Genomic DNA, 72089 nt, shown 5'->3' on the forward strand with positions numbered 1-72089 from the left:
AACTATGTCCAAAAATCCTAATCAGAACAGTTGGACCAAGTACATTAGTTGTTGTCATCACTCCATTAGAAAATTTATGGAAGACAAATTCATAGTTCTAAATCATGAAATGCAATTAGCTAACAAGGTTGCAAGGGATTTGGATGATATTCAATTTGAATATGTAAGAGGGAAATTAGGGATTTGGATTCTTGTGAAATTATGGCAATTAAAGTGGAGTGGAAAAGGAAATAAAAATAGTGTCTGCCCAATTAAAAGAAAGAGCCACATTAATGATGAATCATTCCCTAGCATTGGAAATAGTATTTATGTCATTTGCACACGCTACCTAAACACAGCCATTTTCATCTCCATCCAACTTCTCAGAAAAACTCTACTAGGGCAAAGAATTTCTTTCAAAAGTTCAACAACATGTCTCAACATCCCTCATCTTCAGGATCAAAACCCATTCATCGTGCAAGGACTCCCTCCATGGAGTTTCTAGATGAAGACGTGCTGGATGTGACTCTTCTTTGTGTAATACCAGGTGACGCCCCAGGTCTCTCTTCCATGGCTGGAAGTAAGCAAGGTAACATTCCTAAAAAATCTCCTAAAAAGGATGACATGTACTTTACTGATCGTACCATTAGGAACCTAGTTACTAGGATTCTGAATGAAGGGCATGCAGTCAAGGGTGTTTCTACCCCTCTGTCCAGAAGGGATCACTCTCCTGAGGTAGAACCCCAAGCTGAGAAAGATGATGACTCATCTCGATCAGAAAAGGAAGTGGCTGCAGAGGGATTATATTCTCTAGGTAAAAACTTACCCAGCAAGAAACCAGCAAGTGTGTCTCATGAAACTGTTGAGGATATCATTGATCTGGAGGAAGAAAGTTCTGAGGAAGAAGATGACACCTTGGTTCATCTTGTGAAACCAAGCGTAGCAAAGAAACTGAGGACCAGAAAAGGGAAGAGTGTGGCTGAAATGAGAACAGCAAGAAGAGTGAAAAAGGTTGCTGGTGTAGGACCCACCAAATCTTGGAGTAAAGTTGAGGTTAAGAAGAGGAAAGAAAGAAAGAGTTCTGATGAGGATGAGGATGTCGAATACGATGTCCCAGACATCTCCCCTGCAAAAAGGCAGGCTGTTAAGAAGTCTCCAGGAAAAGCTGCAACTGTGCACTTAGACAATATCTCCTTTCATTTAGAAGATGGTGCTGCAAAATGGAAGTTTGTCATTCAGAGGAGGGTAGTTGTTGAAAGAGAGCTTGGAAAAGAGGTTGTTGAGATAAAGGAAGTGATGGATTTGATCAAAAATGCTGGACTGATGAAGACTGTGGTTGCTCTGCCCCAATGTTATGAGGGGTTAGTAAAAGAGTTTATTGTGAATATCCCTGAAGATATTTATGAAAAGAACAGTAGGGAATTCTGCAAGGTTTTTGTAAGGGGTAGATGTGTGAGATTCTCACCAACCATTATCAACAAGTTCCTAGGGAGAGGAACTGATGGAGGAATGGATTTAGAGACTACAGACAATGAGGTATGTAGGACTATTACAGCTAGCCAAGTTAAGGAATGGCCTAGTAGGAATCACCTATCAACTGGCAAGCTAACTGTCAAATATGCCATCTTGCAAAATATTGGTTCAGCCAACTGGGTGCCTACTAATCATATCTCAACCATCTCCATTGGTCTTGGAAGAATCATTCATGCAATTGGAACCAGGATAAACTATGATTTTGGAAGGTTTATGTTTGATCAAATTGTCAGACATGCCTCCACAAATGCAGTGAAGCTGCCCATTGCCTTCCCATTCATTATTTGTGGTATTATCTTGAGCCAACAACCAGGAATTCTTAATACAAGTGACATTCCTAGCAGAAGAAAGCCACCACTATCAATTCACTACAAGTTGCTTGAGGGAAGTCATGTCAATGATGTTGTCACGACATCTGCCAGAAAGGAGCCTGCATCTCAAGGGAGCTTAATTGATCAATTAAAGGAAACCTGCAAGGAACTGGATAATGGTATAAGGGTTTCCAAGGCAAGAAAAGAGGCTTTGGAGGTTCTTATTAGTAGCCTAGAAAAGGAAGAAATGGAGAAGGCTGATGAGACCAAAGATTCAGATGCCAATACCTCAAGTGAGAGGTCAAATGCTCAATCTAGTGGCAGCTCTGAAGGCTCTGAAGGTGAAGATGATACTTCTTTCTCTGATTAATGGTTCCCCCCTTGTGTTGAAGATTGGTATGAAGAATGTGTGAGATGTGCTGTGTTTGAAGACTGTTGTGGTTGATGTTATGGAAGTTGTTCCCCCAGATGTTTGGATGTTGAAGAATTTGTTTCTTTTTGTTTAAATGTGTAATTTGTGGCAGTCCTTATTGATGCCTTTTTGTAATATTTTGGGCTCTTAATGAGTTCCATGGATTTGTTCATTATCTCAGCTATCACAGTTGTGTATAATGTTGGTATGTATCTCCTAAAAAATTATGTTTTAACATGTTATATGTTATGACATCTGTGGTGACATTCTCTACTAGGCTAATTGACATTTATTTTGTCTAATTGGTCACCTTTGGTCAAAATTTTGACTAAAAAGGGGGAGAAGTGATGTTGGAGATGTGGAGCTGTGAGGAGATGTATGTGCTGGTATAGCTGAACAGATGGACAACTATTATTGAAGGAGATGTGCTTGTTGTATAACAGAATGTTATTCTGTTTACAGATATCAAAGGGGATGTCTGATGTGGTGCACAGGTGATGTTGAGGTAGATGTCAGAATGTTGTTCTGACTGTTACAGGTGTTGTGGTTACATGTGCTATTATTATCAAAGGAGTTGTATGTGGTGCACATATTTAGAGGGAGAAGAAGTACCCTTGTGCATTTGTGTGTCTTACTAGTTGCCTCTATAACTAGTAATTCTGTTTGTGTTGCACAGATTTAGGGGGAGAAGAAGTACCCTTGTGCATGTGTGTATTACTAGTAGCTATAGCTAGTAATTGTGTTTGCTTCTGCTGCTGTTTAAATTGTTGTTTAACTACTGATAGTTTTCTTGTGAACAAAAAGGACAGATATACGTTTTAGCCAAAATTGGCCAAAGGGGGAGTTTGTTGGTTCAAAGTGTTGGCAGCAATTTTGGGTAAAACAAATAGTGTTCACAAGATGTTATGTGTGATGTCTTAACATAAGATATCCTGTGTACCTGGTGGAGTTCAAGAACATGATCATGCAGGATTGTTTCAGAATGTCATAATGACATGGCATCTGATGATGTGTACCTGCTGGAGCTTAAATGGAAAACATGATCATGCAAGATTGTTTTAGGATGTCATACACGATGTCATGACATCTGATGTTTTGTACCTGCTGGAAATTATAAAAGGAATTATGGAATTATGCAGGATTGTTCCAGGATGTCAAACTCGATGTCATGACATCCTGTACATAGAACATTCAGTGTGAATGTCTGGTGTTTTGTGATTGCGCAATTAATGGAAATCTTTGTATGATTGAAGATCTGATTTGCAGGCGCATTCAATCATTGATTACAACCTGATTTACTTATTTTCCAAAGAGATCTAACCAGCTGTTATGAAAAGATTTAATTGGAAAATAGTTTTAGGGTTTTCAAGATGTCCAAGCCCAGCTGAAAGCTTCTGTAAAAAGGGACTTGGAAAACCTGTTTCAAAATACAACCAATACTGAGCGAAATATAGAGAGAGAGCTAGGGTTTGTGTATTGTTTAGTCGTGAGACTTTAAGCCATTCAAGTCATCTTTAGATGATTGAATTGGTATGATTTGTGGTTGTAATTTGTCACTCTAGAGATGTTAAGCAAGAGTGTGTGTCTACTTGATCAAAGCTGTGAAGTAAGATCAAGTGTGTGTCTACTTGATCAAAGTTGTTAAGCAAGATCAAGTGTGTGTCTTCTTGATTGAAACTGTTAAGTAAAATCAAGAGTGTGTTATTGAAAAGTGTTTTCTTTTCTCAAGGGATTGTTGTTTAAAATCACAGGTGTGATTGTAGGGAAGTGAGTGGGTTCTCATATCTAAGAGTGCTTAGGTAGAAATTGCACGGGTAGAGATTAGGTGAGAAAGACTGTAACTTGTTGAAGTGTATGGAGAGTCTTTGAACTGATTCTATTTAGTGAATTTCCTTCCTGGCTTGGTAGCCCCCAGACGTAGGTGAGTTGCACCGAACTGGGTTAACAATTGCTTGTGTCTTTTGCTTTACCATTCTATATCTTTATCCTGTTTGTGTTACTCAGATATTAGTGTCGTGACATTACCTTCGACATCTCATATCTGATACCAGAATTTCAAAATGGGTTTCTATCTGACATTCTTGTCTTGTGGATTGTATCCCATTGGTCAGATCATTTCAAGTCTTAACTTTTAATTTTTGTATAGGGTAGTCTCTTCATATCCTCCCACTTCTTTAATTTTAAAATATGTTCCTCTTTTAAAAATCCTCTTTTCTTGTGTTTTTTATCTTAGACATGTTTTAATGATTAGAAACTGTGGCCTTATGCGATTGAATTTTCAAACTTTTTTTTTAAAATCAAACTTGTAAGTTTACTTAATAATATTGACATTAATTACAAAAAAACAAAAAGAATTAACCACTTCATTCAAATCTTTTGGCCATTTTTGTGCCCTTTTCATTAAAAACCTTTGTTAAAATCAATCCACTAACTTCTTTGAAATTTTTACCATGAACTATGAGGTTTTGATCCCTCATTTTTATGTTGGTACGTAGGCGTAAGACCGAAGGTCTTGTCAAACATAAAATATAATTAATGAATTCTTTTCTTATCCCCCCATTCCATTTTTATCAAACATATTTTCAACCAAAACACTTGCACACAAAAAAGGGCTCCATAGGAGTACCTGGGACACTTTGGATGCTAACACATTCTCTCAGTGTAACCAACCTCTTTACCTGTAATCTCTGGCATTTTATTAGTTTTGATTTGAAAACTTCTTATCTTTGGTTTTTGTTCGTCCTTTTCCCTTTTCCTTTGGAAACTAAGAAAATGCCAGAGATTACAGGTAAGGGGATTGGTTACACATAGGGAAGATATTAGCACCCAAAGTGTCCTAGGTACTCCTAGGGAGCCTTTTTTTGTGTGCAAGTGTTTTTGGTCAAAATGATGTTTGATAAAAAATATAGAACGAGGGGATGAGAAAAGAATTCATTAATTATATTTTTTTTGTGTTTGACAAGACCTTCGGTCTTATGCCTACGTACCAACATAAAAATGAGGGATCAAAATCCCGTAGTTTGTGGTAAAATTTTCAAAGAAGTTGGTAAATTGGTTTTAACAAAAAGTTTAAAAGAAAATGGCACAAAAAGGCCAAAGACTTGATGAGGTGGTTAGTTCCTTTTGTCTTTTGATATTAAATTCAACATGGTTAAGTTCATTCACATATTTGATTAAGAAAATCTTTGAAAATTCATTGGCATAAGGCCAAAGTTTCTAATCATTAAAGCATGTCTAAGTTGAAAACACAAACAAATAAGGTTTTAAAAAGAGGGAGAGATTTGAAATTAAAGAAGCGAGAGGAGATGAAGAGACTACCCTAGACAACAAAATTAAAAGTTAAGAGTTGAAAAGATCTGACCAATGGGAAGTAATCCATAAGACAAGAATGTCATATAAAAACCCATTTCCTTTGGACTTTTGAGAAGACAATAAGCATAAGCATTATCCAAGCAATCAATATGAAGATCAGAGGCATCAAATAAAGATGTTCATCATCCCAGCAAGCACTCCCATAATAAGTAGTCTTTAATGTCTCTAAAGTGTATCAGATGAAATATTCCTTGGCAAACTCTCAGAAACAATCATCATACATGAACAATAATAACCATTATAACATTTAAGCACAGAAACAAAGTAACTGATCAACCAAGAGCACTCAAGGTTTACATCAGATGAAAGGCATAGTCAAGAATATCCCAGTCTCAAATAGTGGCATTGGCTAAGTCCTTAAAGCACATGGAATGTTGCCTAATTCTAAGTCCAAGAATTCAGATCAAGTCCAACAGTCCACTGAGATATTTTTTAAGGTTTTTGTTTTTATTAAGTATTTTAAATCCTAAGACCACAAACAAAATCACAATCACACAATATATATAATCACAAAATATGGCTCAAGTGAGCAAAGTGAAAAAAACTGAAACATAAACATCTTGCATGAAATGTAAATGACAATGAATGATAAAGGTACTGAAATTTAAATTGCATTAAGTAAATGACTTGAAAATAAAGCAACATTAATAAAAAGTTAAATGTTAGTGAATAGTTCCATTTGTTTAAGTCATTCTTTGGAGAACACTCAACCATCCACTCATAAGTATGAAGACATGAACCAAGACATCATCCACGAGAAGGGCTCCAACTTGGATAAATCAACAAGTATGCCACTAGCTATCATGAATGGAAAAAAAGGTCAAGTCTTCACACAATACCATGAATAATGGAAGACTTACAATCTCACTTACTCTAATGATATGCCTTGTGAAACAAGTTTAGTTCTATGTTAAGCAATCGTAATTGGACTTATGTAGAAGTCACAACTATCTGATGCCGAGCAATAAAGATATGGGTGTTAATGCATGTTAGACTTGGTACAAAGAACCAAACTCCTAAAACATACCACACAACAAAATAAAGTGGGGGGGCTTATCTCAGTCAGGCTCGTGTTGATTCATCTGACACAAGGTCATTGATGAATCAACTAGCATTTGACTTGAAGAGAATTCATTGGTCAATGAGGGATTGAGGAAGAATAGGGATGAAGATGAAGAGGGAAGGGGAAATAGAAACTCAAATTGATCACAGGAGGAAATTCATTTGATCAATACTATCCAGTCATCTTGGGGGGATGAAATGTACATTTCATCAACCCCCTAAATCCAATAGTATTGGTCAAATAAATGTTCAAATCAACCTTGATTAAGGCCAAACAGAAAGTCGAACATCACAAAGTCAATCACATGGCTTAATAATACTTTTAAATAATTAAGCAATTAAAAATCAAATTAAAATGAATTAAAATGCATTTTTAAATGGACAAAACCTCGAATCCCTTCAAATACCCAAATAAATGGCTAAGGGATTTATCCTAGGTCAAAAAAGGTTAAAGGACCCTAGACACAAAATTTAATAAGTTTTGGGAAGTCAGAAGTATTTTAAAATATTTAAAAACAAGTAAAAAATCATTTAATTCACAAAAAATATCAAAATCAATCCAAAAAATGATTTTAATTCAAAATATGGAAGAGGAAAATAGTTAAAGATTTTTAATGAAAGTCCCATATTTTTTGGATTAAAAATGAAATTTTTATAAATTAAATAAAATAAATGGACTAAACAGAAAATCAAAAATTAAAATAAAATGGGAAAAACATGGGTCGTCAGATCTCCCTCATTAATTAAGGTGGCTGACCTGATAGCCAACGCGCGCTATCCACCAAACGCCCTAGTCAACGCACGCGTAGGGATGGTAATCATAAGCAATATATGGAATTAAAACATGGAGAGATGATCTGATGGATATGACCTTGCCACCACACCACCGGAGCTAGGGCTCCGGTCATATTCTCCGGTGGACCTCACCAGGCTGGTCCACCACCAACTTGCACCAAAATGAAAAATGAGTACACTATTTTGAAGGAAAAATTTCCAGGAATCCGAATCTGACCTCAAAATTCTCTAATTCCAAGTATATGGAAAGATACATGGAATTGAAAATTGAGGAGTATGAATTTAGTTACTTCTATTTGACCTCAGAGAAATCTTGTTATCTACATTGGTAGGACTTCAGCCAACCAAAAATCAAATGAAATAATGAAGAATTAAGGGTGAATCAAAGAAGAAAAGTTTCACAAAATTCACCTTCTGTTTGCACAGGGGGAGCTTGATCTTGATCTCAATTTGCTTGGGCTTGCTTCTACCAACTTGCAGGAATTGAAATGAGTGATTAAGAAGCTTGGATTCTTGGAGTTTCAATTCTGAAACAGAATAAGAATTTAAACTCGATTTCCTAAGAAAATCTTCAAGATTATCCTTTCAACGGGGTTTGTGGAAGAAGCAGGTCGAAGCTTGGGCAAGAAGGATCCATTTCTGATCTCAAGGGACATGTATATATAGCCATCCAATTGCTTTTCACATCTTTTAAATTTTTGCCAAAAATAGAAACATGGTGTGCATGCTTGCATGTACGTGTGATAAGCCCATCAAATGATGCCAAAAGACCCAAACTTATGTGCAAACCAACCTGAAACAATAGCATGAGGTCATGCATTAGTGAAATGGAAATTGATCATGGAACTTACCAAATGGAGCCATGCATTACACCCATGCGCAAGTCACTCAAACATGATCCAAATGCAATTATCTTGGACTCTTTGGAAAGGTAACATGAAGGGGAGTAACTTGGACTCTTTGGAGCTTGGATTATGATGAATTTTTAGGTGGAAGTTGAAGAAATCAAACATGGTTGAAAATTTTCTAAGTATAAAGTCAAATGATCACCTTTTCCACTTTGAATAACTTTTGCTATGAGCTTCACATGAAAATGGTTCCTTCTTAAAAGTTGTAACTATTTTATTACTCTTAAATTTATTCACAAATTTGACACCATTTTAATCTTTCATATGGGAGTTATGGATTTTAGAAGTTTAGGAAAATTGTTTGTTCAGTGATGATGGCCCAAAATGACCTATAATATTTTCTCTTGGCACATGCCCTTGCAAGTAGAAGTTTACATTTCTCAAAGAATAAAAGTTGGATAAGACATCTTGAAATTGATCATGAAACTCGGATGGCCTTCATATCATAAAAATTAAGCAAGTTATGGTCCTTAGAAGTTGACCTTATAACTAGGGTATAGACAAAATGACCTATAATATTTCACCATAAAAAATGACTTTCCAAGCAAAACTAACTCTTGATGCCAACATGAAATTTTTTTGGAATGTCATAAAGAGTAACGTTTCTCATGGAATCATTTTCATATGACAAAAATTGTAGGAGATATGGTTCAGGGAATCCTAGATTTGACTAGTTGATTTTCTCTAGTTAACCTCCTTGAACCAACTTGCAAACTTGAAATTCTTTTGATTTTTGGGGATCATGGAGGATCACATATGCTTAATATGATGTATAATAAAGTATCCCTTGATATATTTGATCAATTGGTAAACAAACTTGCTAAGGAAGTCAGACAAGATACCCAGATGAATTAGGGCTTCCAAGGCAAACAAACTTCACACTCTTTATGAATTTTTGATCAAAATGACCATTAAAGATCATGGGGATCCATATATGATGCTTATAAATAGTTTGAACCTTTCCTTGACTGATCTCTTGCACTGAGGGTCCCAAACCTTATATATGAGCTTGATAACGCATAGGTGGACACACACACTACCTACAAAATAAACAAAGCTACACATAGACATATTTTTGGCATTTTTGTTAGTAAACAAAAGAAAATAAAGTATGATACAATAAAAAGTTCTTGGTGATCTCTCCCAAAGCAAACCCAATGAATGAGGGGTGAGGAGGATACCAAGGTGTGGTCCCAAAGCCAATGCAAATGATGGGATAACATGAGGGATCTTATGGTCAAAATTGGGGTCTTACACATGGGTTAGATCTTTTCAACTCAAAACTTTAAATATTTTCTAGGATAGCCTCTTCATCTCCACCTCTTTCTTCTTTAATTTCAAAATCTCTTTCTCATTTTCAAAATTTATTTGTTTGTTGTTTTTCAACTTAGACTTGTTTTAATGAGTAGAAACCTTGGCCTTATTATGCCATTGATTTTTCAAATTATTTTCTTAATAAACTTGTAAAAAGACTTAATCATATTGACTTTAGTTTCAAAAAGACCAAAAAGAACTAACAACCTCATCTAATCATTTTGGCCATTTGGTGCCTTTTTCCTTTTATCTTTTCAAAAAGGAAGCATTTAGATTTGAGTTATCCTTGGTTGAGATGTAATTCTCCCATTCCATAATATGTTAAGTGTAAGACTTTCCATTTACTAGGGTTTAGTGGCATACTTGTTGATTTAATCCAAGTTGGAGCCCTCCCTCTTAAATTTTGTAAAGCCCTCATTATCGGTGGATGTTTGGTTGAGTATTCTCCCGTTGATAACAAAAGATCTTTAAGCTTTTGTTAAAATCAATCCATCCATCTTTGAAATTTTTACCACAAACTACGAGGTTTTGATCCCTCATTTATGTTGGTACATAGGCATAAGACCAAAGGTCTTATCAAACACAAAATGTAAATAATGAATTCTTTTCTCATCCCCTAATTCTATTTTTTTCAAAACAAACAACTTTTTCAACTAAAACAAATGCATACAAAAAGAGCTCCCTAGGAGTACTTAGGACACTTTGGATATTAATACCTTCCCTCCATGTAACCAACCTCCTTACCTGTAATCTCTGACTTATTATTAGTTTTGATTTTAAAACTTCTTATCTTTGGGTCTTGTTCGTACTTTCACCTTTTTCCTTTGTAAATAATAAAAGTGAAGTGGCGACTATGGTTTTATTGATGTTAAGTTAACTAATATATCAAAGGTCATGAATTTATCGCTACAACTCCATTTTTCAATATGTACCTTTGGTATCTTTTGACAAACAATCCCATGCCCACATCATCAGAGTTCTTGTCATCCCTTGTTTGACAATCACTTTGCTTAATATATGAGTTCTTTGAGCTAGAAGTATTTAGAGCAATAGACTTCTTCTCTTCCACCTCGTCTTTACCTTTCTCCTTCTTTACCATCTTCCCGTGCTCTTTTTCGTGTTTTTCTAAGCAAGTGAGTTCTTACTCATGTTCTTCCAATTTTCCAAACAAAGTAGTGTGATTAAGTACTTAGATCATTCTCCTTTTTTATTGCAGTGACCTTGGGTTTCCATCCCCTATTAGGACATCTCAAAACCTTATTAGTAGTAATTTCATTGGAAATAGGCTTACCTAGAGCATTCAACTGGTTAATACGATGTGTGAACCTATTTTACATTTCGACAACGGTTTCACCATGATTCATATGAAAAAGTTTAAACTCTTGATTCAATATGTTGATCCTAACTTATTTGACCTTATTAGTCCCCTCATGGGTAACTTTTAATGCATCCCACATAGCCTTGGCAGTTTCACAATAGGAAACACGATAAAACTCATCAACACCAAGTGTGAATATGAGAATGTTTTGTGCTTTCAAATCATAAGACCATAATTTCTTATCATTATCATTCCATTGATTTTCCGGTTTTGATACGAAGATGCCCTCACTGTTGGTCATGGTAATTTCATAAGGACCATTGATGATGGCGTCCCATACACCCTTATCAACTGAGTTGATATGTATACGCATACAAGCTTTCCAATAGCCATAATTTTCATCGGTGAAAATTGGTGCTAAATTAAATGCCCATTTAGGTTTGGTATCCATTTTCTAATAAGAAAATCTTAAGCACAAAATTAACTGGAGCTCATGATACCACTTGTTAGACGATAGATCTAGATCTATAGGGGGTGAATAGATCCCGAGTTAAAAACTTAACAAAAAGTAGTTTGAAAATTTTATGGCACGGAAGCAAACTACAAATATCCCGGATCAAAAATCTTCTAACCAAACCCACTATCAAAATACTCAAATATGCGTATTAACAACAATAATATGATAATGAGTCATAAATCGATCAACAATAACTAATCACAACTAGTTGAATGCAAACTAATAGGAAAAGTCTATCTTTAATGAAAATTCACAAAAAAAATCAAGTGAAACAATTTGTCGGATACTTAGTGTACGATTAATAATGTTTGCAATTCTATGTGATATTGCTGTTCTTAAAATCCAATCACAACCAAATTATTTGAGATCTACACAACAACGCCAATTTTAAAATGTGTTCCAAATTATGACCCAAACAAAATTGATCACCAGATCAATGCAATCGACAATTTGCAAACATAAAATAAAAAGATATATATATATATATATATATATATATATATATATATATATATATATATATATATATATATATATATATATATATATATATATATATATATATATACACATATATATATATAGAGAGAGAGAGAGAGTACACAAGGATTTGTTTAGGCAGTTCCCTAATTGACCTCGCTATGAATATGGTTGCCCTCAATTCGAATGTGAATTGAGTAATGTAATATATCTTACTTTGCAAATGTATGAATACAAGAGAGATCTAGTAACTTAACCCTACAAACCCTATGCTTGATGTTAATTCTACCACATTATCTTCTCTTGATCAAAGACTAATCAACTAACCAACAATGTCACTTTAATTTACCGTCTCACGCTACTTCTTTGAGAGAAACCCCTTATTCTTCAAAACTTTCACTCGGTCGAATTAACTCCAAGCATACAGTTTTTGAAACCTAAGATTTACCAATACGATCCATAATCTCATGCTTCTCCTTTGCCAAGAACCTCTCGTTCTTCAAAGACTTGACTCGGTTGGATCCGTATTGCGTAATCTTGTCAAAAACCTTAAAACCCTAAAGATCTTGAAGGAAAACCTACCTTGGTTTTCTAATTTGAAACACTCAAAGTTCTCAACCCAATTTTATAGTACAACAAATCTAAATTGGACATTATCAATCGTAATCTAGATAACACCCAATCGAAAAATGATTATGTGTAGTTTGATTGTGTGTGTGTGTGTAACACCTTAAAAACATGCGCATAATTGTCAAAGAATTTAATTAACGAAATACAATCACTTAGAGGTTCACTCACAACAATCATAGCTTGCTCTGTAACACAGGTTACAACAAAAATATTTTACTGCATACATATGCAATTAAGATGTTTACACGACACCCAACTCATATGAATATCTTTGCAGTGAAATCATAACAAAAAAACCATACCAATTTAAAATCTCATAATACTTTTCGTAACAAAATTAAAGGCACCGTCTTGTGAGTCTTCTCCATGTGCTATCACACCAAAACATAAAACAAATACAATAGCATGCATTGTCTCTCAGGAAAGTTCAACACAAAATAAATAATTCGCTTCCTAGTGTTACATATCAGAGTATAATCAAATCTAACATGAGTACACTAAAAGAAATAGCTTCAGGAGATAACTTTCACTCACAACAATGTCTCTACTCTTTAGTATCTACATGATGTCCATGTAAAGGCAACATTCAAACATAAGGGATGGGAATTCATTTCCAAAATAACAACACAAAATGTAAAATATAGTACAATGTATATGCAATCATGCATAATAACATATAACATATCACATTCTCATGCCCAAATTATCATCTACATCACATATAACTGTTGGTGTAAGCCCTAGAGGCCAATACTTTTGGTACTTGTATCAAATTATTTATTAATAATAAAAGGCTTTTTATTTATTATGTTTGTTTAATAAAGTCCCTAGAATAGCTAGTCCGTTTAATGTATCAAGTGTGACTTAATCATGAGATCCCATTAAACATAAGGACATTATTCTTAAAGTATCTGTAGTCGAGCTTTGTTGTGAAGTGGGATAACATTAAAGCATTAAGAATATTATGTATATAGACTGATGATCACATCTCATGGATCATGGATAAGGAGTTATCAAGTCTTAAACATAAGTATGAATATTGAGAGTAATATTTATACTGGATTGATCCACTATGAGAATACTAAATAGAATGTTATCCTAAGTGTCATAAGTTATTCTAATGGCGATAATGGTGTATACCACCCTTTGACCTGAAACCACTATGTACCCTTGATGTAGAGTCGAGTGCCTTATTGTTGATCAAACATTGTCCGTAACTGGATGACCATAAAGACAGTTGATGGGTACTCCATGAAGCATGCTGAGGGACATGAGTGACCTAGATGGAATTTTCCCATCCTGCATAACAGGATAAATGTCTACGGGCGCAATATTGAACTGGACAAGGATGACACGGTATATGCCTTGTGTTCAATATAGACATAAGGGCAAAAGGGTAATTATACACATAAGTATTATCACAAAAGGATTTGTCAAATCACATGACATTTTCGTGTCTTGGGTAGCAGTGATGTGTTGCTAGATACCGCTCACTGTTTATTATGTTAAATACGTGATTTAATATAATTGCTAATGTCGCGAAAACCTACAGGGTCACACACAAAAGGATGGATTGATGAGAGATAGAGTAACTAAGGAACACCGTAAGGTACGGTACACTTAAGTGAATTATAGAACATCGTAAGGTACGATGTACTTAAGTATGATACGAAATATGGTAAGGTACCACACGCTTAAGTGATTTTGGCATATCATAAGATATGGGCCACATACACTTAAGTGGGCTTTTTAGCTTGTAGTCCATACAAGTGGTTCTATAAATAGAACCCTTGTGTAAAAGCATTTGTGCAGTTGCAATTTCATTTCTATCTCCTCTCTCTCTCTCTCTCTCTCTCTCTCTCTCTCTCTCTCTCTCTCTCTCTTTCTCTCTCTCTCACACACTCAAAGCCTTCGTTCATAGCAGCTAGCACTGAGATTGAAGGAATCTGTTCGTGTGGACTGAGTAGAGGCGTTGTCACCATTCAACGTTTGTGATCTCTCTGTAGATCTGCATCAAAGTTTTCAATCACCACAAGAGGTAACGATTCTATCACTGCTTATGCCCATTTTTAAGGATTTTGGATCTCTCTTCTCCTTCAGTGGTATCAGAGCCACTTACGAAACCATGCTTCTGATAACTGTTTATTTTCTGTATTTTCTGTATTAATATGAATAAAAGACAGAATGAATCAAAGAATAAACGAGTAATTAAATTTGGCATCATGTGTGTACGATTTGGATTATTGATGTTGACTATGCTTCGGAATCCGACATTAGTATGGTGAAGCAGCCATACATTGATTGTCCATAGGTTACGCAATTGAGATCGATCAAGTTATATATATAATATAAGTAATCCTGATGCAAAATACGGTATATATGATATATTGTTTCTGTTTCGTTCATTCAAACACTTAATGGTTGTTTTCCTTTGAGCGATCAATGGTCATTTGCTTATTAATCCGACATTAGTATGGTGAAGCAATGATGTGTTGATCAATCATATTGAATTAACAATCGAGGTGTGTTTGACGGTCTAAATTGGGTGCATTAGGGTTCATGACGACATAAGGGTTGTGTTGTCAAGGAGTTATGCGATTAGGGTTGTGACTGCGCAAGAGTTGTTCTTTAAAGTATCAAGTGTTGATGCGAAAAACGTCGTCGATTTCAAATGAATTGTTCATTAAAATTTTGCATTGGGGCGCTCCCCCTGCAACCCCGGCTAACTCTGCGTAGTGTGATCGGTCACCGAAATTTAATTTGGTTTAAATTAATTAATATAATTTAAATTAATAATTATAATGTGTTTATTATTATTGTCTTGTGGTGATCGATTATGGCCTTAGTTTTCCTTTATTTTGTTTTGGGATTTTAAAATACGACTTGCGTGTCGTGTCTCTCTTTTAATCTCTTAATGTAACTTCTTTTCTCATCTCACTCCCTCGTATGTAAAACGAGAGTCTTTTATGTAATGTAATGTTATGGAGAAATAGAAGAATACAATATCAAAGGAGGACAACCTTGAAGATCTTGCTTGGAGAAGCTTAGATCGTTATTAGGTTAGCTTAGGTTCTCTCATTGGCTTGGGAGAACAATTGCGCTAGGGGCCATAACTGTTTTATTATGTATGTTGATGCATGTGAATGTATGTTGATGCATGTGAGAGACGATATATATGATAAATAATCCGGTTAGATCAGAATAATTGCAAATTCCCTCAAATTAAATACTAAGTTTATGCTTTCCAAGTTTTAGCACTCATCAAGACTAGTATCGAATAATGTAGGTTTCACCTACGCGACGTGCATATTCTATATTAGTAAGGTGCAATGGGATAATTGTAATATCCAATTGCTAAAATAATAGGTCAAACATAACTAAACAAATTATAATAAGATTATATATGTTTAGAAGCAAGAGTTGGAATGATGCATGTGATGGATTGGAATAAGGAGTTATTCATCCAACTAAAATATTTGAGAGTTGTATTAGTTACAATTGGAAGGAGTTCCTACCTAAATAACCTAGTTTTGTGTAATCCGCCTACGCGAACTTAAAACAAAGTGAAATATGGATCTCTACCCACTAGAAAATCTTCCAACGGGATTTTCCGAATTAAATGGTGAGGGTCATTTATTTTGAGTAAAATAGTGGTAGCATATTTAATTAAAGGCCTAATTAAATATATTATTGATACTTATATTTTCATTATTTTCATGTAGATTACCATGACAACAAACACCTCTAACAACATTTTACGATCAATCCTTAATAAGGAAAAATTGTCTGGGACAAATTTTCTAGATTGGCACCGAAATTCGAGGATTGTCCTCAAACATGATAGAAAGTTGTATGTCTTGAAGAAACCTGTTCCTGAAGAGGAACCTCCTAGTTCTGCACCTAAGGCAGAAAGAGACGCTTATAAGAAGCATGTCGATGATGTCAATGAATCTGCTTGTCTCATGCTAGCTACTATGAACTCAGAGTTGCAAAAGCAATATGAGAACATGGCAGCGTTCGATATGATCGAACACCTATCAAGAGCAAGCAAAGCATGAAAAGGTTTGAAGTTTTAAAAGCCCTTTTTCAAGGCAAGTTAGCTGAGGGAGCCCCTGTAGGTCCCCATGTGCTCAAGATGATTGGGTATGTGGAGAACCTTGAGAGGTTGGGCTTTCCCCTCGGAAAGGAACTTGCGACTGATTTGATCTTGCAATCGTTGCCAGATAGATCCAGTCAATTTGCCCTTAATTTCAATATGAATGATATAGACAAATCTCTTCCTAAACTGCTAGTCATGTTAAGAACTGCTGAGCAGAATCTGAAGTCAAAAGGGAAGTCCATTCTAATGATCGGAAATGGAAAGAGACAGAACAAAAGACCCATTAAGCAGGGTGATAAAGGGAAAGGCAAGGAAGTTGCCAAACCCAAACCCACTGCTCCTGCTTTGAAGCCTAGTGGAGGCATATCAAAGGAAGACACCTGCTTCCATTGCGGTAAGACCAGACATTGGAAGAGAAACTGCCCAAAGTACCTGGAAGATAAGAAGAATGGAGTAGAGACTTCAACTTCAGGTATTGTTGTTATTGAAATTAATTTATCTACTTCTGCATCATGGGTATTAGATACTGGATGCGGTTCTCACATTTGTACCAATGTGCAGGGGCTAAAAAGGAGTAGAGATTTGGCAAAAGGTGAAGTTGACCTACGAGTTGGCAATGGAGCAAAGGTTGTTGCTTCAGCCGTAGGAACTTATGTATTGACTTTACATAGTGGTTTAATAATTCAGTTAGAGAACTGTTATTATGTACCTGCAATTAGCAGGAATATTATTTCTGTTTCTTGTTTAGACAAGTTTGGTTTTTCATTTAGAATAAAGAACAATTGTTGCTTCATTTATTTGAATGATATATTCTATGCTACTGCACAAATAAACAATGGACTATATGTCCTTGATCCTGAAATGCCTATTTATAACATTAATACTAAAAGGATGAAACCTAATGAGTTAAATCCAACTTACCTTTGGCATTGTCGATTAGGCCACATAAATGAGAAACGCATTTCCAAACTCCATAAAGATGGACTCTTGGACTCTTTTGATTATGAATCATATGAGACATGCAGATCTTGTTTAATTGGAAAGATGACAAAGTCTCCATTCAAAGGAAAAGGTGAAAGAGCTAATGATCTTTTGGCCCTCATACATACTGATGTATGTGGACAACTGAACATACCAGCCAGAGGAGGTTTTCAGTACTTCATCACATTCACTGATGATTTCAGTAAATATGGTTATGTGTATTTAATGAAACACAAATCAGAGTCCTTTGAAAAGTTCAAGGAATTCAAGAATGAAGTAAAAAACCAACTAGGTAAGAATATTAAAACTCTTCGATCAGATCGAGGTGGTGAGTATTTAAGCCTAGAGTTTGATGACCATCTGAAAGAGTGTGGGATCCTATCCCAGCTTACTCCTCCTGGAACACCCCAATGGAACGGTGTATCTGAGAGAACAAATCGAACCTTGTTAGACATGGTCCGATCCATGATGCTTATTTGTGGGGTATTCTAAAGAAACAAGAGGGTATTACTTCTACAATCCTTCTGAGGGCAAAATGTTTATCGCTTGAACTGGAGTTTTCCTAGAAAAGGATTTTATTTCCAAAGGAATCAGTGGGAGGAAAGTAGAGCTTGAATAAATTCAAGAATCACAAAGCATTGATACACCTATGGAGGAATTAGAGCAGGAAGCACAAGTAGTTGTGGAAGAGAAACCTGCTCAAGTAGAACAAGATCAGCGTAGGTCAAGCAGGATACGTCACCTACATGAGAGATATGGATATCTCATAACTGATCAAGGTGATGTATTACTCATGGATCAAGATGAGCATGTGACCTACCAAGAGGCTAGAAGCCAAGAAATATGAAATGGATCACAAAGAATGCTTGGCCTAAGTCAGAGTACATACATAGAAGTGGCTAGAAGCCATGAAATATGAAATGGATTCCATGTACACAAACTAAGTTTAGACCTTGGTAGAGCTTCCTGTAGGAGTTAACCCTATAGGATGCAAGTGGGTCTTCAAAAAGAAGACCGACATGGATGGTAAGGTACATACCTATAAGGCAAGACTGGTTGCAAAAGGATATAAACAAATTCATGGGGTTGACTATGATGAAACCTTTTCACTAGTTGCAATGCTTAAATCTGTTCAGATTTTACTTGCTATCACTGCATATCATGATTACGAAATATGGAAGATGGTTGTCAAAATTGCTTTCCTTAATGGGAATCATCTTGAGGATGTGTACATGACACAACCTGAAGGATTTGACATACCAGAAGAAGCCCAAAAGATATGTAAGTTACAAAGATCAATCTATGGATTGAAGCAAGCTTCCAGAAGCTAGAATCTTCGTTTTGGTGAAACAGTAAAACAATATGGATTCATCAAGAACGAAGATGAGCCTTGTGTCTACAAGAAGGTTAATGGGAGCATGATCTTTTTCCTGGTATTATATGTAGATGACATATTACTCATTAGAAACGATGTCTCTACCCTATAACAAGTAAAGTCTTGGTTGGGGAAATACTTTTTTATGAAGGACTTAGGTGAAGTAGCCTATATATTAGGAATTATGATCTATAAAGATAGATCACAAAGAATGCTTGGCCTAAGTCAGAGTACATACATAGATAAAATGTTGAGACGCTTTAATATGCATGATTCCAAGAAAAGATTCATACCTATGCAACATGGCTTGTGTCTATCAAAAACACAATCCCCTTCAACTAAGGAAGAGAGGGATCGCATGAATAAGATTCCATATGCACATGCAATAGGATCTATCATGTATTCCATGTTATGTACTCGACCATATGTCTCGTATGCTTTAAGTGCAACGAGTAGGTACCAATCTGATCCTGGTGATGCTCATTGGGTAGTTGTCAAGAATATCCTTAAGTATTTGAGAAGGACTAAGGACTCATTCTTGATATATGGAGGTCAGGAAGAGCTTGTTGTAATTGGATACACCGATGTTAGCTTCCAGATAGATAAGGATGACTTTAGATCGCAATATGGTTTTGTTTTTTGCTTAAACGGTGGCGTTATGAGCTGGAAAAGTCAAAGCAGGATACAATTGTTGATTCTACAACTGAAGTTGACTATATTGTTGCCTCAAGTGAAGCAAAGGAAGTTCTTTGGATCAAAAAGTTCATTAGTGAACTTGGCATAGTTCCTAGCATTGCAGATCCCATTGGTCTTTATTATGATAACAATGGTGCTATCGCACAAGCTAAGGAGCCTAGATCTCACCAACGATCAAAACACATACTTAGGCGTTATCACCTCATTCAAGAGATAATAGATAGAGGAGATATGAAAATATGCAGAGTGCCTACACTTGACAATATTGTTGACCCACTGATAAAGCCTATTGTGCAGTAGAAGCATGATGGCCATAATAGATCTATGGGCATTAGAGGTATGCCTGATTGGCTCTAATGCTAGTGGGAGATTATTGGTGTAGCCCTAGAGGCCAATACTTTTGGTACTTGTATCAAATTATTTATTAATAATAAAAGGCTTTTTCTTTATTATGTTTGTTTAATAAAGTCCCTAGAATAGCTAGTCTGTTTAATGTATCAAGTGTGACTTAATCATGAGATCCCATTAAACATAAGGGTACTATTCTTAAAGTATTTGTAGTCGAGCTTTATTGTGAAGTGGGATAACATTAAAGCATTAAGATTATTATGTATATAGACTGATGATCACATCTCATGGATCATGGATAAGGAGTTATCAAGTCTTAAACATAAGTATGAATATTGAGAGTAATATTTATACTGGATTTACCCGCTATGAGAATATTATATAGAATGTTATGCTAAGTGTCATAAGTTATTCTCATGGTGATAATGGTGTATACCACCCTTTGAACTGAAACCACTGTGTACCCTAGATGTAGAGTCGAGTGCCTTATTGTTGATCAAACATTGTCCGTAACTGGATGACCATAAAGACAATTGATGGGTACTCCACGAAGCATGCTGAGGGACATGAGTACCCTAGATGGAATTTGCCCATCCTATGTAATAGGATAAATGTCTATGGGCCCAATATTGAACTGGACAAGGATGACACGATCTATGCCTTGTGTTCAATATAGACATAAGGGCAAAAGGGTAATTATACACATAAGTATTATCACAAAAGGATTTGTCAGATCACATGACATTTTCCTATCTTGGGTAGCAATGATGTGTTGCTAGATATCGCTCACTGTTTATTATGTTAAGTATGTGCTTTAATATAATTTCTAATGTCGCGAAAACCTACAGGGTCACACACAAAAGGACAGATTGATGAGAGATAGAGTAACTAAGGAACACCGTAAGGTACGGTGCACTTAAGTGAATTGTAGAACATCGTAAGGTATGGTGTACTTAAGTAGAATACGAAATATGGTAAGGTACCACACACTTAAGTGATTTTGGCATATCATAAGATATGGGCCACATACACTTAAGTGGGCTTTTTAGCTTGCAGTCCACACAAGTGGTTCTATAAATAGAACCCTTGTGCAGAAGCATTTGTGCAGTTGCAATTTTGTTTCTCTCTCTCTCTCACACACTCAAAGACTTCATTCGTAGCAGCTAGGACTGAGATTGAAGAAATCTATTCGTGTGGACTGAGTAGAGGCGTTGTCATCATTCAACGTTCTTGATCGCTCTGTAGATCTGCATCAAAGGTTGCAATCGCCACAAGAGATAACGATTCTATCACTAATCATGCCCATTCGTAAGGATCACTAAAGGAGTTTTTTTTTAATTCTGATGCGTTTTGGATCGCTCTTCTCCTTCATAGCAACACCATAATCACACATAATCATATTTCACGCTTATAATCCATTCATGCTATGTGACTCACGACAACGACGGCGACTCATATGCATGTAGTACCAATTAAATATTTGGTTCTTCTTACGAATCTGATTCCCCCTTCAAAATCCTGAACTTCCCCTCCTGAGTTTCGGATAAGTCTTTCTTCCCCCTTCGGACCTATAACTTATCTCCTTCAACATATCAATAATGGATTAATGGCATGATAATAATGCAATTAACACAACAATTATAATAATATTTAGTGATCCACAATCAATCACACTATTGCAACCATTTGTAACATAATCTATCCTTCTGGATTACCACTAATATAATCAAACACACAATCCCAATCATTCACAACACATCAAGTAATTTGTTAATCTGGACCTCGTCCATATTCGTCACATCATACACTTATTTCTCACCTACTACCAACCTATGACAAAATCGTTAAAACTATTTTATCCCTGAAAAACATTGCATCCCTTTGTTTCATCTACACAATACTTTGAACCCCGTCCTAAAATAATTTACGAGTTGAAAGTTATTATCAAAATTGTGCACGAGTGCGTTACCAGAAAGTTACTATTTTTCTAAAATTTCCAGCACGATTTTCATCTTCTCCAACCCCAAAAACGTACATAAAATTATCACCAAGAATATTTTACCCATGAAACAAAGTTATAGCACTCTGTTTCAGCTACCCAACACTTCAAACCTCATCCCAAAATGATTTACTAGTTGAAAGTTATTATCAAATTCGTGCACGAAGGCATTACCAAAAAAATTATGTTTTTCTGAAATTTTCAACACGATTTTCACCTTCTCCAACTCAATAAGCGTCCATGAAATTATCACCAGAAGTATTTTATGGTTTTAAGTTTATTCATAAACATACATATAACAATAACTACTTATATTCATATAATCATGGATCTATATATTATATCAATCCCTGAAACCATTCAAACATCATCAATGATGGACATACATGGATACTTTAAAACATAAATTTCATTCAACAAATATCAACATTCATCATCAATCAAAAGAGAATAAAATATTCCTCTACTCTTTCATTCATATCCCTATTATTGAACCAAATTTTCACCATTACCTTATAATTTCAGAAAAATCCAAACTTTTGACTATTCTCTTCCCTAGAGCTCTCTCGATGATTTCCTTGCTTTTCTCTTCTCTTGCCTCTTTTTCTTCAATTTCAAAATTTCACCTCCTAAATTAAAAATCTAATTTCTATATTTCTAATATTACAATAAGGCCCAATTAGTTACTATCATACATTATTTATTTTAATTTTCCACAATTCATAATTTTCAACTGAAACTCATTATTTCCTTTCATTTTATTATTTCATTTAAATAATAACACTAAAACATTATTTTAATCAATTAAATAAATCTACCAAACCTCTAATCGCTCTTCACAATCTCTACCCAAGAGTCACTCACCCTTGTTGCCCTAACATATCTCAATTATCACACAAATAATAATTAGATACACACATAAAATTATAATTAATTAATATAAATAATTTTTATGAAAATAGGGTGTTACAGTATGCATAGTAAATGGATGTATGTATGAAGTAAATGATGCATGTATGAATTATTTATATGCATCCATGTTTGGAGGCAAAAGGAATGTAAAAGATTTGAAAAAATTGTGAAATTTTGGAAAATTTCGTTGCATAGGTCGACCTATGAAATTCATGTGCCGACATGTTCGACACATAGAACGATCTGTATAAGGTCATGCGTTGACCTGTGAAGGTCATTTGCTTCCTATGTGTCGACCAGAAGACACGACACATGGAACAAAATCTACATGCTTTAATAATGCAGCATGAGCGTCGAGCTATGGAATGGATGTGTCGATCTATAGCAGAAAAAGTTTTCTATAGGTCGACCTGTAATTATATATGCCGACCAATAATGCAATTTTTCACAAAAAATATTTTTCATCAATTTTTTATACATGATACCTTTTCTAATTTATTTTCAAATGCTTTTATACTTTCTAATGTTTTTATGCTTCCTAATGCTAAGATGCACATAGAGAATCAGAGGATACCGTCAAATATACATTAACGCTAAAGTATTCTAGTTTTGACATCATACAAAATACATCTAACAAAAATTGCACTCACAGTTAAACCTCCCAATTTTAGTAAAAGAGTTAGCGCGTAACATTTCATTATGGTTATAGCTTACAACTGTGGTGATATATTCACCCGAGTTTATTATAACTAATATGAAATTCTTATTTCACCAGCTTCTCAATAAATATATAACATTTCAATGTGATTTAGAAATTAATAATATGAAAAATGAGTTATATTATAAGAAAAAGTTACACTAATCAATGTTTTTTAGATTTCTAGAACCTATCATCCGCATATGTCTCTTTAGCAGTTAGATTTTGGTTCAGTGCTTATAATTCTTCAACAAACACTTCCTTCACCACTAGTTTATTATGCAAAGTAATTAGTAATTTTGCAAAATTAACTAATAAAAAAAGGAAACGTTGATTGAAGAGTTAGAAATGTTGAACCAAATTCTAACATTAAAGAGCGAGATGCAAATAATGAGCCGAAGAAAACTCGTAAAACATTGATCAATGTAAGTTGTTGTTTTCTAACATAACCTAATTTTTATATTATTATTTTCTAATACAATTTGAAAGGTTATAGATTTAATGAGGGATTGGTAAACTCATTTTCTAATACATGTTGATTGAACAAAATGAATGTTGCAATGTACAAGTATTAACATTAACAATAACATATCTATACAAACACATCTTACAATAATACAAACAACAACATAATAACATACCTCAAAAAAAACATCAACATACTTCAACAAAAACATTAACATATAACTAATAAAAAACATCTCCAATAAGACAAACAACAACATTTATGTACCAAAACAAAACATATTTAACGAAACAACAATACAAAATCAATAAACACGTCTCGACAACAAGGAAAACAATAAATCATATGTTGGACAAAGACAAATGTTTCATGTAAATTAAAAAAAAAACAATTCAAATATTTGAGCATCAACAACATAATTCATAAAATATTTCACGAACATCATTTAATTAAAAAGAAGGCCCATAAACCCGTATTCACCGTGTGGTCACTAATAATCAACATTATAGTTATGAATAGATAATACTTTTATAAAAAAAAACTAATTGACTACCTACACATAAATTTCTTTTCCAAACTCCAAACTACAATTTTATCTCCCAAACTGAAAAAAATATATTTTGCTTTGTAAATCATAGTTCAACTTCAATTGTACTCAACCAATAATCACTCAGAATCTTATTTCTTATACGTCTTTGATAAAAGTAAAAATGTACATTACTACAGTTATATCATTAATAACACGACTACCTATATATGTCCTTGCACCAACAAATAAAAACAATATATCTGTCCTTTTTTCGCACACATACACATATATATATATATATATATATATATATATATATATATATATATATATATATATATATATATATATTTTATTTTTCCTTTTCCTTTCATATAGAAAATTTGGCAGTATCATTTTTAGATTTCATTTTTTGGCCAAGTAGAGTCTGATTTCACCAAAACAAGCAAACTATGAGGTTTCATTTTTTAATATATAAAAAATGATTTGTTTCTTAATATAGTGGGGTATCAAGATGAGATGAGGTTGATTAATAAGGAAAGGTAGGTTTGTGTTTTTTCTCTCTCTCTCTCTCTTACCTAAATTATATGTATTACTATTACTACTTTTGGGGTTGCATAGTTTCTTCTTTCTTTTGATTCCTATGCCCTTTTTTATTTTTAACCTTCTTTTCCTTTTTTAGACTAAACCCTTTATTCTTATCTCTTCTCTTGTTCATTTTCGCTGCAAATAAGTTTCCTTTTGAAGTTGCTTTTCTTGCTGGTAAGTTCACATATAATACTAGAGTTTCCTTAACTTCTCTTTTCTTTGTTTCTTTCCTCCTTTATATTTCAATTCAACCCTAAGACTTTGGTTTTATTGGTTGGTAAGTGATTCTGATAAATCTCCAACAGCTTTTCTAGATCTTAAAAGCTAATATTTTCATCCCCTTTTTCTTGCAAATAAGTTTTAAAAATATTGTGTTTTTCCTTCTTGGTGAGGGCTTTCTTAGTTATACTATATTGAATCTGACTTCAAATTATTTTAAAACTTTTTATATGTATTTTCTATCATTTTCATACCTTTATTTTGTGTTCTCAGCAAATTTAGAAGATGGTGAGAGGGAAGACGCAAATGAAGCGTATAGAGAACCCAACAAGCAGACAAGTAACATTTTCAAAGAGAAGAAATGGTTTGATGAAGAAAGCTTTTGAATTATCAATTTTGTGTGATGCTGAGGTTGCTCTTATTGTTTTTTCATCAAGAGGAAGACTCTATGAATATTCTAGCTCAAGGTATTGTTTATGTCATGTACTTGTTTTAGATTTAATATTATTTTCTTTTTGTGGTAAAAATTATGATTTGATTTCTCTCCTCCAATGTCTCTTAATTAACAGTAAAAATATCGCAACTTGATTTGTGTTAAGGGTCGTACGCTTGTACTTTTCTTTTATCATTACATATAATATAATATGGTGTTTCAAAATAAAAATGAAAATGTATAAACATGCGCAAGAGTAGTCCAACAAGTTGAACGTTGAAGGTATATTAAGAAAGATATTTTGCGTCGAACCTTTAGTCATTGGACCCTGGTGCTGTGTTTTGCACGGTAATGCCTCATAAGATCGTACAAGATTCACGGTCATTTAGAATTACAATATCATCACCAATAACAAAAGTAACACAATCGATCAAGGTTGTTAAAATCGAGATCTTACATAAGTTCGGGAGAGAATATCAAAATTGTAAAATATAAAATCGTAGTTAAGATCGGAAAATCATATCCAACTATTTTTGTAAGGTCGAGAGGGAGTAACAAGATCGGAAAATATAAAATCGCAACAAAAATGAAAAAATAAGAGAATATATTTAAAATATTTTTACATATATACTAATATTTTAAAGTAATAGTATATATGTTAGTAGACAAGTATATTCTTTAGACATGTATGGTTGAGTTTCTATACTCCATTACTACCACATGGAAAATTTGTTAGACACTAAAGACATATTTGATCAATTACTAGGATTATCATAAGTTAATTAGTTAAAAACAAACTCTACATGTTCATTCTCAAAACCCTAAATCTAAAACTTCAAAATTTCAAAAGGCGCGCATTTCTCATTGTCGAACCAAAACTGTTGCACCTTTCTATTTTGACTACAACACAAGATTTTACTTAAGATCTGAATGTGGATGAATGAGATCGTAAAATGTTAAGCTTTTAATATCTAGATCGAGATCTTGACAACCATGCAATTGATGTCATCATCGTCGTCATCATGACCATTTGTTTATGCTTACCCTTCTTGCCTTTGCTTTCTTTTTACTATCCAGATTCTGGTAAAGATATCAATATAAATAGTCCAAGATGATTGACTTATTGTTTCTTTCAACATACCATTAGACTCCCTAATAGGTTTTTCCATATTCATGAATGAAAATCACTCCCATGATTAGGTTTTAATACGTACCTAACTCATCCTTAAAAGACCATATAGTAAGGTGAAATTTGTCACTTTTAATAATACACCTTAAACATTCAACACTATTGGCATGATGCATGGATTTAAATAGTAGATAACTTAAATTGATAGACTCTAATATAATATAAGATTTCATACATTAAGCTTTAATCCAAGCTTACAAAATAGACTTCTAAAATTTTTATGTTCTAATATTGTTTTGAAATTATGTAACTAAGTGTTTAGCTATACTCTTGAATTATGACATTGGTCTATAAAATTATGACTAACTGGGTGCTAAGGTCTAACTTTGGTCGGATACTTTATAACTAATTGTCTATTAAAAGCTCGTTAGTAGCTAGTCACTTAAGGTAGTTAGAGTTTGTTGAGAAACTTGTTATACAAGTTATGTGTATCGCCTAAGTTTGTTAAAACATTTCTTGTATATAACTAACTACCTAGACCAAACAATGAAAATAAATCCACTTATCAACGAATCATGCTCTCTTGTTTTGCATAGTTGCAAACTCATGATGTGCAATATCTTGAGTCCTAAAAAACCCAATTTTCCTGGTTCTTTCTTATGCTATCAATACCAAATCGGTATAACAAATCCTAGTTTGATATAAACATTAGTCTGGGATCAAGATCGATGGAAAATTTGAATACAACATCAAGTCAATACTCTGCAAATCTTCGTGTATTCAAAGATGAAAACTATGACCGATAGTGTGCACAAACGAAAGTTATATTTAGATTTCAGGATGCTCTTGAAATTGTGAGTGATGGACCAACAACATTGAAGGAAAATTCAACTAAGGGGTAGAAGGCATATCATTATGAGGAAATAAAGAAAGATGGAAAAATGTTGTTTGTCATACATCATTGTGTGGTTCCAAATATCTTTGATAAATAAACAAAGAAAAAACAAAGAGCATGTGGGACACACTTAAGAAAGGTCATGGTGGAGACGATAAGCTCAAGAAGGCCAAGTTACAAACAATAATTGGCCAATATAAAATGCTCAGAATGAATGAACAAGAATCAATGGTTGATATCCTCACAAAGATTGGTGGTCATGACTAATTAAATGATGATATGTAGTGAAACTGTGAGTAAGCTGATGAAGGTTGAGAAGGTTTTGAGAACCTTGATTCCAAGCTGAGATTATACTGATTGTGAAATAAGTTTGAAAAGTATATTGATGCAATGAAGATTTAAGATCTTCAAGCATCTCTAGAAAACATGAGCCGAGAATGAAGTAAAATAATTTAGAAAAAGTGATCGATCAAGCATTATAGGCCAAGATAAAGAATAAAGCAAAGAATGATGATTCAAGAAACTATCAACACATAAGATATAATAAACTCATCTTTTAATAAAAACGTTAACAACAACATTCATCAACAACAAATATTAAACAACATACAACAAACCACAAACAACTCTTAATAAAAACAAAAAAACCATCAATACATACCATAAACTACATACAACATACAACTTTTATTAACAACAACAACATATCAACTCATAGAATATTTCAGAAACGAACATGTCCTACAATGGCATCTACAAAGAAAGGAGGATGAAACTGGAGTGAAAGATGCAAACTTGTGTTAATTTTGAATGAATGTCATTCTGGATCTTTCACACAAGTTTGCAGCGCTCACTTTACCTTCATCCTCGATAATTTTTTTCATTCACTATCTCTTCCTACAAGTCAAAACAAGCAGAAAGTTCAATAATTATGAAATAAGCTATTGAAACGTAAACAATAATACATAAACAAATTTTGAAACATAAATTATTGTAAAGACGAACCTGTAAGGTAGTCATTTTCTAAAATTTGATGCAACAAACGTAACCCTTCGAAGAAAACGAGTTTGCTGCATAAGTTTAGGTTTTTCATATGAGAGAGACGAGTGACAGAGATGTTAGGCTTTTGTTTTGAGAGAGACGAGTGAAAGAGATGTTAGAGTTTTGTTTTGAGAGAGACACATGTTATGTACTAAAGCGAGAGATAATTTTGCTTATATATAAATATGTAACACCTTTCACCACGGTTGATAATACGAACCATGATGAAATGGTTGCACCTTAAACCACAATTGATTAGAAGAACTGTGGTGTATACAAGGTCAGACCTAATATGTCTTGATAAATGAAAAAATTATTGGTGTTCGGATTCGGACCCTTTCACTTCAAGTACATTTCATTACGATTGTTAACTATGACTTTAGTGAAATGTCTTTTAGTAAATATCAGAAAATAAAAGCGTCTAAAAAAGAGTTATTATCACGATTAACAGGAATGCTGTTATAATATAGTGTTATGAAATATCTATTTGAGTAGGGCTTGTAGCTTATCAAGCACAATGGATTGGGACGTTGTTTGTAGAATTTAAGATTCTGGCAAGAGAGGAGATGAAGTTGTTGGTTGACAAGAAATCAATTGTTGATATACCAAAACATCTAAACGGTCATGTAAGAAGCAAAATGAGAGGAGATTCTACTTCTTTAGTGATCAAGTAAACAATATAGTTTTGGTACTTAAATTTTGTAGAACTAAGATGCAATTGGTTGATATGGACAAAATCAAAGAATGCGATATTAGATGACTTGAAAAAACTTATTGAAATGGAGATTTTCAAAAATGAATTAGGTAGTGTGTTGTGTTTTAATTTTATTTTGAAAGTTTATAATTAATTATGTGCTTGAGTGATAACTTAGTTTGAAAATTTGTAATCATTTCCGCGTTGAGTTATAACTTATAATTTAAGCCTAAAGATTTGTAACTAACTATGTGTTGAATTGTCACTTTAGTCTTAAATCTTATAGATTTGTTCTAAGTTATAACTTAGTTCACGAATTTTATAACTAACTATTTGTAAAAAAGCTAGTTGTTGTACTAGTTAGTTACTTTAAGGTAGTTAGAATTTGGGAACCATATTATGCAAGTTATGTTTATTACTTAAGTTTGTCCAACAAACATTTTCTTGCATATAATTACCTAGATCAATCAATGAAAATAATTTCAATTATCAACAAATCATGCTCTCTTGTGTTCTCTCATTTGGACCCTGAATTAGTCAGTAACATTGGCTTTTGATGTTACAGCATTCAAGAAACAATTGAGCGATACCGCAATCATACAAGGATCCATAATACTCAAACAACATGTGAATCTGCTGAAAATACTCAGGTTTATTTAATTACATATACTCTCTTCCTATTCATTTTTCTACACTCTCAATTTCAACTTAATAAGAGACTTCAAGTTTGAATGAAGTTGCCTTATACATTACAGCATTTGAAGGAAGAAGCAGAAAACATGATGAAAAAGATTGATCTTCTCGAGACTTCAATACAGTTAAACATCTTCAATTTCTATTCATGTTAACAAGTATTTTTTTACAATATTCAATGTCTAAGATGAAAATATGTCGCAGAAAACTCTTAGGAGAAGGTTTAGGGAGTTGCTCCATTGAAGAATTACAAAAGATAGAACATCATTTGGAGAGGAGTATAACCAAAATTCGAGCAAAAAAGGTTAGCTAGCATGATCAAAAAGGCTAAATAACTTCAAATTTTATAGCTAGTTTTAAAATATGAAGTTTCGGTTTTTCAGACTCAGGTTTTCAGGGAACAAATTCACCAGCTAAAAGAAAAGGTAAGGAATGTCTTAAACCCTAACTAGTACTAATGTTTCTCACATTTAATTCAAGATGTTTCTGTAGATTTTTCAAATTATATACATTGTAAAACTAAAACCTACATCGAAAAGATTCTGACAATTATTTTGAATACAATTCAGGAAAAAACCCTAGTTGCTGAAAATGGCATGCTCTCTGAGAAGGTGTGTTCATTTTCTTGTTCACTTTCTGTTATTTTGAAATCATTTTCCTTTAGTTTTATGAATCTTCCAGTTATGTAATAGTGAAAATCAAAAGTTTGTGCAGTATGGTAACTATTCATCAAAGGCAGAAAAAAACAATGCAAAAGAAAATATAGGTAAAGCTTATGCAGATGAAACTAGTCCAAGTTCAGATGTGGAGACTGAGTTATTCATTGGTCTTCCAGAAACAAGAACAAGAAGAATTTCTCCAAACTTGACAACTAATTAATCTCTTTGATCTGGATATGTTTTCTTAGTTATGTTATCATTATGATTGATAATAGTGGTGAATTTTGAGAGAAGTGATTTGTTTTGGACCCCTTCCTGTGTCTTAAATTATGTCATTTTCTTTTGCCAACTTTGCCTAGATTAAAAATATAGTTAATATTGTATTCAGAAAGGAAATCATAAATTATTCTACAAGTAATATATTTTATTAGTGGTTCAAAAATGATAAATTAAAAGAATTGCAAAATCAAATTAAAAAACAAAAACAAAAAATAAATTATATTTTAAACTGATATAGAATTTAAGATAAATATACTTAGTTAGAATACAAATAATTTAGAACAGAGACAATAATATTTTAAAAATTATGGTCCAATATTACATTGTATTGGTGTGTTATATTAGACTAAAAAAAATGATGGATAATTAAACAAGTGCATTAAATTGTTTGTCAAATGATAAAATCTAACTTTATATTCATAGAGATTGTCTCAATTTTTACTTGACAATTTTATTGTTCTAAGGATTTTAAACTAGGAGTATCATTAATATGGATTTATAGAAAATTAAAATAATTTTGATAAAATTAAGAATTTAAAGATAATCCGGTGTTTTTTAATCACTTATATCTCTCTATTTAAAAATAATTATACCTTATTGATGTGATGTATTATTATTAGTGTAATTTTTTTAATAACAACACAAAATAATATATTATTAACAAATAAAAAGGATAAACATATATGTTACAATAGAAGTACAAGATGTGTTCAGGAAACAAACAAAACTAACTATAAATAAAAGGCAAAAACAAAATAGAAAATAAAAACCAATGACAACATTATCTCATTGATAGAACAGGCATACACGAGAGCAAAAAATCAACACATTAGTTATCAACTCATAAAATCAATCTAAACAAATACATATACAAGTCAAAAAAACCAGAAAAACAAAAACAACAAAAGAGTGAGTAAAAGAAACACAAGCCAACCAGCACTAACAACCAATCCATCCCAAAACCTCGGGCTCAATAGACTTCTGGAGAGACAAGCTGAAGGATGGTAGACACAAACTCCCACACAAAAGTAAAAGAATGGCAGTTGACCAACCAACACATCCCAATATACCTAGTCAAGTGGGTCAATCCCACTCCCAATCGACATGAGGAATTACAAAACCTAGAGCACCATAATCACAAAAATCTAGTAATTTTTTGTCAAACTTTTACCACAAAAAACTAAATTTTCGGTTTTTCTAAATTTTCCAAACCACATAATGGTCATTTTTTATGATACAGCATATTACTTAGCCCTTATGCCTACGTTGGTCGATTTTCAAATATTCTATCGATATTAGAATTAGATGATATGAATTTCTTTTATCATTATATTTATACTATAGATAATTTTGGCTATGTGGAATCATTTTACATATATATTTTTCTTAATGATTCCTTATATAATTCTCTTTCGGTTTGTTTGGAGTAAGAGAAATAACATAGAGAGAGATAGTCGAGAGAGAGAAATAGACAAAAGATGCCATATTTCTTCTCTCTAGGACAACATAGAATTAGTGCAGAGAAAGACCAAAATATTGTTGACCCTGCTCATTCTCAAATCTCCTCCAGACTACGAAGAAAGAATCATAGAAGTTGGACTTTTCATTTGTACCCTTATAGATATTATAGTTTGACTTAACTCATCCTTACAATACCAACTTGTAATGTGAGGGGTTCAACTATATATAAACTATTTCAATACTCTATCTTCAGTAAATGTGGGACTTTGAATCTTCCCAATACACCCTTCACGTCCATCACTATTTTAGGATTGGTGTGTCGATATTGATATGCTCTGATACTATATTAAAGTTTTACATAACTCATTCTTACAAAATCGATTTGTAAGGTGGTGATGCAACTCTATAAAAACTATTCAAATGTTCTATTTTTAACTAATGTGGAACTTAGGATCTTCCGATAACAATAAATATATTTTTTCTCATTGCACATGCTTTCAAATACTAACAAAATAGGGCGAACATAACTATAGTTTTTTTAATTATTTCACTTTTGTATTTTAAACTTTAAATTTTAAATATAAATGTTGACTAAGTAAAAAGATGAAAATGTTTTTCTTTTTTTGTTAATATAACATTAACAACATCGTACTTAAATTAAATGAGTTATAATGATTTTTCATACTAAATTAAAATTTACTAATATTAAAATTATAATTTAACAATATAAAATTGATATATAGATAAATAATTAAAATCAATGTTTTATTAATTAGTTGAAATTATACTAACTAAATAAAAATAAATATTTTATTTTATTTTTATAAGATAATATTTAAATAACATAAAACTTCAAGTATATTTTTGTTATTTTACAAATTAAACACATATCTCTTTTTTTCTATTTCTCACCTCTTTCTCCTCTACCCATCACTAACTCAAATCTACTCTATTTTGTCTCATACTTCTCTCTTACACACTTTCAAGGATCATAACTTCTTCAATTTTCAATATATAAGACTGATTTGTTTTGCACATTGTCATTTGTGATTCCCTCTACAAGTTTGCTTCAAGGATCAAGGTCAAAACATGCTTGAAAGACCATGAAATTCATTGAGACATTACCAATCATTTTCATCCATGGAACACTTGAGTTTTTCTAAGTTATATGGTCATTTTTTCATGCCAACTTCAACATGACATAACTTTGTGCTTAAACATCCAAATGAAACCTTTCTTGGCACATTGAAATCTTTGTTATGATGTCAACACATTGCAAAAATAATGGGATCAAAAGGCTTCCTGAGTAGGATGCATCATTGGATTGAACATGGTAAATTGGAACTGAAGAAATTGTCATTGCCCGAAATTTAAACTTCACTAATCTCAATTCCAAGCCAAATTAGCATGTGTTTTGGATCTAAACATGTTTAACCAAGTCTCCAGAAGTTAATTGACATTTGAAACGCATCATTTGGTTGAGTTTTGATGAGTTGCAAGTCACACTTTTCTGACATTCAGATCAAATTCGTTTTGCACAAATTCAGCATCATTCCACACATATTTGGATTCAAACACATTTTCTATAAATATAGGAAGTTATTGCATTCATTTCCAAGCTTTTGAGAGCCAAGAAATCCCTGCTGCAACTTGAAATTTTTCAGAAAAAATCAACTATCGTGTTTTGAGTTTCAGCTTGTTTCAATCCAATTTCTTGATTCCATTAGCATCTTCGACATCCTCTGAAAATTTTACAGCAATTCCCAAGATCTGAGACCTTCTGAAATGCTCTAACTAGATCGAGCTTCATTAACTTCTGATTACCATCTGGACAAGGTAGTTTTGAGCACCATTTCAACTCAAACAAGTTACCACAATGTCGTTCTTCACTCTATGATGTTTTCCTCTAACTTAATTGATGTTCATTGATCGTGTTCATCATTTAATTTTATTTTTCATGGCTTGCTTATTTTTGAAACTTCTCTGAAATTTTCTTTGCTCAATTTAGATAAATAAATTTGGAGCATAATGTTGATTTCGGGATGAGAAGAGGATCACAATGGTGATGGTCTCGTGTTCTGAACTTACCAAACAATAAAACTCCAGTGAGAGCTCACCGGAGAAGATGACTGAAGTGTTCCAGGTCGTCTGAGTTTGGTCAGACACGTTGGACAAATGAAACATTTTGATTGGCTGATTTTGAATTAGATCACGTGTGTTGTTTGTAGCGCGTTCCATCGTGCATCCTAATTTGAGGAGTGTTGCATCTGCCACGTCAATTAATGAGGCATGATCCAACACTCTGTGTTTTTTCTCATTTTAATTCTTTTTATTTTATTATTTTTAATTGTTTTTTCTTTTAAAATTCATAGTAATTTCATTTTTCATCCAAAAAATCTCAAAATAATTTCTAAATTTCTCTTTTATCTGATTTTTATTTTTCCACATTTTATTTCACTGGTTTTCTATTTTTTATGAATTTTCTATTTTCTCCTTTATTTTAATTGGTTTAAAAATACTTTTCTGCATTTTTAAATTTTGAAAAAATTATTATATGCTTCTTATTTTATTTCCAACCTCCCGTAATTTTCTTGTCATTTATTTGGTGTTCTGGAGGACTTTATGGATTTTTCACTTTATTTCTATTTAAAAATTCATTTAAAAATATTTATGGTGCATTTTTATGTCATTTAATTGTGATCTTTGTGAACTTCTGTTGGCATTGGATCATGATAGTTTGGATCATAAGTCTCATCAAACTTAATGGATCTTGGGTGTTGATGGGGTGAAAACCCTAATCCACCAAAATGGATGATTGATTTTGATGATGGCTTGATCAAACTTTTGATCCAATTTGGGTGTGACCTCTATCTCCTTCTTTTTCCTTTGATCAATTGGATGGTTTGTGTCCATGTAGTTCATGATATGTGGATTGGTACTTAATGAACTTTCATCATTTTAAATCTATCTCCTAATTGATCATGAATCATTTAAGTTACTTTGGATTGATGCATAAGTTTGTCCCAAGTGTCATGAAGTATGGATTGAAGTAACGGACCATCCTCTTAGCCTTTGTTCTTGATCATTCCTATATTTTTTTGTGGCATGGATTTAGAAGAATATTTTACATATCATTTCTCTAGCATGTATTAACACAAATATTATTATTGACCGACCTCAGATAGTTGTGACTTCTACATAAGTCCAATTACGATTGCTTAACATAACGCTAAATTTGTCCTGAAAGCAAAGGAATTTTTATAGGTGAGATTTTAAATCTCCTACTCCTCATTATATTGTATGAAAATATTGCTCCTTTTTCATTTATGAGAGATAAAGGCATACTTTTTTATTTTATCCAAGTTGGAGCTCTTCTCATAATGATGTATAGGTTCATGTTTTCATGCTTGTTGGTGAATAGTTGTGTGTTCTCCAAAAAAATGACCAAACCATCTTTCATTTTTTATTACTAACATCATTTACTAACATTTTACTTGTATTAACTTTTACTTCCAAGTCATTTACTTTATGCTCTTTTATTTTATGTCATTTACTTTACTTTATGTTTTGCATCTCATATCATATTATTTGTGATTATATCACTTGTTCTTTATCCATTTGGACTTTTCTTTCATATCCTTGTAAAGAAATCATTAATAAAGAAAAAAACATAAAAAGGAAACTTGTTTCTCCTGACTCATGGACTTGTGTTTACTATCCTTGGCATCATTGTGGAATTATGGAATTAGAATTAGGATCTTGACCTTTGCTTTGGGACTTGTGATTTGAGACCTTGGGATTCATCTAATACGTTTGACTTTGGACTTCTTTGGAAACTGGGTTGAGTTACTTTGATTTCAGCTGATGCGTGGATTATTATTTTCTTATTTGGCTTGCTTGAGGCTTAATCCAAAGGAGGGAATTCTTGCTTGAATTATGTCATAAATATTTCTATTTCTTGGTTAGATCTTTCCTCCCTAGCTTTTAATTTATGATCTAGGATAGTCTCTTTTTTCCCTCCCTTTCTTCAATTTTTAAAATCTTCTCTCTTTCTAGGATAGTCTCTTAACCCCCTCCTTTCAGGGACACACCTTTATGGTTAAACCCCTCCTTTTTGGGACACACCTTTATGGTTAACCCCTAGCTTGAAGAACTTGTTAGTTCTTTAAGAAGCCACAAGATTTTACTCGAGGAAGATGAACTTCAGAAGCAAGGTAAATATGTTGCTTTAAAGTCTAAGCCTGAGAAGACAAGAGATTATCAAGTCGAGGGAGAATAGAAGGTTTTGATGAGGACTCAGAAAATGATGATGAGTTATCTCTGATTTCAAAGAGGTTCAACAGACTCTGGAAGCACAAGCATACTGGTCAAGGAAAGTTCAAAGGAGCTAGAAGGACTACTGGTCATTCTGATTCTTTGTCTGGATAGAAGAAGCAAGGTTCTAGTAAATAGGTTATTTGCTCTTAGTGTGTGGAGCCAGGCCACTACAAGAATGAATGTCCAAATTGAAAAAAGACATAAGACCTAAGAAGAATTTTTCTAAAGGCAAGAAGGGGCTGATGGCTACATGGGATGAATCAGAATCAGAAGAAGAAGATTTAGACAAGGAACAAGACAACGTTGCATTTATGGCTACAACAACTGATCCAGAAGGTTCTGAAGAACCAGAATACAAAGTGTTGTCAGAATCAGAATCATACTCCGATTCTAAAGAGGTATTTTCTAACCTATCACGTTCTGATTTAGAATCATGTATCTCTGAAATACTGGAAAAGTACCAAAGTCTCAGAGTATGTACAAGGACCTTAAACAAGTCCAAGTAATTGCTTTTGAAACTTGTAATGAGCTTGAGAAATATATTTCTTCCCTAAATGAAAAAGTATTTTCTTTAGAAAGTAACAACTCTGTTTTGAAAAGTAAAATTTTAAAACTAGAGAAAGAAATAATCTCATAAGTTTCTGTACAGATTGCATCATCACATATGACAGAGCATTCTAGTACTTTCTGGCTAAAAGCATAGATAGAAGCAAAATGGCTTCTTTGATCTATGGATTTAGCATAAATAGAAAGAAAGGTTTAGGTTGTACAAAAACTTTAAAACCCGATGAAAGTCAGAAAGTTAAATTGAAACCTCTATATGATCACTTTGTGCCTGCTGGCACTGAGCTTGATTTTTCTGCACAGACACATAAACCTACTAAAGGTAAGAACTCAGTTCTGAAACCTAAATACCATGCATAAATTCCCCGTGATTATCCTTTTACACAAAGATCCAAAGTTGTAAGAAACTTTGGGAAAACTAACAAAAGAGGATCCAGAAAGTGGGTACCTAAGGAAAAAATAATTTATAGCAGCTAAATTGAAACACCTCATTATAATCATGGAAAATTGAAGTCATCACATATTATACATCGAAATGCCATATTTGTCACATCTTCAACTGCAATAAAAATTTGGTTATGACCAGAATAACCATCTAGCATATTGAGATATTAAAAACTCGTTGATGAGTCAACCAACATTTTGGTGACAGGAATTCGGTATTCCTCTTTTGTTCCATTTTTCTTGATCCCTGAAGTCGATGCAAACCCTAAATATGTGGCATTCAGATATCTGAAGTCGATACAAACCCTAAATATTCTATTTTTCTTGATCAGAAGAACAATATTTTCAAGCCATTCGACGTACCTCGCCGTCCTTATGAACTTGCTTTTCATGAGTCTTTCGATCTCCTCTTTTATTTTACACATCACCTCTGGTGCAAACCGTCTAGGCATCTATTTGACAGCTTATTTTCCAGGCTTCATTGGTAGCTTTAACTCCACCCAATACATTCTCAAACCTAGTATTTCGTTATAATCCCAAGAAAATCAATCTTTAAATTCATGAAGCAATTTAATTGCCTCTAACCTTGGACTTGGGTTGATGTTGGAGCTGATATATGTCGGCCTCTTAATGATTCCATCACACAAATCGACCTCCCCTAACGGATCCTAGGGTTGCAACTTTATTACTAATGCGATAGGATCCTTTTCGAAGCTCACATCCTCATCATCATATATGCAATTAAGCCTTGGCTTTTCAAGCCACAATCTTCTATTGCGGCATTTTGAATGGATTTGACAACACCTCTAATTCGTTGGCTTTGATAACCATGTGTGGTATCTCGGCCTTTAAAGATTATTTTAGTCTATTTTCGGCTACATAAGCAAAAATTCTTTTTAGTGCATCGAACTCATACATCTTGGTCAACTTCACCCCCCCCCAGCCAGTTAGTTTGATGATGTCAAAATACCTCTCACCCATAAGCTCTCTGTACCACAGAAATCCATGGGTTGGGTTGAGTTTGAGTAAAATTCCTCTTCTAAAGGCATGCACGTAAATCCTACAGTAGTGCAACGTGTTATATTTGCTAAGTTCTTGTCGAAGTTTCTCTTGTCAACATGGTTTACTTCTTCCATGTAATATCCTTGATCTTCCTCTACATTCTCAACTATTATGGCGTTCCTTCATATCGCTATCCTTTGGTGTAGTGATGAATGTACTACCCCTATTCGATGTATCCACTCCCTTCCAATGAGCAGATTATAACTAGCTTTCGAATCAATAACCATGAAAATAATGGGTCGAGTTATAGACCCCACTATCACATCAAGTTGAATAGCGCATATTGGTTGACTTGTTTTTCCTTCGTAATTTGAGAGCACCATGTTATATGGTCTCAAATCCATATCATATTTTCCAATTGTTTTCAGCAAAAAGTGGGGCATCATATTCACTACAACTCATCCATTCATAAGAATTTTATTCATCGTTGTATCTTCAACTTTTGCCCTTATAAGGCTTCAAATGACTTTTCATTTCTTCTTAAGGTCTCTCAAAAAACGTGTTTTTTCCTAAATGCAACCGTTATTCATGAAAAAATATCACACAGGCTTGTGTTTCATCATTTCCTCCTCTTCATAGTCCATTGGCTTAGAAATGTTTGTGGCACAATCATACTCCCTTGGGAGTACCGATACGACATTACATAGCACGTCGAAATTGCCTTCTGACCCTGACTCAAAATTATCAGTAACTAATTCATCCTCCATATATGGTACTTCCTCCTTCTCTTTTCCCTTCGACTTAACTTATTTAGGTGAAAACAACCTTCTTCCGACTGGCTATTTAGCATGAGCACTTACTCGAATCTGGTATGGTTTGTTGTTACTTGATTCAACAACTTCCTTATTCGCCATCTTATTTCTTTGAAATTGAGTCCTTGACATTGGGTTCTTCCCCTTATAGTTACTAGGACCATATGAGCACCTCTCTGACACTTGAAAATTTTCTCGATAGGTCATTGAAGAGTTTCAACCTGTTTCGACATTCCTCACCTCTGATTTTCAGACTGCTCCTTTCTGACAAGCCTCGACCACCTTCCTTTGGGAGAATTTAATGTTGGCACGTAAGTGCGAGGCTTGCCTCTTTGGTAGTTAGGAAACTGGCCCTTTTTCTGAGGGACTCCCATTCTTGTCGAAATAGAACTCGGGCTTCTTCCTCCTCTAGTTTTCCTTCTACTTCGCATGTTAGGAACTTTCCACTTTCTTTGCAGCCCTCTTAACGAAAACAACATTGCACATAGGGCACAACATTTATTCAGAATCCTCAACTTTACATCAGTTCAGGAGTTCAAGGAATCCTTCACCAGCCTTAGGATAAATATCTTCAATCTCATTACTCTCAAAATCTCCATCCTTTGCCTCCATGTTGAAATCAATGATCTCGACCATGTTGATTCCTACAGGCTTAGCAACATTGCCTTCCCCGACTTGTAGTGGGTCAGAGTCAATCTTTATTGGAGCTTTTCCTTTAGCGAACTTGAGCCTTCTATTGTCCAAAGCGTTCTGACCAAGATCCCTGAAAAGTAAACATTGTGAGGTTTTATGTCCTAGAAAATCATGATATTTACAAAGTCCTCGCTTCTTTCTTTGTTACAATGGCGACACTTTTGCGCCAGGTGGAACTAGTAATTCGCCATCTAAAACTAATAAGTCAAAAATTTCAACACATTTGGTCACGCTGAAAGTATAAGTTTTCTTAGAAAACTTAGGATTTTTCTCAAGTTCAGAAGGGTTTTTTCCATTTGCAGGTGTAAGCATTTTACACACATATGAGGGGCTTGGTTTTAACTTGGCCACATCGACCTCACATTCTTTGATATGGTCATATTTGACATCTGACATTAAGTCACTATCTTCCATATCGACATATGCCACTCTATCCTTCTTACATTTGTTCACTTTGGCTTTCTCAGCCTTCAAGCATTCGACATGTCGAACTCCGTCTGGTAGCTGAGCCATATCTCTTAGATATTTTGTAACTAGTTTCTTCATGACATAATAGTCTAATCCACCAGCGGCCATTTCGACTGGTTCATGTTTCAATGTGACTTCCTATTTCAAACTAACAGTCATTTCTTCCTATTATAATAGTTTAACAATGTGACTTCCTATTTCAAACCTGCAATGGTTGAGCCAGGCTTCTCCTTTTCCTTAAGTAGAGCACTTATAATCTTCTTGCATTTCTCTTCTCTCATGCAAGATTCCTTCCACTCAATGAGAAAATAACTATAAGTTTCAGCTAGCTCTTCTGCTGAGATATCTTCATCACCAGACTCACTATAAGCGTCATATTTTCTAGTGAAAGCCATCCCCTCATTAGCTATTGATTCTTCACTTTCATCATCAAAATCATATTGTTTTTATTCTTCTTTAGAAAAGTATGACATTCAATTTTAATGATACTAATCCATTCCTATTCATAACATTATGCTTCTTTTCCTTTATTAGGTTTGTTATCACATTTGCTCTTGTTCAGGGTACTGACACCTGACACCTTGTCTGGAACATTTGTCCTCCTATTTCTATCCAGTTTCTTTAAGAAGTTATTAAACTTTCTCCCAACAAGGGTTGTAGCCTTTGAGAAGCTTTATACACATTGATCTTCATCCTGTTTAATGTTGGACACAAAAAGCTATGCTTTTGTTCTTCTTTTCAAATATGTCATTCAAAGCCATCTCAAATGTTTGTAAAGAACCAATCAGTTCATCAACTTTGATGTTTCCAAGGTCTCAGACTTCTTCAATAGTTGTGACCTTCATAACAAACTTCTTGAGAAGAGATATTAGGATTTTTCTTGTCAGATTTTCTTTAGATAACTTCTCTCCTAATGCAGAGGAAGAATTGGCAATGCCACATAGATTGATGTTGAAGTCAGAGATAGATTCATCTTCATTCATTATTAGATTCTCAAACTTTGTAGTGAGGATCAGCCACTACTACGGAAAACCCCTATCACAATGGTGGTAAAGAGATACCACCACGCCTGACCAACCGTTGTGAAGTAACTGGTGGTTGTATGTATGATATTTTCCACCACGGTCGTGCGACTGTGGTTATAAGCTATGTAGCTCACTACCTACTACAACAGTTGCTTTAAACAACCGCTGTGATATTATTAATACATAACATTTAACAACGGTTGGTATAAACATCCATTGTGATATGTACACAAATTTAATATAAATTATGTGAAATACTTATTTCACCAATGCTCACTAAACATATAGACTTTCAATATGATCTAGAACATTATAATATGACAAGTTAAGTTATATTAGAAGAACATGTTCACATTCAATTCTAGACAAGAGTTCTTCAACTCCTTATCTGCATTTTGATTTTTAACGGTAGGAACTTTATTTAATGCTCCTAGTTCTTCAACCTCTCATTCCTTCACTGCTAGTTCATTTTGCAAAATATTATTTATTTTTCAAACAAAGTTATAGGTGGAGAAATGGGCGGTTTAATAACTACAAGCATTAAATAAAGTTCTAACTGTTAAAGAACGAAATGCATATAATGGGTTGAAGAATTCTTGTCTAGAATTGAACGTATACTTGTTTTCTATTATAATTTTATCTATCATATTATAATTTTCTAATGCAATATGAAAAGTTATATATTCAGTAAGAGATTGGAAAAAACACTAAAACCACATAAGATATAATAAACTCATACTTTAAACAAACATTAACAACAACATTCATCAACAACAAACCTTAAACAACATACAAGATACAAAAAACAACTGTTATTAAAAATAATAAAATTATCAATACATAGGATAAACTACATACAACATAAAACTCTTATTAATAACAACAACAACATATCAACTTATAGAATGTTTCAGAAACATACATATCCCCCATAATGGAATCCACAATTAAAGAAGGATGAAGCTGAAGTGAGAGCTGGAAACTTGTGTTAATTTTGAATGCATGTCATTCTCGATCTTTCACAAAAGTTTGCATCACTCACTAGAGCGTCACCCTCGTTATTAAAACAAGCATCCCTACCTACAAGTAAAAACAAGAACAAACATAAACAAGCTATTGAAACATAAACAATAATAAAACAGATTTTGATACATAAACTATTGTGAAGACGAACCTGTAAGGTAGTCATTTTCTAAGATTCGATGCAACAAAGGTAACCCTTCGAAGAAGATTAGTTCGCTGGATAAGTTTGGGGTTTTCATATGAGAGACATGTATGGCTTTAAGTTTAATATACCATATTGAGAAATATTCACATGATGTTTCCAACCTTTTATCACAACCTTTCATTTTTTGTTGTCCATGGATTTGCGAAAAGCATCCATCTTGACTTTCCAATAATCATAAATGATGTCATCCAAAGTAGGTGGTCTATTGACTGACATTCTATCCTTAGTGTTGTCAATCTGAATAAAATTTATCTTCCTTAGAGCTTACCCAAACATAACAGGGTGTCAGCTTTGATGCCAATTGAAATTTTGTTCCTAGGGGACATATGTTGGACCAGTTGTCTAAGCCAATATGTCCAAAATTGTATACCATAATTAATAAATAATTGATAAATAAGATGATCAACGCAAAAAGCAATAAAATGACCCAAAGAATTGTTAACCCAGTTTGGTGATACCACACTTATGTTTGGGGGAACTCTACCCAAGAAAGTAAGTTCACTATCTTGAATTAGTACAATTAGTTTTATAAGAACAACAATCCCATATTGCAGAATTTCTCTTCCTAATCCTAGTGACTTTCTATTTAGGTCCCCCCTTAAATTTGACAACCCTCTTACTTTATTTCAATAAACTAATCCCAAGTGATTGTACCTTCAATAAGCAACTTATAGAATGTTGAATTACAACTCAACTAAGCAAACCAACATTATGTCTTATGATATGAACAAGGGCACCATCGTGGTGTACAAGCAACATAAACAAAGGACTTAAAGGATAAACCCTAACACACAAAATCTTCAACACTTGCTCGTCCCTTCTAAGATTGAATTAAGTCTCTTTAAATAAAAATGTGGATTCTGGGCTTTTCCAATGGGCATTAAATCATGTCCAGGATTGTAGAAGATTTTGTTGGATTTTGTTTTTTATTTATTCCACAAAAGCCTCCAACAAAAGATATGATTTGTTTTTAATTCAAATATAAATCTTGATTTAAATTTGATTTGATCACGTCCAATTTAATTCAACCTAAAATATAGCAACAAATATGTAACAAATATGATTGAGACAACTAGAAAATAATGTGCATAACAACTACAACATTAGCCTGCCGACATGGGTCAGATGTTGCACACATGTTGGGACATCTGTTCTCACATGTGTCACTTCTTTAGAAAAAAAAGCTTAAACATACCATGTTGTTTTGTATAATATAGCCGCCTAAAAAAGGAACAACAAAGTTGATATTTAAAAGATACTTTAAGTCCTTTTTTATCAATTGACCAACACTAAGCATATTTTGGTTAATATCACGAACATAAAAAAATATTAGAGACTATGTTTATACTCAATCTTGTTGGAATCAAAATGACCTTTGTGTATGTTTTAGGTGTAGAGATCACTAGTTTTTTATATACTCTGCTGCTATATTTGATCGTTACGATCATTCTTAATATTTTACAAGTCGAACAAGTCTTCTTTGCTCTTCGAATTCAATTCAAAACAAACAATATATAATCATATTAAAGTGAGAAATAAACTTTAAAGATTGCAGTGTCAATTAAGAGATTTGAATCTCAAAAGAAACACAGACATGCAAACATGCAGATGTGTCAAAAAGAACTAATTTTTTTTTTGCTAATTGATTAGAGTGATGATTTCTACCTCATTTCTCTATCATTAAGTAGAAGCTTCATTCTTTTCCACATTTGTATCACAATAGAAAGAGTGAATAAAATGATTTTAAAAAAAAGGGAAAAAGATTAAGGAAGATGATGATGTAAGCTTCAAGATTAAAGTTACAAGTCTCACATCATTTTTCAAACACTTACCTTAAGTGTTTATATAACATTTAAATTATACACTTGATAGAATTTACAAAAATTGGGGCCTTAAGCCAAAAAAACTCTTTTAAATTTTGTATTAAAAATTCAAAATATATTTATAAAATAATAGAATTAATTAAAAAAATTATTGATTAAAAAATAAATTATCAGAATCAATCTTACCGACTCATTAAAAATAACTTTTTTTATCATAATATCATTGTCAGGGTCGGCCCAATCAATTCCGAGGCCCTGTTTTAATTTTAAAAATAGGCCTAAATTTAAAAAATATATAACTTTAATAATTAAAATGACAAGCAAAATATAAAATTATATATTAAAGAAATGAAGTATCAAAAACTCAAAGTATTGTTTAAACTACAAACATCATTTCATACAACTTAAAGTAACTAACTACTTACAAAAAGCCTTCCTACGAACACTTTTTGAAGCAAATTCGTTAACTAAGTCTTCATATTTTATTGTCTCCAAAATATCATTTTCCACTGCTATTAATGTCAATCCATTAAGCCTTTCATGTGACATGGTAAACCGCAAGTAAGTCTTTAACAACTTCAACTTTGAAAAACTTCTTTCTGCAGAAGCAACTGTTACAAGAATAGTCAATAAAATTCTATATGTAATAACTGTATTAGGAAAACAGTCCAAGCCTTTCAAAAATAATAATATATCAGTAGGTCTTACGGTTTCTTCAGACAACATTTCTCTTAGTAACTTCAACTCTACAAAAAATTCATTCCCATCAATATTAGATTGCTCATTATGTTTCAATACCTGTTCAAAGTTACTACAACAAGACTTCAAAGTTGCATCATCCAATGATTGTAAACAAAAAACCAAAAATACTTTCATACTCTTGGTATTGCTCAAATCTCTTATTAAGAGAAACAACAACTTGATCAACAAGGTAAAGAAAATAATTAACTCTGAAAGATTCTTCTTCTGATAGCTCGACTTCTGGAATATTCAAATTCTCATCAAATTATCTTTTTCTTTTAATTATACGCCTTTGAGGAAATGTTGGGGCAATATTCAATTCCACCGCAATTTCCTTAGCGTTAACCAATGCCTTATAAAAACATGTTTCTCTATATTCCTCAAAATATGAAATCAACCCCTTTATGTTTTTCATAGCAACATCAATAAGCATATCTTTTTTCTGTAAAAGCTTGCTAACATAATTAATTGCAAATAACATTTCAAACCAAATAATTATGACCATAAAAAACTCAAAATCACCAAGCTCATTTGTTGCTAAAGATTTAGCTTCATTTTGTATTTTAGGATCAAGATCATTTTCTAAGACTTCAAGTAAAGCTTATGTAAAATGTAACATTTGAGTTCTTATAGCTTTGACACTTCCTACACGACTCTTCCAACGAGTGGTTGACAATGATTTTGGAGTCAACCCATTTACATTATATTTCAAAATTTTCCATCTCTTAGTAGAATTGGCAAAAATTATAATAATGCGTTGAATAACTCCAAAAAAATTCATAGCTTTATTACAAGAGTTATCCATATCACACAATGTAAAATTAAGACTATGACAACCACAAGGAGTATAAAAGGCTCTCGGATTCATGTCTAAAAATCTCTTTTGTACACCTTGATGTTTTTCTTTCATATTTGACCCATTATCATAACCTTGCCCTCTCACATCAAATAGGTCGAGACCAAGTTCTTTTAATTCATTTTGTAAAACATCAAAAAACCCTTGACCAGTTGTATCATTCACATTCAAAAATCCTAAAAATGATTTCTCAATACTACCAGAAGCTGAAGAAATATCCACATATCTTATTATCAAAGACATCTGATCTTGGTGACTAACATCAGGAGTACAATCAAGTATCACTGAGAAATACTTTGCTTGTTTGATTTTTCTAATGATTTCAATTTTAATCGCAGAACCAAGCAATGAAATCAGCTCATTTTGTATTTTATGCCCAAGATAATGAATGTGAACTTTTTGAGTTGTAACACGTCTAACATGTTCTTGGATGATTGGGTCAAATTCAGCTAACATTTCAATCAAACCCAAAAAATTGCCATTGCTATCTTCGTACAATTTCTCCTTAGAACCAAGAAAGGCCAAATTATGTTTAGCATGAAACTTCACTATTGAAATACCTCTTTTTAAAATATTTTTCCAGTGATCCTTTTCTTTCTCAATTAATCTTTGAGTCGGTTTATCAATAGTTTGAAACTTTTGCAGCCTTTGACGATACTCATACCAAATAGTCATATTTTTAATATGTTCCATACCTAATTTGTGCTCTTTAATTCTTGCACCAACATGTACCCAATCACTATAACCCTCATTTGCTAATTGTCCCCTGCAAATCCCATTTTTAAAAACTTTACGATAAAAACAAAATAATATATCAAGTTCTTTCGAATAAATAAGCCAATCTCTATCACAAATTAGTCATAAAGCGTCTATTCAAACTACCTCTAGGATCCTTCACAATAGAATTATCTCTTTTAGGACCTTTCGCAACTAATAAATCGACCATTTTAGGTTGAAGACGATCCCAATTTCTTGGATCAAATATATCATAATCAACATTATCATCATCATTATTAATTTCTTCAAGATTATCAACATCATCATTATTAACTTAATCAACAATGGGCACACTATCAAGATTATCATTTTCAATGGACACACTATCAAGATTATCATTTTCAAAAGTCACACTACCAAGATTATCATTTTTAATGGGCACATTATCAAGAAATTCAACATCAATATGATCAACATAATGACTTTCATTTGAAACTTGTGGTTCTTTGATTAAAAATTTATCAAAAGCTCCTACTTGAGATTGAATTAACTCTTCAATTATTTTCTTTTTCTTACGCTTATCATTTCTACATTCATATTTCCTATTCTTATGAGGTATAGTAAAAAAACCTGGAATATCTCACTATTTCTTTTATGTCTGTTAATGATCTACTAATAGTCCTGTTGTGAAATTGTGTCCCTACATTAAATTATTACATTAGTAACAACAAAAATTAGAAAATCAATTACATTTAAATAAATGAAATTATACATTAATCATAATTAAATATTGAAAATTAGTAATTAAAAATTAGTTAAAAAAAGTAAATTAATATAATAATATTTAATATAATATAAGCGCATTCATAAAATAAAATATTAATACTGTACCACTTTCTTTTTCTTTTTGTAAAACATAACTATTCAAATCATACTTATTCATAAAATGGTACTACTACACTAATGTCACTAATTATTTTTAATGTGAGATCTTCAAAATACTACGGTGCCAAATCAAATTCAATTAATAATAATATTGGAGGGCATACCATTCATTTTTGTTAGAATCCAACAAATCCTATTAGTACTACTACTGTACCACTGTGCCAAATCAAAAAAAATTGTATTTTCAGCAACTTTTTTCGTCTGCAGTTTTTTATAATTACTCTCTTTTAATACCTTCAAAAACAATTTAAATATTCAACTTATTCCAATTAAAATTACTCTTTTTTCTACCTTTAAAATCAAATCACAGTAAAAAGTAGATAATTTTTTAAATGGTTGAAAAGAAATTGATTCAAGAAACAAACTTGATAGAGGAGAGGATTGAAAAGAAAAAAGAATTATGCGCCATTTTTGTTTTCATATCTCAGTCGATGTCGTTGTAAATTGGTGTGGCGGTGGTGCAACGTTTTGTTACAATGGTGCGGCGAAGGTTTTGTTACAGTGGTGGAGAGAAGGTTTTTAGAGAGAAAATTTGTTTTCATTTTCTTTATTTCACGGTTCTGAGAAGAGAAAGAGGGAGAATATCAAAAGTTTTTCTGAGACCAAACGTTTTATTTTCCAATATTTTTTTTATATTCAATAATAAATAATAAAATCTGGGCCCCTATAATTATGAGACCCAGTACTACAACACTGCCTGCACATGAAGAGGGTCGGACATGATCATTGTCAGGTCTGTAAAATTGGAGACAGACCAACTAAATCCAAAATAATATAAAACTTAGAGATAAAAAATAAAAATTTTAAATGAAAAAATTAAAAATTAAACACCATCAAAATATAATGACCAAAAATGCATTTAAATAATAAATTTTTAAATAGTCTTCTTATAGGACTCTTTAACAAGATCTTTTCATAACTTTTATTAAATTTTTAATTGAAGTTATTAACCTCTAGCAACAAGTATTCTTGGTATTTAATAAATATAAATATATATTTAAGAATTTAATAAAAATACATCAATAGTAGAAATAAAAGCATTATACAATATTCAATTGTCAAACTCACATTAAATAATGGAGCAACATTCTTGGAGGGAACGATGAACTAGAGAAAAGTGATGTAGCTAATGTGATTAATTACGCTGCAAATGGAATGTTTAGTTATTAACAAGTGGTGTAAAAGAATAATATAATTTTAAAAAGTTATCTGTACGAAAAATATAAAAGGCATTACTTATTAAAGAAAATAGAAAAAGCATCTAGATGGGACATAAGGTGGTGCTTCGTTTACGATTCCTAATTGGTTACTTCACGTAGGTTGCTGTACGAACCAAACTAAACTAACGTGTTTCTTTTGTGTTTGCCGCATACTTCTTGCAGAATCATTTTCAAATCTTTCTTTTTCTTTCTCTTCATTGTGTTAGTTAGAAAAGTTTTTTAATGTATGTATTATGTATACTTGATTTAGCTTTTGGAGAGGTAATAGGAATTCCATAGAATTGATTTTAAAATGATTTAAAATGTTTGTGTTTTTTAAGTAGAAATTATTCTTCTTTTAGAATTTATTTTGTTTGAATCTATGATTTATAATTTTTAAGTTTAAACGTGATTTTTACATTAAAATTTATTATCAAATTTATTTTTATATAAAATTATTCAAATATAATATATTTTACATTTAACTCACTTTTAATCATAATCAATTTTATAAAATCAATTTTACAAAATTCTCTTCATAAGTTAAAGAGTGGAGCTCCATATCCATTCGAGGTATAGGACGAACCAGGAGCATTAACGATAAGTTTTTTGGTTCCTCGTATTGAAGCCTTTTGAAGACCGATTCACCAGTCGAATGTACTGCAAAAGCATCTCCCACTATAGGGTCATCATTGACTACCTAAAGTAATTGCCTTGGGATATCCTCGCTCAAATGCCGAATAAAAGTGTTTTGCATGTTGGACCGCTCTAAGGAAGGAGAAGTTAGAGAGGTTGAAGTTGCATAGGGTTCCAGAAGCAGGCCCCGTCTTAAACCATGATGACTTCTCAACAAGTATATTGATCGTGTAATTGTAATAAAATATTGAATCCACAGACATATACTGCTTTTTAACAAGACAAAAAGTGTTCAATGCGTAGAAAATAATAAATGGGGGGATTTTCAGTTTTGAAAGCGAAAATAAGATAAAGTTTTCAGACAGAATTACGAAAATGGTCATGTTGTGTATAAAATCCCCTATTTCTCAATCGTTGATGTTCGATGCCTTACATGAATAATCTTATCACTATAGTCCCACGGAGAATTAACAAAACCGCTATAACCAATCCCTTGCGATATAACTCACTAATCATTACTCAGAATTTCATATCCCTAGTCCACTAGCGTGAGTAGGATTTGGCGAGGCAATAGAGCTTTAATTCACTAGCCACTACTCGCGGTTTTCTATCCCTAGTCAACCAGCGTAAGGTGACAATTGCCATAGGTCCAACACATAGACATAATGGTCAATATTCTCTATGTGTCCAAAATCATATTAAAAGAGTATCTCACATGAAAAACATTACAAAGAAGAAGCAATTGAATAAAATTATAGATCAAAGTATTTATGCAAAGTCAAATCAACATGTGTATCAACAATATTGAAACAGGTTCATCAAACACAACCTAACCTAGAGAAATTTAGCTACTCATAACTCAAAATACAATACCAAAAATAATTAAGAAGAATTGCATATGAGATTCCTTGAAGGATTAGCCTCAAATAGCTTCAAATGCTCTCAAAATCACCTATGGTGCTATAAAACTCGTACTTCGTATGCCCAATTTCGTAACCCTTGAAAAAGTGACAAAATCCCCTTTAAAAAACCTTCAAAATGGACCAGAACGCGTTATAAAAGCCCAGAAAAATGGGTCATCGCGCACGTGATGACTTGCATCGCACGCGAGACGCAACTGATTCATCCATATCACGTGCACAGTGTTGCGTATGATTGTTCTGTAATCTGTTAACCTTCACGAATTCGTTTTGTGTTACCAACATAAATTGAGTCAATGTTTCTTCCAACGATGAGATCTTGACTTCTGTATTTGTTTGTGGTACTCTCTGATTGGAATTCATTATTATAGTTGGGACTTCTCCCATAAGTTATTCTTTATCATAATCACCTGCAAAATATTCTTCCCCATAGTTAGCACATAATACAAATACTACCTCATTTGAAGATTCCTGAGTTGTACTTGCTACATATAACTTTTGATTTAGCACTTCCAACTTTGTGAGAAGCTCTTCATATCCTCCTAAAGTCAACTTACTATGAGAACTATTCTTTGTTTCTACCTTTTTAAACCCTTTGGTGTTTACAAAGTTGTACTCATTTAGACTCGTCTTCTCTATCATCTCTTTTACATTCAACTTAGTCAGTGTTCTGATTGTGCCTCCCGTGGATGCATCTAAAAGCATTTGTGCTTGAGTTTAGAGACCTTTTACAAAATTATGCATTTGTTCCATACTTCTCATATTGTGATTATGGCATTTGCTTACAATAACTTAAACCTCTCCCAAGAATCATAGAGATATTCCGTCTATTGTTGTTCAAAGTGTGTAATTTTTAGCTTTCGTCTCTGTGAATTATGTTGTAGTAAAAAATCTTTCCAATAATTTGTCTTCCAATTCTCTCCAAGTTCTTATTACTCCATTTGGAAGACATAATAACCAATCCTTCGCTCTCCCCACCAAAGAGAAGCTGAATAATTTCAATTTAACCTGATCCTCTGTAATACCTTCTAGTTGACACATCGATGTTGTCTCGTAAAACCTTACTAGATGTTCCCATGGGTCATTGGTTGCGTTCCTGTCAAATTGTTTATCCCTTAGATATGAAAGCATAGAGTATTTGACGTTGAAATTTATGGGAGTTGTTGGGATGAACCAGTAGGCCTACAGTAGTCTCCCATAGTTTTTGCTCTTGGTTCTGCCATGGTAAGCTTTTCAACACATGTGTGGTATGGTATGCACTTCACCAACAAGAACAAATACCCACAATAGTATCTCTAAAAAATTAAATGCAATAAAATAAAAAGAATTTAATTAAATGCTATAGAAGTAAAAAGTAACACGTTGCACAAACGTCGCCTAGTTGAAATATCATCAGTCTCCGGAAAAGGCGCCAAAAACTTGATTACTTCTCGACAAGTGTATTGATAGTGTCATAATAATAAAATATCAAATCCACAGGGACAACTTTTTAACAAGACAAGTAGTGTGCAATTCGTAGAAAATAGTAAATGGGGGAGGGGGGTTCAATTTTGAAAGTGAAAATAAGATAGTCTTCAGACATAATTATGAAAGTGGTCAGTTTGTGTATAGAATCCCATCTTTCTCTATCATTGATTTTTGATGCCTTACATGAATAATATTATCACTATAATCCCACAACGAAATAGCAAAAACGCTATAACCAATCACTAGAAAAGCCCAGAAAAAAGGGTCATCGCGCGTGTGATGACTTGCATCGCGCATGCGATGCAGCTGATTCATCCCTATCGTGTGCACGATGTTGTTGTGATTATTCTAATAGTTTCACGCTTTTGCTCCCTTTTCACCTGATTTTTCACTAATTCATATTTATTCACACTTAGCTGTTTTTTCCTCGTTATTTGGTATTTCTACTTCATTTTTTCTCCTTTAAAACTTGTTTTGATCTGTTTCTTCGACTGAATAATGGATTGACGAACTGTCATCAAACCAGTAAGGCAGTGACTCTAGAGGTTGAAGGAGTAGCTTTAGATACCCTTTTCATCTAGAGTATTCTCTTGTAACAATCCACCTTGTCTATAAAACAAAAGGGATATATAAAAACAATGATAACACCCGATTTGGAGAATAGCTAAAATAAGGAAAAGATAGCCTTTCCATTTATTACCTGTCATACCCCAAATTTACCCTACCCCTTCATACAAATTTTGTGACCCTATTGCATAAGCATACATCCATCACCCATCATCTCATTTGCATTACATTCATAACAAGAGAGCATGATACACAAACTCAAGGCATGGTGTTCATATCTGAGAAGCACCAAGATCTCTTGATTACGATGGGGTGTGTCTAATCCACCTTACACCCTAATTATTATCTTCACGCTTTCTTTGATCGTGTGTGACTACCCAAGTCATCCCATTCACCTTTAAACCCTTAATTGGGTGGTGAGCCTTGATTGGAAGCTTTGCTTGTTCATCTAGTCATCCATGGACCTTAACCATAGTCCCTAAATCCTCAGTGGCTTGTACAATTCATCATTTGAATTTGTGCCTTGTCCTTGATCTTGAGGAACCCTAATATTCAACCATTGATTATGCGTCAACCTTGTGAAACTACTCCAAGACACCTCATGCACTCAAACCCTAGTTTGTTTGACCTTGTCCTTTGAGGAACCTTTTGGTCCAAGAAACCCTAATTATGCCATTTTACCTTTATGCTTTACCCTTACACTTGATCACCTCATCATCCATTAGTCCATTCACATCCAATTCAAGCTAATTTCAATCATCATCCACCAAACATACATCCACTTCATCCATAATCCAAGTGAGGCCTTGGTTTTGGACTTTGAACTTTAAAGTTACATGGGTTCATCCACAAACATGGCCTATAATCATCCTACAAAGCATTAAGGCTTGTTTTCTATCAATATATAATTATTTAGGCTTCAAACAATCATCATGGTACCTTGGACCTAATTCTTTGAGTCAAATGTCCTAAATGAACTCCTCTCTATCTTTGTTTCAAGGTCCAAGACCTAATTCAATGTATAAGGGCCTTAAAATATGGATTGGCCAAGCTGGTCAAGTTGCCTAGCCAGGCCTGAAAATCATGTCATGACCTCCACTTTACACCATTGTCATTTTCACATCACAACACCTTTTTACCTGGTTCTTTTTGAAAAGTGTTAAACGTATGGCAAGGTTCAATTGGCCTAATTTTTGTTCAAAATGCACGAGCCAATTTTAATTGGCCCAAGTGCAAAGTTTAGGTTTCATCATGTTGCACATCATCAGACCAAACCAGCCAAAACATGTCCATTCATTCACTAAGCCTATAATCCTTGTTTGTTCCTCTTCCATCTTATCCAAACACATGTTGCAACACTTAGAGACACCATTTTCAAGCCTAATTTAGTGTAATAGGGGAACTTTTCAAGCAAACCGAAGAAAAGTAAAAAAGTAAACATTGCCTAAAATGGATACAAGCAAAGATGCCTCAGCAAGTGTTGGAACCACCAATGCCTCACCAAAAGTGTGTTATCTGCAAAGCAAAATGAAGGGAAAGGAATATTATAGGAAAGAGAGAGAGAGATACAGAGAGAGAGAGAGAGAGAGAGAGAGAGAGAGAGCATCCTTAGCCAACAAGTTTGCAATTTTCACTCAATTTTGGGTCCCAACCATTTTTGAGATTTCCATTCTAAAACTCTAAGCAAACCATTCCATCATCTTACGTATAAATAAGGGATGCTTCTCCATTCATTTCACAAGCTTCCAAACCATTAAAACCCTGCTGAAATCACCCTCAACCTCCTTCAAAAACAGACCAATCGTGTTTGGACTTTGAGCTATTTTCAACACCACAAATGCATTCAAACACCTTCACCTAACATCCCTGAAGCTAACTGAATCCTTGGAAGTGTTTGAAACAACCTAACCTGAGCTACTCAAATCCATTGGAAGAACCAACTGAAACTGATTCCAACAAGGTCGTTAACGCCTTCATTTCCATCCAAACAAGTCACCACTCCACTCCTAATGATCCACTGAAGTTAAGCCATATGGTTTAAGCTTCAATCATTGAGTATACACCATTTAATTTAATTTTTAGGGTTGACATTTCATTCGTGTTCATCTGAAATACTCCATAGTTAGAGCCAATCAATGGCTCATGAGTATGGAGGAGGCAACAATGAATAAAGGTTGAGTGGAATCCATGGTTGACTCCACTTAAAAATGTGAGTTGCAGAGTTTGATTTTCAGAAATTCAAGGGTTAAAGATGATGAACATGTTCGTTGCTTCACGCATTTCATTTCAGTTTTAAATTCAAAAAATGTATTGGCTTGTTTTCATCGGTTGTTGTGTGTGACTTGGCCTCAGTGTATGTGTGTGTGTGTGTGTCTATCTCAGGTTAAGACGCATGTGTGTGCCCCATGATCTGGACCCTTTATCATGTTTACTTCTGTAAATTAATCAAATCTAATGGATGGGTTTGACCCATTTGATATTTTTGATTGGATTATATTATTTATTTTTATTCAACTCACTTATTAACACCAAGAGCACTTGGCTCAGTGGAATGAGGGTTGACCCATGACCCCAAGGTCAGGGGTTCAACCCCTAGCGCCCCCTTGTTCTTTTTTCTTCTTTTCTCTTTTACTTGTTATTTTCACTTTATTTACTTATTTCTTTTTCCTTTTAATTCCTCTTCTCATTTAATTCTTTTTTAACCAAATATTTTTGTAAATACTTTACAAACATTCATTTTATTTTCCCATTAATCATTTTATTTTTATCATTTTTGTGGACATTTTTACCCTTGTTTTTTATGGTGGTTGATGAGATTCTATTGATCATGGTAATTGGTCTTAGGGTTAATAAATCTTCAACATTTCAAATATATTAATGAATGATCAATGGATCATTCATGATACTTTGAGGTGTTGATAGATTTCCCTTATTTGGTCATGTCTGAACCATTTAATGCATAGATGAGACCTACACTTGTTTGAGCCTTACTTATTGATTCTATTTGATTATGTTGTTTCCATTAATCATAACGATTAACACTTGTATTTAACCTCTACTTGTACATTATCTAACTCTTAAACTTGTAATTATTTGGATGATATAATCTTCCACTTTTCAAATCATTTATAGATGGACTTGAGGTTGTATAACTTTCTTTCATTCAAATCTATTGTTAGGTGTTTATGGATCATCTTCAATTATTTGTGTCAATGATAGGTTATCCCTCGATGCACCATTGAGCCCTTTGACTTATGGATAGATAATCCCTAGGTAGCTGTTACCTTGTGCAATTTTATTACTAACCACTGACTTTTCATTGCTAACCTTTGATCTTGTTGACATAATTCATTATATTTCAATTTATTTTCTTGTCAATTCATTAGATTGTCATTTATTTTATGCTCATGTTCATCATCATTGTATATACATCTCATACATATTTATTTCATTTATCATTTGCTTATTGTCATTGCATAATAAATAAATAAACATGATAAAATCAAAAGGACAAAAAATGCATTCATCTGTGACCATTGTGAACTTAGAGGATTTCATTAGGACATTTGCATGTGGATGTTGCCCTAATTCTTTACCCATTTCCCTAACTTGGATTTTCATCTATAACTTACAATCTTTTATTGTAAGAGTGCATTCATGGAACTGCCCTAGGGAGACATGTTCATAAGCCCATTATCCTCTTATTAGCATATATCACTTTGCACACACAAGGCTTTCTCTTGGGCTACCTGACAATGAGACCCTTTATTTCTCGCATTGATTTTCTCTATAAATATCCATATACGTGTTCGCTGTGAATTTTGGTGAACAACCTCTGGTTTACCAAAACTTGTAGAATTGGGTTACTTGCAGGATCAACCACACAAATCCTAGGACATGTGCAAAATCTAAATAACTTCGTAAATCTCTAGAACGGTGTTTGTATCTTTCATTTTGATTCTCTGAATATTTTATGTCGAAAGATGTTGATGAAAGATGTTTAAACAGATGTAAATTTGACAAGATAAGATAAATGGCAGAAAGTAACTGACGAAATGTAAAGTATCGAAAAGAAATTGCAGAAAGGTAATTGACTGGAAAACGTAAAATGAATTTGTAAAGAACTTTAAACTTTATAAAATAAACTTTGAAGGAATTGGTATTTGTTTACACATACATGTTCCAAATATGACTCTTTTCTCTCACACGGGTACTTTGAGTGTTTTCAGGAATTTTGTACAAGTAAAAGTTCACACACCCTTTTCAGATAACAACTACCCTATTTATATACAAATAACATAACTGTTACTAACTACCAAATCCTAAAACTGTGACAAACGGTTCTCTTTTTTTCGCCAGATGCTTCCACGCGTCTTCTGCCAAACGTCACAACTCTTCTGAATTTGAATATTTACACTTTATGTCGAAATGACGTCTCTATTCAGACTTTGTCGAATTGTCGAAATACCACAACATCCCCCCATGTCTGCCAAAGGTGCCTTTCCATCTGCAGATATCTTGTCGAAATGTCGAAGCTTCAATTTTGTCGAAGTGTCGAACAACACTTATCAACCAAAACCGTTTATCTCATGTCGTCATTTGTCGAAAGAACCATTCTGCACACCAAATCTCATGGCGTCGAAAACGCACGTATACAAATTGCCCCCCAGCAAAGACGTTTGGACTGTTTTTTCTGGAGAAACAGTCATTTGTTGTCAACCAGTGTTTTGATGCCATGTCAATTAATCTTTATTAAATCCAAGTCTGATAATCTCAATTTCCAACATAAATTCATCATTACACTTTCTCCAAAATGTCACGTCTAGCCCACGTTCAGAATCCACTTCCATCATTACCTCACATCATGATTTCTTTTCAACTTCCACCTCTCTAACACTCCCATCAGAATCGGCCACGTGTCCCACTACCATCATTACCGTTCTAAAGCGTTTCATCATCTTCTTCCTATAAATACCCATAAACCTATTTCCTTAAACCCTTTTCCGCTTCAGATCTCTTTTCTTCATACCCATTTCTCAAGCTTTCATATTTTCCTGAGAAAATTCCTAAGCTCTTCTTAACAATGGCGCCTCAAAAACCTTCAAGCAGCAAACATTCCAAGAAGAAACAAGACTCAGCTTTCTCTCCTGTGCATGATTTAAAAGAACCAATGACCATTGGAAATCAACAATATGTTCCAGAACCTCCAAATGAGAAAGAGAAAGAATGCATCTATAAATCCCAGGTATTAATCCCTGTTCTTATTTCTGGAAACTGTCATGCTATGTTAGGTCCCCTTCCAAATTTAGAGATTAAACGAGATCGCTTAAAAGAATTTTTCCCATCTTACTTCTACACAAAACCCATAGGCGCTGGAAGAAAACCTCAGCCTAAAGAGAAAATTGTAGAACAAAATGACCCATCGAGTTCGACGGATACTAGAGAGTTGGACTTAGCCTATTTGAACTACCCCAGGATATTTAGAACTTGTCCATGGTCGAAAGACCCTTCTGACTACGTATCTTGGTTAGATAAAATCGAAAAAGTTAAAGGGGCTTTTTGGAAAGAGGTAGGCATTTTCGACCTTATTCAGTTGTCGAGAGTAGGACCCAACATCTGTCCAAATATGCTTTTGGCTTCTCTCTACTTCTGGGATAGTACCTACAACACTTTTCACCTCCCTTGTGGGATGGTTACGCCCACTCTTTTCGACGCGGCAGCCATTGTTGGCCTTCACCCCAATGGTATAGACTTCGACCGTACTGTCTTAAATGAAGATACCATCGCTTTCGAGACTAGCCTCGCCCCATACTCCTTATTTATGTCCTATTATCATGACAAGAGTACTACTGAAGTTTCAAATGTCGAACACATAGCTTTTCTAACACTGTGGCTATCCAAATATGTGTTTTGCTCTCGCTCTCTCCAGGTTGCTAAGAGATTCATTACCATAGCCAATCAGCTTCATGCAGGCACAAAACTATGCTTGAGCGAAATGATTCTGGCGAACCTTTATGAATCTCTGTGTGAGAGCGTACATCTTTTGAAAAACACCAAAACCCAAGGTAAAATCAACTTATCAGGACCTTTCTGGCTCTTGCAATTATGGCTCAATGCCACATTTGAAGCAAATCTTCCTGTAGCACCAGAAGTAGATGAAGAAGAAGTAAAAAATAGGACTGTCGAATGGCCAAGGTTGGTGCTAATAACGCCAACTGATGAAGGAATCAGCCTTCGACAAGCTTTCAAAAGCTATGTCATGATGTTTGCCAAGAGGTATCAGTTTACTTCGACCATGGCACCTTTTTTTGATAGAAAAATTGGACCTAAGTGGTTTACCCAACAACTGCCTTTGGAGATGCAGAAGGATGAAAACATATTTCTGAATGTTTGGGAATCATTCTTAACCCCTAGGCTCCTTTTCTCTTACCGTAACACCACTACAAACTGTCATACCCCAATTTTGTCCGGTCATTTGTGGTTTACCCATAAGATTTCTTTGTTTCAAAGGCCCATTTGCATAAGTGTGTTCATAATCTAAAATATGGTTTGAATCTTTTTTATATTACTAATCCAAAACTTTTTTTATTAGTAAGTATTAAGAGTCATGTTATTATTTCTATGATCACTATTTACTAGTCCATTTACACATCCCAAATATTTAAACCAAGTTCTAAGTTCTTCATGGGTTCCAAAATTAAATTTGCATTTTTTAGAAACATGTATGTTTTTTTTTTAAATTAAAAGTCCCATATTTAGATTTTTTGTATTTAAAATAGAATTGTGTTTTTTTTATTAAAAGTCCCATGTTTAGATTTTTTGTATTTAAAATAGAAATTTGTTTTTAAAATTAAGTCATTATACTTAAATTAGGAATTTGTTTTTAAATTAAATCATTATACTTAAATTAGAAATTTGTTTTTAAATTGAGTCATTATACTTAAATTAGGAATTTGTTTTTAAATTAAATCATTATACTTAAATTAGAAATTTGTTTTTAAAATTAAGTCATTATACTTAAATTAGAAATTTATTTTTAGATTAATTCATTATACTTAAGTTAGAAATTTGTTGTTTTTAAAAGTTGAAATTGATTAGCATAAATAAATATTGAGTTAAATTTTGAAAGATTAAAAGGTTGAATACATAATTATTAATGGTTATTAGACTTTTAATTCAATAAGTTACATAATCCAAGCACATATTTGTCTTTAAAAAAAACCCAATGTAATTACAGTGAAATTTGCTACAAATGGGGATAGGTTCCTAATGACCAAAACCAAGCAATTAGGATGAAATCACTTTGGACTTAGTCACGAAAACAGGTTGTCTTGAAGCTTGTAGCAGCCACCTTCCATTACATCAAGTCTCTTCAAACCTGTAATCTGCAGAAAACAAAAATAGCTTATTTTAAAAGCACTTTTCAAAAGCACTTAGAAAGCTGAAAAACAACTAAATGAATCATTCAGTTTGAAGCTTTATCCATAAGGTTAATCTAAATATCCAAAAAGCACTTTTAACATTAGCTTAAAATAGAAAAAACCAAATCCCACATAATCTGGGATGAGACAAATTGAAAAAGAAAAGAGTTTTTAAAGTCTGAATCTTGTCTTCAAAAATGGATTAGGAGAGGTTAACAGGAACACAACACAGTAAGAAATTATTTCTAAAAAAAAAACCAAAACAACAACAGCAACAACACAGAGATTTTTTCTAAAACCCTAAAGAACACAACAGCAAGAACAGATCAATTTTTTCTAAGAGCCCTAAAAAGTTAACAGCAAGAGGATACACAACAAAGATATTTTTCTCAAAACCCTAAACCAGTACACAACAGAAAACGCACAGCAAGAACAGCAACAGAGAGCAATATTTTCAAAAAAGCCCTAAAAAAAAACCGAAACAGAAGAAGGAGGCTTATTTGAAGACGGGACGCATCAAACTCAGCGTCATCTTCTTCTTCTTCCAACGAATCCTTCCAAACCTCCAACGAGCACCCTCACAAAACCACAATTTCTCCGTCGGCCACAATCAACCTTCAATCGCTCCTCACCGGCGCAACCTCCATGACGGCTTCAGTTGGTCTGTGAGGTCTCACAACCACAATCGCTCATTTTGGGAAAATTTTGAAGGTACGATTCTGAAGTTTCTGTTGTAAAAACCTAATTATGTTGGTGAGAACTTGGGCCTTTAGCCCAATCAATTTTGGCCTGCATGCACACTCCCTCGATGCTACTGCACCCCATCCGAATGGGCTTTGATAGCCTTTGTTGAGCCCATTCTCAACTTCTATGGGCTTATTCCTTTGTTTTTGGTTACTAGTTAATATAGGTTACTTAGCTTAATTAGATGATTAGGTATTAATTAGATTAAATTAGTTATGATTAGGATTAATTAGAAATAATTTTAGGATTAGAAATAGTATTAGAAATATTAGAAATAATTAGGAATTTAGGTTCATTAGAATTTTTTAGATTTAGGTTATAATTTTTTTTTTGAAGAGTTGGATTTAGAAATATTGAAAATATAATTTTTTTTATTTAGAAATAATTGTAGATTAATTAGAATTCTATTATGATTTAGATTTATTTTTAGAATTTTAGTTTAATTTAGAATGATTTTAAAATTTAAATCTTTGTTAATATTTTAGGATTTAATTAGATTTTTTTTTTTTTTAGAAATAATTGTAGATTAATTAGAATCCTATTGTGATTTAGATTTGTTTTAGAATTTTAACTTAATTTAGAATGATTTTAAAATTTAAATCTTTGTTAATATTTTAGGATTTAATTAGATAAATTTTTTTTATTTAGAAATAATTATAGATTAATTAGAATTCTATTGTGATTTAGATTTGTTTTAGAATTTTAACTTAATTTAGAATGACTTTAAAATTTAATTTTTGTTAATATTTTAGGATTTAATTAGATAATTTTTTATTTAGAAATAATTATAGATTAATTAGAATTCTTTTGTGATTTAGATTTATTTTAGAATTTTAATTTAATTTAGAATGATTTTAGAATTTAATCTTTGTTAATATTTTAAAATTAATATTTTGGATAATAGTTTAGAATTGAGATTTTCGATAGTTTAATATTGTTTTGAGTTTTAATTTAATGATACTTTTATTAGTTGTTTAAACTTTAGTTATTTGTTTTAGATTTAATATTTTATTGTAATTCTCTTGATTATTTCATGTTGATTTCAACTAACACCTAACATTTAACGATTAACTCTATTTTTTTTATTTCCGCAATTAACAACTAATTTTTTTTTAAATCCCGCTTCTAATATCTATTTATTTTTGTGCATTTACTTTACTTCGCTTTATGATATATCATTGTACATTCTTCATCTCATCTTAAAATGAACCTAAAAATAATAAAGACTTAAAAATACAAAAAGATTATAATTCCCATGCCATCAATTTAAACCAATTTTTAAAACAAATAGAACCTCTCGATTCAAAGTCGAGCCCATTTTAAATGCCTTTGTAAGTCGATCGCTTGAAAAAGCATCGCCATCAACCTCATATGGCTTACTCTTGGGCTTTCTTACAATGAGACCTATTCGATTTTAATTAATCGATTAAATGGATTATTCACCAAATAAATTCAATTCATTCATGAGAATGCAAATTTTAAAGCCTCGATCCGACATCGAAAGTTAAATTAAAATATTTAATCACATTTAAACAACACTTCATTTGAAAATGAAAAGGGGGATGGTTTTGAGTTTTCAACTCCTCTCCTCGATTATTTGAATACGAGTTTTCTTACTCGGTTAGTCAAATGGTCGTCATTTCTAATTCATTTAAGCACAAACAAATCAAATCCTTTTACAACAAGAAATTAAAAGGGAGATAACTTTGAGTCTTCAATTATTTCTCCACGACTATTTGAATACAAGTTCTCTTACTTGGTTATTCAAATAATTGTCGTTCCTCTACAAACTTCTAAACCCGATTAAATCAAATTATTTTCATAATAAGCTAAATGAAAAAGGAGATGACTTTGAGTCTTCAACTTCTCTCCTCAATTGTTTGAATACGAGTTCTCTTACTCGGTCAGTCGAACAATTGTCATTTTTTTACAAACATACAACTTAATCAAATCATTTTCATAACAAACTGTACGAAAAGGGAGATGGTCTTGAGTTTTCAATTCCTCTTCTCAAATGCTTGGATATGAGTTGTCTTACTCAGTCATTCAAGTACTTGTCGTTCATTTTAAAAAATACATCAACCATACCCAAACCTATTTTCATAATCACTCAGATGAAAAAGAAAGTGGTCTAGAGTCTTCTATTCCCTTTCCTAATTATTGGGATACGAGTTGTCTTACTCGATTATCCGAGTATTCGTCATCCAGTTAAAATACATTAATTATCATTAAAATCCTTTTACAATTAAGGATAAAAAAGAAAGCGGTCTAGAGTTTTCTATTCCCTTTCTCGATTATCAGGATACGAGTTGTCTTACTCGACTATCCGAGTAATCATCATCCAACAAAAATATCTCAACACATCACATTTATCTGTCCTTGCCCCGTGCGATCATAACTAATCAAGCAAAACGTCAAACATATTAATCCAACTTGTCACCCCCGTGTGACCAAAACTCTTTTCAAAAAGAACATTGTTTAATCCTTTCTGATGCGCATAACAAACTAGTGCTTAAGCCTCCGTCGAGAGTAGACAAGCCAACGTTTAGCCTTTAGAACGCGATCTAAACAGTTGTTCATTAAAAACACCAACCAACCGTAGTTCCCCGAACTACGAATGCTCTGACTTCCTTATTGCACCATAAGGATACGTAGGCAGGAGATTGCTGTATCTTCGCGAGCACACTAATAAAAAACCTCCCATTTCTCCTTTCCGAGGTTCTCATTCATTTCTATTTTTAATAATTTTATAACCAAAAGATAACAAACAAACATAAATTAACACTCGAAACGCACATTAGAACTAAAAGGTTCCCGTTGAGTACAACGGACGTAAGGGGTGCTAATACCTTCCCCTTACGTAATCCACTCCCGAACCCGAATATGGTTGCGACGACCATTATCCCATTTCCTAAAGGTTTTATCGATATTTTCCTATTCCTTCATTGGGATAAATAAAGTTCGGTGGCGACTCTGTTCGAACGTAATTTTTTCCGCGACCATCGCGAGGAATTGTATTTTTCGAGATGCGACACAAACCAAATTGCTTTGATAATTTATCAACCCAACCTTGTTTCTAGACAGTTTGGCCTAATCCAGATAAAACCTCGACCAATATTTCCCAAGAAAGGATCTATCATCTTCTATAACTCCCTCCATACTGAAGATGAGGGCAAAGAACTGTCGAAGAAACTGGCTGATGATTCTCTCGACATTCGACCAGTTATATTTCGACCATCGTTCCTATGTACCCCTGAGTTTGATGAATGGTGGAAAGACTATTATTCCAACAGATTTTTCGACGTAGCTGCCTTTGCTACACATTTGACAAATGCTTTCGCTTTTGTGCAGGATCGGACAAAAAAAGGTATTCAAAGACACATTAGGGGAATACAGAAATTTCAAAAATATTTCAAAACTGCATATAGACCTGATGATCTTAGTCGAACCATACACGAAGCAGCAGCAGAATTGAAACGTAAACTAACGGAGAAATTTGAAAAACTGTCATTGCCTTCAAACCTTCGACCAGAGGCGCACTATGACCTGGCTTTCAGTTGTCATCCACCAAAATTCCCTTCTTTGCCAACCGCTAAATTTGGCGTGGCATTTAGCCCTCCATTTCCAGATTGGTTTGTTTGTGGGGACTTTATGAAAATTCTCCGTCAACAGTACAAAAAACCTGCTGAGCGTGTGGTTCTGACTAAGTATCATCTGGGCGAATACCCAGGACACCTTCATATTGGAATAGAACACGTTCGCGTGAAGGATCCCATTCTTGAAGGTGTTCACAGAAAAACATGATTTTTCTTTTGTTATTCTAACTGTATTATCATGTATTTCTTATATTTGTTTCTGAATCTTCTTTCTTTCCCTAGCCGTGAGGATTCCTGCCAAGAAAACGTCTGTCGAAGCGTCGCCCAGTGCTGCTAAGAAGCATTCGACAAAGGTACAACACATCACTTCTTCTCATTTATTTATTTCCTTTTAAGAAACTAACTGGCTTTGGTTTGTATGACTAGGCAATTCGAAAACCCCCAACAATCCAAAAGAGAAAGAGTGAAGAGGAGAAAGAAGAGGATAAAGTCCCTCATGAAGAGTCTGGTGACGAATCTCCAGAGTTAATCCCTCCCCCTCAGAAGAAAAAGAAACTCACGAAGGTCTCTTCCCAAAGGTCCATCGTTAAATCTACTAGGAAGGATTCTGCAAGTACTCCCCTTGCTAAGCCTCAGTCGAAAGACACGGAGAGTGCGAAATCTAGTTTTAACATTGAGATTCCTGAGGTAAGTTTTTTTTTATTTATTTCGACAGTATATATTTACCTTTCCTGCATCTTTTTCTTCTAAATCTTATAATTATTTTCAGGAACAAGTGGCTGTCTAAAGGACCCCTGAGAAAATTCTGGAGGAAACAGTCATAGAGGAAGATATCCCTACAAGTGATCTTGTTAGACAAACTGTAGCAGAATTCGACGCTATAGTGGGTGAAGCTTCTGAAGATGAATCTCCTCCTCATCCAGGATTAAATGTTGCACCTCAGGGTGATGACATTGACATGGAGGCTGGGGTCGAAGATGATCCTGAAGACGAAGCTGCCAAAGATGGGGACAACCAGTCGAAACAAACAGAGGCTGAGCATACTTCAGAGCGAAACACTCCACCTGCTCCTGACCAGACCCAAGGGAGTGGCAAATCAACTGGTTCAACTAGTTTCTCTCGCGAGGAGCTTGAAAATCTCAAAGTGCAAAGACCTTTGGAGTATCTGAAGGCCATGCTTAGCACCCGTTTTAATTTCCAGGATTCTTCGCAGAGCAGTTCGACCACTTCTGGGGCAACTTCTGAAGCACCATCACTTGGCAACATCTTGACCAAAATTAAAACGAAAATCCTTGATGTTGATTTGTTCAAAATTTTGGAAGAGAACTCTCTTGCTCACCTTGAACTTAAGAAAATTTTGAAGCAGGTGAATGTCTTGGAAGCTTCTGTTGAGGTTGGAAGTTTTGTGATGGAGCTGATGACCCTTATTGACTTGGCCACTGCAGATCTTCATCGTCAAAGAGATCTTACCAATCAAATTTCCTCAAAGTCTGAAACTCAAACTGCTGAACGGGATGCTGTTTCGACTTCGATTGACAAAGTTTCAAAGTTGCAAAAGCTTTCTGAAACTTATGTCAAAGAAGTTGCTGCTTGTGATGACAATATCCAAAAATGGGAGAAACAGATAGCAGCACTTCAAGAAAAGATCTCTCAAGAGAAAAAACGTAAGGCATCCATACGGCAACCCAAGCAGAGCGAGATTGACGAAGAATTGAGAGTGGGTATTCGACATGCTGAGAAGGCCCAGCAACTTAGTCAAGAGATTGAGACTCTTTCCACTCACAAAAGTCTTTGTGATCATCGACTCCAGTTTCAGAGGCAGAAATTCGCCACTTTGAAGGAAACTTTTGCCAGTATTAATTTGTAGTCGAATTGATTTAACAATTCTCAGCCCTTCGAGGCTTTTTGTAATGACTTTAATGCCATTTTTATTTGGTAAATTTTATCACAATTATGTTTGCAATTATTCCATTATTATTCTTACTTCCTGCAATATTGGCTTATATTTTTTCAAATACTTGCCATTTATCCTTAGGATTCTCTCATCCTTCCCTATTTCTTCAATCTCATACGCGCCATTTGAAAATATTTTCAAAATTTGGAAAGGTCCTTCCCACTTAGGAGACCATTTTCCCATTAACTTATCTTTTCGATCCATAGGAAGGATTACTTTCCAGACAAGATCACCAATTAAGAAGGTCTTGAATTTTACTTTCTTATTGTAAAACCTTTCGACTCTCTCCTTTTGTCTTCTTATTAGATCTAGCGCGCGCAGTCTTTCTTCGTCCAAATCTACCAATTCATCCATCATCATACTCCAATATATATCCGATGGGATTTCATGATGCCTTTGCACTCTAACTGACTGCAAATATATTTCGACTGGTAAAACTGCATCATGTCCGTAAGTCAACTTAAATGGAGTCGAATTCGTTGCTTCTTTAGGAGACGTTCGACAAGCCCACAAGACTTGATCTAGAGTCTTATGCCAATTTCTAGGTTTTTTCCCTACATGTTTCTTGACCAAATTTATCACTACCTTGTTGGCTGCTTCAACCTGCCCATTGGCTTGAGAATAGTAAGGTGTCGAAGTAAGGAGTTTAAAACCTGTTTCTTGTGCAAATTTCTGCATGTTTTTACCAGTGAACACAGATCCTTGGTCTGTTGTTATTGTTTCAGGTATCCCAAATCTGTAAATTATGTATTTCTGGATAAAGTCTATGACTGCTTCTTGATCCATATTTACCAATGGTATGGCTTCAATCCATTTAGTGAAATAGTCTATCCCAACCAAAATGTACCTTTGTCCTTTTGAAGAGGTTGGTCGAATTTCCCCAATCAAGTCTAAAACCCATCCTCTAAATGGCCAAGGCTTTATAATTGAATGCAGCTCACTTGCAGGAACATGAGGTATGCCTGCATGTACTTGACACTCCTGACATCCTTTTGCAAATTCGATACAATCCTTCAGCATTGTTGGCCAATATATTCCTTGTCGAAATAATAACCACTTCATTTTGTGACCTGCTTGGTGTGCGCCACACGCTCCACTGTGTACATTCGACAAGGCTATGTAGGCTTCGTCTTCACCTAAGCATTTCAACAAGACTCCTTCTGCAGTCTTTTTGAACAATTCATTTCCCAAAAGTACATAACTCAGAGCTCTGTATTTTATCTTTCTTTCTACTTTCTGATTTGGGTCTTGTAGATAATTCTTGATATGCTTTCTCCAGTCTGAAATTCCTGAATCATCTATGTTGAATATCTCAAAGTTTTCTTCGTCACCGTATCCTAATCTTATTGACTCTAGATCTGATGGGGACAACTTGGTGGATACGACTCTTCCTCTGACTTCAGTGGCTTCTTCTAACTTTTCCTTCGACACTTTATATCCAGATGCTAGTTGAGCAAGATCGTTCGCTTCTTGATTCTCCAACCTGGGAATGTGTCTGAAGACCACACTGTCGAACTCCTTGAGAAGTCTATTGGCTATTACAAAGTACATGATTAAATTTTCTTTCACGCATTTATACTCTTTAGTCAACTGCTTTATCACCAGTTCAGAGTCGCCCATTATTTCGACTCTTGTTGCCCCCAATTTCAACAAGATTTCAAGTCCAGCGATCAAAGCTTCATATTCTGCTTCATTATTTGAACATAGACTTTCAACTTTGTACTTGAATTTTGTTGGAATTCTGTCAGGAGAAATAATCAACATCCCAACGCCAGTTTCCAAGGTTCTAATTCGACATATTCCACATCTTCGTTTATAGAGTGGTCGGCTATGAAATCAGCGACTACTTGTCCTTTCACAGCTTTTAAAGGCAGATATTTCAAGGAGTATTCTATTAATGCTAAAACCCATTTTCCAATTCGACTATGTAAAATAGATTTAGATAACATATACTTTATCACGTCGAAATGGGAGGAAATATATACATCAATAGGTTTTATATAATGCTTTAATTTCATACAAGAGAAGTATACACACAAACGTAGCTTTTCTATAATACTATATCTAGTTTCGGCATCGTTCAGGACTCTACTGAGATAATAAATGGCTCTTTCGACGCCATTCTCATCTTCTTGACACAACATACTTCCTAATGTTTTGTCTGATGCCAAAATGTACAATCTCATACTTCTTTTTCTGCAAGAAGACATCAGGATTGGGGGACTAGCCAGGTATTCCTTGATTTTGTCGAAGGCCGCTTGCTGTTCTTGCCTCCATGCGAAGTCTTCCTTCTTTAGTCGAAGCAGAGGAGAGAAAGCTTGTGTCTTCCCACTGAGATTGGAGATGAATCTTCTGAGAAAGTTGATCTTCCCTAGCAGAGACTGCAACCCCTTTTTGGTCGATGGCGCTTTCGCCTCCATTATGGCTTTGGCTTTGTTTTCATTTATTTCGATCCCCTTCTTGTGGACCACAAAACCTAAGAAATCACCCGCCTGCACACCAAAAGCACATTTAAGTGGGTTCATTTTCAAACCAAACTTCCTCATCCTTTCAAAGGATTGTCGAAGATGATCTATATGACTTTTCCCTGAAACAGACTTAATCACGATATCGTCAATGTACACTTGCATGAAAGTTTCAATAAAGTCATGAAAAATGGAATTCATAGCACGTTGGTAAGTTGCTCCAGCGTTCTTTAAACCGAAAGGCATTACAACCCATTCGTAAGTTACTATTGCTCCGGGACAACGAAAAGCCGTTTTAGGAACATCTTCTTCAGCGATAAAAATTTGGTTATAGCCAGAGTATCCGTCTAACATACTTAAGTACTCATGGCCGGCTGCAGAATCTATGAGCATTTCTGCCACTGGCATAGGATATTCGTCCGTTTGGGTAGCCGAATTTAAATCTCAAAAGTCAATGCACACCCTAAGTTTGCCATTTTTCTTAATTACTGGAACAATATTTGCAATCCATTCGACATACCAGGTTGTGCGGATGAACTTGCATTTTAGAAGTCTTTCGACCTCTTCTTTTATCTTCGACAGGATTTCTGGTGCGAAGCGTCTCGGAGTCTGCTTTACTGGCTTCTTTACTTCCATTATCGGCAACTGCATTTCGACCAAACTTCTGTCGAGACCGGGCATCTCGTCGTAATCCCATGCGAAACAGTCTTTGAACTCTTTCAGCAACTGGACTACTTCGACCTTGAACTAGGGGTCCATTTTTGCGCTTATGTAGGTTGGTCTATGTTCTGCCCCCACTCCTAAGTTTATTTCTTCTAACGGATCCTGCGCCACCATCTTCTCGTTTGTTGACACTGGATCTTTTTCGAACCCTAGAGGTTCGTCGTCATAAATGGCGTCCAGCTTTTGGTGTTGCCATTCGCCCATTTGGTTGTTATCATGATCTTCTACAACGTCTTTTTGGGGACATTGTTTGTTGGAGTTTTCTTTGATGGCTTCGACAGCCATGTATTTTACTTCAGCCTCAAGGGCCTCTTTGAGTTTGTTTTCGGCTATGTAAGCCGTAATTTTTTCGAGCGCTGATTGTTTACTCGTCATCGTCAAATTCGCTTCCCCATCCCATTGGCGCTATATGAGTGGTTACCCACATGTAAGTTTCGCCAATTACTTCTTTATCCCACTGGAAACCATGTGTAGGATGAAGGTACATGGAGCAGTACGCATTGTCTGTCGCCTTTAAGTTGAATTCTGCTGGACTGCATGGAGGTATGTGAGCCAGGTTCTTGTCGAAGCTTTGACTGTTGACATTGTTTATCTTTGTCATGAAGTAGCTTTGATCAGCCTCAATGTTTTCGACGATCCCGTCTGGCCTCCATATGGCTATTCGCTGATGCATTGAAGAGGGTACGGCTCCTACGCCATGGATCCACTCCCTTCGAAGCAGTAGGTTGTAGTTCTCCCTTGAAGCAATGACCATAAACATCGTTGGTCTTGTTATGGTTCCAACAGTCAGATTCACCTGGATAACGCCCATGGTGGTTCCTACTTTTCCTTCATAATTCGACAGCACCATGTTGTGGGGTTTCGCGTCTGAGTCGTCTTTCCCTATCTTCTTCAGCATGAAATGGGGCATCAAATTCACTGCTGCTCCCCCATCCACCAGTATCTTATTCACACCAACACTCTCCACCTTTCCTTTTATGAATAGAGGCTTCAAATGCGCTTTCATGGAGTCATCTGGTCTTTCGAAGAAAGCGTTCTGCTCTTCGACGCATCCATTATTCATCACGTAGTAACAGACGGGCCTGTGTGCCATTGTTTCCTCTTCCATCTCGTCTTCTTCATCTTCGACCTCCATAACCCTATCTGAGTCAGATTCGAAGTAGTCCGTTATTTCGTCGTCCTCCTGCATCTTCTCTTTCGACGCCACAGGTTCGACAATGCTGCCAGGATTGATCTGGAGGGAAGTTTCTTTTCTGCTTCTTATCTGACGATTGTTACTAGACACTGCTTCGTCTTTGCTGCTAGTGTCTTTCCCATTCACGCTCTTTTCTGCAGCCTCTTTTTCTGCCCTCTTCTGCCTCTGGAATCTCCTCCATTGGGATCTGGACATGGGGTTTTTGCCTTTGTAATTCTCTGAAGGATATGGCCTTGGCTTGTGCTTTTCCATTTCCTTCTTGCCTTCCATCGAAGCGCCTCTCTGAACCTCAAACTTTCCCCATCTGTTCTGCACCTGGGCGTCTCTAATGGGTTGAACCCATTTATCGTCCGTTGCTTTGTTAGATGGTTTATAGGTGTTATGGCGTCTTTCTCCCTGCCTCCACTGGTGGTGATCACTTCTCCTTGGGTCATATCTTACTGTTCCCCAATTCTCTTTCCTCTTGGCTTTATCCACTGCTTCCAGGTTAGTTGCTGCCTTCCTGTCGAAAATTGCACTGCAGCGTGGGCACAACATTACTTCGGTTTTCATCCTTTGGCACCTCTTGATGAATTCTATTAGATTTTCCTCCTCTCTAGGATACGCCAGTCTCTGGTGCTCTTTTTGACGATGATCTTCGCCCACTTCGGCCTGGTCCCTCTGAGATATTTCCACCATGTTTACCCCAACACTCCGTTCGTCAGTGATGCTCAATTCGTTCATCTTTCTAATGAGTCTCTCCT

General features: G+C 34.0%; 1 protein-coding gene and 1 long non-coding RNA gene across 5 annotated transcripts; one reads left to right on the forward strand and one right to left on the reverse strand.

Moving 5' to 3' along the window:
* The first annotated feature begins 25155 nt into the window (after positions 1–25155).
* Positions 25156–31433, forward strand: LOC127075839 (MADS-box protein SOC1). Of its 4 annotated transcripts, none has more exons than XM_051017327.1 (8): positions 25156–25275; positions 25814–26007; positions 30298–30382; positions 30488–30549; positions 30630–30729; positions 30809–30850; positions 30995–31036; positions 31131–31433. In XM_051017327.1, the coding sequence occupies exons 2-8, from the start codon at positions 25826–25828 to the stop codon at positions 31302–31304; spliced, it is 687 nt and encodes a 228-aa protein (XP_050873284.1). In that variant the 5' UTR covers positions 25156–25275; positions 25814–25825; the 3' UTR covers positions 31305–31433. The 4 variants fall into 4 exon arrangements, with proteins under 4 accessions (XP_050873284.1, XP_050873285.1, XP_050873287.1 ...); XM_051017328.1 differs by having other exon boundaries at positions 25268–25495; XM_051017330.1 differs by lacking the exon at positions 25156–25275 and adding an exon at positions 25298–25495 and having other exon boundaries at positions 31140–31433.
* A 28953-nt stretch (positions 31434–60386) lies between these two features.
* On the reverse strand, positions 60387–61532 carry LOC127075840 (uncharacterized). The gene is made up of 2 exons (XR_007786688.1): positions 61147–61532; positions 60387–60633 (listed from the first exon to the last, which is right to left on the reverse strand). It is a non-coding gene; the product is annotated as an uncharacterized LOC127075840 (long non-coding RNA).
* Between the last annotated feature and the right edge of the window lie 10557 nt (positions 61533–72089).

The sequence above is a fragment of the Lathyrus oleraceus genome, chromosome 4 (assembly GCF_024323335.1).
Source record: "Lathyrus oleraceus cultivar Zhongwan6 chromosome 4, CAAS_Psat_ZW6_1.0, whole genome shotgun sequence".
In the NCBI taxonomy this organism is placed as follows: Eukaryota; Viridiplantae; Streptophyta; class Magnoliopsida; order Fabales; family Fabaceae; genus Lathyrus; species Lathyrus oleraceus.

Excerpts from the sequence above, each read along its gene's own strand:
- LOC127075839 (XM_051017327.1), top strand. The coding sequence starts at position 25,826 with ATGGTGAGAGGGAAGACGCAAATGAAGCGTATAGAGAACCCAACAAGC. Across the intron at positions 30,730-30,808 it reads CCAAAATTCGAGCAAAAAAG|ACTCAGGTTTTCAGGGAACA; the intron begins GTTAGCTAGCAT and ends TCGGTTTTTCAG. Across the intron at positions 30,851-30,994 it reads TTCACCAGCTAAAAGAAAAG|GAAAAAACCCTAGTTGCTGA; the intron begins GTAAGGAATGTC and ends AATACAATTCAG.